The sequence below is a fragment of the Pseudorca crassidens genome, chromosome 4, assembly GCF_039906515.1.
Source record: "Pseudorca crassidens isolate mPseCra1 chromosome 4, mPseCra1.hap1, whole genome shotgun sequence".
Classification (NCBI taxonomy): Eukaryota; Metazoa; Chordata; class Mammalia; order Artiodactyla; family Delphinidae; genus Pseudorca; species Pseudorca crassidens.
Window position 1 is genome coordinate 72,001,670 of NC_090299.1, and position 72,089 is coordinate 72,073,758.

Here is a 72,089-nt window from a genome sequence, read left to right on the forward strand (position 1 = left end):
CTTCCTCTCCCCAGGAGGGGGGCATGCTGTACACACACACCCCATACACCACTGGCCCCCATGGAATCCAAGTACTGAGCATCTTGCGTTCCGCAGCTTCTCCTAAACGTCTGGCATCCAATTCAGACAGACAATATCCACTCCCACTCAAGCTGAAAAGCCTCCCCCTCAAGTTCAGCTCAAAAAAGGGGGAACCAGAAGAGGGCAGAGCACCTCTCCTGGAGTGTAGCCCTATGTGTTCAGCAAGCTGGCCTGACACTTCTCTGCAGAATGGAGAGAGATCCGGGAACCACGTGTGTCTTATCTTACTAATCCTTGACTTCCAATCTGATGAACCGTGTTCTGTGACTCCCATGGCATGGCACTGCAAGAAGCCTCTTCTCCCTCCTGGCCACAGCAACTCAATGCAAATGGTCCCCAGCAGACTTTGGAGTCTCCAGAGCTTCTGCTGTGAATGCTCTGAGTTAAGCTTCCAGTGAGTTCTCCAGACACAAATCAAGGTAACGGACATTCTGTTATGCAACTTAGCATGCAACGCTCATAACTTTGGAACTTGTCATGTCAATAGCAGCTACTTTGAACTGAACGTGTATTGTGTGCCTGCTCCCAAGATTTTTTCACTTAATCCCCATAACAATCCAATGAGGTTGGTACTATTTTTTTATTATTATTCAAACAGAAAGTCACAAAAATTATAATCATACTCATCAGTTCACTCAGTCCCATATAATTAATTTTTTTTTAATCTTGATCTTTTGTTAGCCCTTTTATGAATTCATCAGTTTTCCACTAGAGTTCTGAAAATGCTTATTCATTCAGTTCAGCAGTCTAGTCAGTTACCAGAGGTTGGTGGTATTATTATCTTCATTGTATATTTGATAAAACTGAGACTTGGTATATTCAAGAAAAATATATAAGCTCAAGGCCCCTTAGTAAGTGGCAAAGACCAAACCCTGAACCTATTTGACTATATGCATATATATATATATAATATCATTAATATATATATCATCATTATCATGAGTTTGTTGTATATCCTTATAGTTATATTTTGTAGTTTTACATAAATATATGTAGATCCATTAGCAATACAGTTTACCATGTGTATGTTTAAAGGTTACATAAATGTCATCAAAACAGATATAGCTTTCCTAAAGCCTGTCATTCTCACTTTCTTCGTCCTCACCAATTGTCTCCTCATGTCTTTTTACAGAGCAGCGTGGTGATGGGGATGAGTGGACAGAGGCTGTTCTTAGATGGCTGTGACCATAAAGCAGAGAAATCGTGGTTGTACTGCAGGATGCCTTCACTCTGGAACACTCTGCTGTCCGGGTCAGTAGGCCCTTTAACTATATGTATGTGTGTATTAGTGACTGTGTATTAGTGGTGTTTGTGCCAAGGTGGTTTGAAAAGCTCCAATTCAATAAGATACTACTGGTCAAAGTTGGACAAGCCTTATGGTCTATTCCAGGGTCGTCTGGTGCTAAAATCCTGGTAGATTCAAATTTGTTTCCATAGATGATTGTGGGTCCATTTGTAGCCTTTATCCATAAGGTCGGTGCTGTATCTAGTAGCCAGATGCGAGTCTGGGTTCCAGTAAACAAACAAACACAACTTCCAGAACTATAAAATCTACTTTTTATTGATTCATAGGTTTGAGCTGCATTTCTTAGGTTGATTTTTTTTCCTTATTGCCTAGTCATCCTTCAATAATAATATTTTCCCCCAATAAATAACATGCTGCTGAAGTGTGTCCTTTACCTTCCAAAGTCTACAGAAAGCTGTGGGAAGGTTCTGGCTTTCTAGCCCTGGCTAGAGAGTGAGGCATCCCATTTTCCAGGGCGTATGTCAGCTTACTCACAAGCCAGCGTGTGGTTAGCCATGAACTGCCCTTAGATGATTTTGTTCATTTGACTTCAAAGCTCAGTTTTTAAAAATGTAATATCAACTTTTCCCCTATCATCCAGGGTTAATAACTTAACATTTAACTAAACACACAATATGTATCCATTAGCAATATAGAGCTTACCTTGTTTATGGTTTAAAAATGACATAAAATGTTAAAGATTGCATAAAGGATTATATACAGTGTAATCTATACTGGGCTAGGTTTTAAAATCAGCACATAAGGGAAATCACATAGAGACATGTTCTCCCTGGATCCTCCTTAAGTAGCCCATAAAGTACAGCATGGAAATGTGACACTCAAGATTTTTAACAACAGGTTCAGCACAGTCACTGTAAATACCTCGGTGGTGCAATCACACCCATACATGCAGGTGCATCTCTGCATGGCACAGGGCACCCCTGCACATCAGTGGTTCTCAGCTGGGAGGGAGCATGCCGCCCCCAGGGGACTTAGGCCATGTCTGGAGACATGTCATGACTGGGGCTGGGGATGCTACTGGCATCTAGTGGTTAGAAGCCATAGATACTGCTAAACATCCTACTATGCACAGGAGACCTCCCCCACTGCCCCCCACCTGCCCCACTCAACAAAGAATTACCAGCTACAAAATGTCAATAGTGCTGTGGTTGAGCCCCACTGGTGTATATGACTTTGTGTGCAGTGCTGTGTTTGCATAAAGGTACCATATTGACAGTCATGTATAATTGAAAACTATCACTTTAAGCACACAGGGAGCGACACAAGCAATAAGCCTAACCTCAGGGTTTCCAGCTCCACTCTCTGAGGCGTTTGCTCATGGAGTGAGTGACTGGTGGGTGGAGCTATTTGCTCTCCTAGATTTTTCAGTGTGTGGTCATGCATGTGCTTCCTCTTACAGGTTCTTTCTTCAGCTCTGGAGTGAAAATTTCTTTAATGGTAAGGCCTTAACTATGGACATCTTTAAAGAATCCACAACTGTAAAATGGTTTATACCTGGAATATTTCCCTCAAAATTTTAATGATCAAAATAATATATCATAATTATGGAAAACTTGGATTATGTAGAAAAGTAGAGAAAAGAAAACAAAAAACTGCCCATAATGCCACCCATCACCCAGAGAATTGACGGTGAAAATCTTAATGCTGTTCCCTTTTGTATTCTTTTGGTTTTTTTCCAGCTTTATTGAGATATAACTGACGAATAACATTGTGTAAGCCTAAGTATACAAAGTGATAATTTGATATGACATATGTACCGTGAAACGATTACAACAAAGTTAGTTAACATATCTATGGTGGCACATTGTTACTTTTTTTGTGTGGTGAGAACTTTTAAGATCTACTCTCTTAGCATCTTTCAAGTATAGAATACAGTATTATCAACTAGTCACCATGTCTTGTACATTTTGTATTTAATGCATGTATATTTTCCTCTGCTTGAGATTCGACTATAGTTTTACTCTGTCCCTTAACTTTATGAACAGTTCATGGCTACATGATTAAATCATGTGGGTTGCAACGTATTTTACGTATCAATTTTCTTTTTGTGAAAAATTTAAATTCTTTACACCTTTTTCTGATGTAAGTTGTACTGCAGGGAATACTTTTGTATATGACCCTTTTCCTATATTTTTTGATTTTCAATAAATTTCCAGAAATTTATTTATTGGAACAAAGATTATGTGCCTATTTAAACCTATCATTGTGAAAGTGCTTTTGTGAAAAGTTGTATCCACTTTATATTCCCAAAAGCAGTGCAAAAGTGCAGTCACCTCCGCCTCCTCTCCTGTGTTGAACCATTCATTCATTGTTGTCTTAAAGCTTTGCCATTGGAGAGGTGAAAACTGGTATGTTGTTGTCTTAATCTGCATTTTTCTGATCTCCAGTGAGGTCAACGTTTTAAAATTAGTGTGTTAGCCATTTTTTCATGTTCTCTTGATGATTTCCCCTTGTCTTTTTAGGATTGGGTTCCATAGGCTCTTTATCTGATGTCAGTACTTCATGATTCTGAAAAACTATAAACATTTCTATAAATTTACAAGAAATTGACTCACCAATCCTTTAGAAATAAGCTTACTCACCTTTAAGTTTGACCTTGGGGAAGGAGGGCAGCTTCCTCTTTCTCTGCATGCGGTTTGGGAGTTCTCGAACTTGTCCTTGGAGATGAAACACCTGAAGATTGTGTGATCCTTATGGAACAACCTAAAACATTGACATATTCCTCTTAAAATAACAAAATAACTTTATGCTTAATCATTTGCCGTCTTTCCTTAGAATCTAGTATTAAGCCTTAAGAAGAAATTTGGGTAAAATCTTTAACATTGAGACAGTGCATCCTATTAACTCACTTTATCCATTAACTGGGGCAAAACCTCTACTGTGCACTTGTTTTTAATGGGAAAACACTGATCTAAAACACAAGCATCTCACAAAAGCGTAATTTCAGATATAATGACCCAGGCATCAAATCCTACACGTTGCACTAGAGTGGAAAGTCCCTGAAGGCAGGGATTTATGTCTGTTTTAATTACTACTGAATTTCAATGCTCAGAATAAGCCAGGTACATAATAGTTGCTCAGTAACTATTTACTGAACTCATAAATTCTGCCTCCGTCAGGAGACAGTGTGGTGTCTTGGAAAGAGCAGCGTCTTTTGGATTACACAGACCTTAATAGAACTATGTCAGATGCCTACCCGCAGCCTTCACCAACTCATAGTCATCAGAAATAACTGCTAAGTACCTAGGGTACCACATCTGCTTCCCTTCACTCTCTGAGGTAAGAAAGACAAGGGGTCTCCCAGGGATTTCTGGGAAAATCCTCTGAAGCAGCAGCTCTATCAGGGAAGAAGAAAATGATTGCATATAAAACTTGTGTATATTATTTTCTTTCCAACTTGAGTACAGTCCTTTGTAAATTTTCAGGCTATTTGTAATGGGGCAGATGTTTTGTTTTGCATTTTTATCATCGCAGACCAATACTTTTATAACATACAATACAAATGAATTACTAGCAAAATTAAATTTTAAAAAATCAAAATATATGGCCAGTTTTTAAATTATTAGATTCAACAGACATAAAGTTACAGTTCAATAAACGTAGTCAGAACAAACATAATATAGGGGAAAAGAAAAAATCACCAAAACTATGAATGCTGTTCATTGAAAGAGTAGGCATAGGTGATTAAAACAGAGTTGTAATTGCACTTGTAAATTTCTATTTTAAGCAAGAATAATAAAGAATTCATGAGTGAAATAACCCATATTAGTTATCTGTATGCACACTTAGAACAAACCCCATGTATATCAATTTTTAAAGTATTAATGTGACCAAATAAGCTTGTTTCTTGCTGAATAATTTATGTCATCTAGGTAGGATTGATGGCAAATGACCCTCACAGAGGATACTATATATCTAAATAGTTTATACATTTTGTTTTAACACTCATAGTAGAGAAACTAATCTCACAGAGGCATGTTGATAGAAATGGAAGAAGAGATATTAAAGCAGTTTCCACAAGCTTAAGGTATTTATTTTTAGGGACTTCCCTGGAGGTCCAGTGGTTAAAACTTCGCCTTTCAATGCAGGGGGTACGGGTTCTAATCCCTGGTAGGGGAGCTAAGATCCCACATGCCTTGCGGCCAAAAAACCAAAACATAAAACAGAAGCAATATTGTAACAAATTCAATAAAGATTTTACAAATGGTCCACATCAAAAAAATCTTTAAAAAAACATTTATTTTTAAATTTTGTCCAAAATTAAGCAAGTAGGAGGACTTCCCTGGTGGTCCAGTGGTTAAGAATCCGCCTTCCAATGCAGGGGACGCCGGTTCAAGCCCTGGTGGAAGAACTAAGATCTCACATGCCGCGGGGCAACAAAACTCACGCGCTGCAACTACTGAGCCCATGTGCTTTGGAGCCTGTGCGCCACAACTAGAGAAGCCGGTGTGCTGCAACGAAGATACAAAAGAAAAAAAAAGCAAGTAGGGCTATAATTTCAAAACTTTCATCAGTAACTGGTCCACACACACACACACACACACACACACACACACACCCCTTGGCTCTGCTTAAGAGCCTCTCCCACCCCTGAATCTGACAGAACAAGAGCTCAGAGCCATAAGTGAATTTCAATTATGGAAAATGTACAAAGTTATATTTCTTTTACACTGAAGTTTGCGAAATGAGATTCACATCCATTAAATATTTCATATATCAAAAAGTGATTCAACGGTATCTTGAGAAACTTAAAAAAAATCTACCAAAGACAACTGCTTTGTTTGATGTAATCAGTGAACAAAAACCTTCTGAAATGTAACCTTTTCGAAGACAATCAGCTTTGGTAAAATGTCTTCTTTAAGTGAAACTCCTTCTTTGTATTTAATGTATGGAAGAAGCATATGTTTTAGAGAAAGGTCTATTTTATAAGGCGTTAGGTTGGGCCCCCAGCCAAATGGAGTGGGGTGAGATGTAGAAAGTGTAGCAGCCAAGGTGACTCTGACCAGTTACTCTTTTTTTTTCTGCGGTACGCGGGCCTCTCACTGTTGTGGCCTCTCCAGTTGCAGAGCACAGGCTCCGGACGCGCAGGCTCAGCGGCCATGGCTCACGGGCCCAGCCGCTCCGCGGCATGTGGGATCTTCCCGGACCGGGGCACGAACCCGTGTCCCCTGCATCAGCAGGCGGACTCTCAACCACTGCGCCACCAGGGAAGCCCGTAACCAGTTACTCTTGAGCACCTTCTTCTAGGTCCATTTAAAGCCCAAACGAAGCCCAAATGAAAAGCATTGGGAAAAAGCGGGAAAAAACATCCCTTTTTCCATCATCTCATTTGGTTACAACTGAACTCACTTAGCCAACAACAAAAAAGTAAATTGAATGAAGTTGTTCTTTCTAATAGCTGACATTGCTATTTTGATCTTTTCCCATACAACAACAGGGCAATCGTGCAATAATGGTTTTTATCCTGTTCACTGACATTTTCTTGAAGGAGTGCCAAGTTTAATAAAGTGAAGAAACATTTCTACCAATCTCCATAAAGCTTTGTCTGTAAGTAATAAAATATAGGAGAAAACACCTCTATATTTAGTCCAATGTTGCTGTGTTTCCCCAAGGTGGTTGATTAACAAACACATGAAGTCAGCAATAAAATTCAATGATGTGTCCACCAACAAGACAAAAATTATGGCTGAATCTACTGTAAGAAATAATTAATGTAAGGCAAATAATGACACTGTGGGATTAGGAGGAGGGAAGAAAACCCACTTGGTATGGTTTTTAAAATACTCTTGGTGTACTTAAAGGAGTTTGCATGTTTAAGTGAATTACACTAGAGAACATTTACGCTAAGTATCTGTTTTATTATCCACTAGGAACCTGTGCAGATACCTTGGCTAACCTCTTCCTTGTCTGCCAAGGTAAACATGCCAAAAAATGGACTGGGTTTGGCCAGGAATAAGCCTGCTCTGCTCCATCAAGCATTTTTTCTTTGTCGTGACGCAGCACTCAACAGGTATTCCAAAGGCACACGTGCAAAATGGAATTCTCTCTGCCTGGTCGTGGTGCCTCTTCCTGCCTCAGGACACTTTCAGAGGGCTGCATCTTTCCCCAGTGGGACCTGGATGATTTATAACTCTGGAGAGAAGCTTACACTCCATCTAATCGGGTGGCCAACATTTGGACTCAATTTTGAAATTTTTTTTTTTCTGTTGTCCTTATAAACCAAACAGGATAAAAACAAGTATAGTTAATTTGGATGTGTCTGGGCTGTAATTTTTATCCATTTGTACCTTGCAGCTTAAATTTTGAAACAATTGAACCAGAAGACTTTTGCTGTTGAAAAATTGCTCTCTTAAAGGATGTGTGTGTGCGTGCATGTGTGTGTGTGTGTGTGCGTGTGTGTGTGATTCCAATAAAGAGACATAAGGAATCATTAAATTGTAAGTTTCTTGAGGGTATGATCTTGTTTTATTAAACTTTGTATCTTTTATGTCCCTAATTTAGTAACTGGTACAGAGTAGGCACTCATAAAATGTTTAATTCAGTCACTTTAATTCATTCCTTTTAATCAACGAATATTTACTATTTTCCTAACACTACCAATCAATTGATAAATGAATAAAGAAATAAATGAACAAATGAATGAATAAACCACCAGCTCCATGATATTACCATATCTCTCTAACATCACGTGCTCTTGATTTTCATGTCCTCAGAAAATATAACAATTTTTTAAAGCCTGTTACAATCCATAGACCTTATACTTGGGAAATAAAAACAGCAGTAAATGTCACTAGTATCAAGGAAAAACATTTTTAATGTATAGTACATGTAGCTTCATGGTAATTAATGATTCAGTTGAGTACCTTCTGGCTTTTCACACACTGTGGGTATTCTAATATCAGTGCACATTAAGCCTTTACTGTGGATGAAGGAATATTCTAAATTTATGTATATTTTCTAATGTAATTCTCATGACAATCCTACAAGGTGGGTACTGTTACCTCCCCTTCAGAGTTGGGGAACTGAGATGCTAGTACGTGAGGGAACCCTGGCAGTCTGACTCAAGCACCTTAATCAGGCCATACTTCCTACCCTCTCTGTAGTGCCATTGACTGGTCCAACCACAGTAAAGAGTCTGGCCTGTTGCAAAGGGCTCTATCTGCTTAGAGCAAACTTTCTTCTTTACCCACAATCATCATAATCATAAACTTCAATAAGGAAACAGAAGGTTTGAGTTGTACTGACCAGCAAGCAAAAAGAGCTCCATGAACCGACATTAGCGTAAGGATTTCATTTGTGCAACATGGTGTGTGCCCGTGTGTGTGTGTGTGTGTGTGTGTGTGTGTGTGCAAGCTCGCTCATGCACATAAAGGGATGCACAGAAAAATAGTTACCAAATATGAACGTTCATTATCTCAAGGTGATGGCATTTCAGGTGAATTGGACCCTTTCTCTTACATTTTCCTGTGTTGTTTGAATTTTTACTATGAGTAATATGTCATTTATAAAATCAGAAAAGAACATACTAAATTATTGTTGTTGTGGAATAAAGAGTGGGGCTCTGGAGTCAGCTTGGGTTTGAGTCACTGTGTTTCTGAGCTTGGGCAAGTTTCTTATCCTCCCTACCTTGGGCTTCCTTATCTGCAAATAGGGCTAATGGAAAGCACCTGCTGTGGGAGTGGAGGGAAGGATATGACAGAGCGGTGTATAGTGCGGAGTCCTAGTCACTCTCACAGGCCTGAGGAAGAATGTCAAAGGAAGATGCACCCTGCATTCAGGGAAACTCCTGCAGTTGGCTTCTGAAGAAACAAATGAAATTTGCATCCCTAAGACCTGCCACTGGGTCTCATTTCCGAGGAAGATCAGGCCACCACCACAGGTCAGGCAGTTAGATTTGTTTCAACTCCAGTTTGGATTGTCAAAACCCCTTTTCTGTTTTACATCAGGAGTTCAAAACAGCTCCAGGCAGCAGTGGTCCAAATGACTCCACTCTTGGCCATCCTTGCATGGGAATCGTGTGGGAACAACATTCCAGAATGTTTAATCCATTGGTCTCCTTTTGTCTGGCCAAAGAGGAGGCGTGTCACATAAAACAAGTATAGCAGTTCTTGTCTTTAATGCTGACAATGCAAGTTTGCTCTTTGAAAAGAGCAATGATTGGCAGTAAAATCCATCCGAGGACCTGATGATGGAGACAACTGGCAAGACTGGTTTCACTGCTGCTTGTGGGTGGAGGATACTCTTGGAGAAGATCGTGGCAGCTGAGAAAAGAAAAATACAGGAGCCAAGGGCCTGAGCAATAATACCACACTCTGTCACCTTCCCTGTCCGTGGAAGAACTTTGCGATATTTGGAGGAATTCCCAGATGTCTATGGCCAGGTTCAGTGAAAACCTGCAACCCTTGGTTTCCAAAACAGCCAGGGCAGGTCATGTGATAGAGGCTCCTCTAACCAGGCTCACTCGGGTGACACTTCTACTTTGGGAGATCAAGTCTATTGGTAAGGGTGGCACCGGGGGTGTCTGGCTTCCACAGAGGTTTACAATGTCAAGTTCCTGGTGGGGCAGTAGCCCCAGTGGTTTCTCTAGTGTCTGGTGGAGCAGCAGTTGCAGTTTCCTCATCAGGCCATCCTGGGCTTGGTTTTGTCCATGGCTCCTGGAAGCCTTGCCTCAAGTCATCCAGTATCTTTTTACAAACTCCTTCTGCTTAGTTAGCAGCAAGCTTCCTTACAAATAACTAAGAAGCCTGAAAGATACAAGTGCCGAATACCAGGGAATTGTCTTCAGCCTTCCAGGAGCCCGAGAAGCACTGCTGGGCAGAGTTACTGCTAACGAGTCATATGCACTTTGAGACTCTGAGCACAAGTGCACTCTTCACCCGCCTGTTTATCACTGTCCAGAGCAACGATCTTCTGAAAGGGATGGTTTACCACTTCACACACTCGGGGATTCTGATGCCCTCATTCTTTTTTTTTTTTAAGCTTACATATATATTTTTTGTAATTTTTATTTTGTATTGGAGTAGAGTTGATTAACAGTGTTGTGTTAGTTTCAGGCAGAATGGCCGTCATCAAAAAGCCTACAAATGCTGGAAAGGGTGTGGAGAAAAGGGAACCTGACGCCCTCGTTGTTCTTCACATACGAGTTTCTGTTCCCATATCAGTGGTTCTCAAATTTTGTTACACATTACAATCACCTGGGGAGATTTAAAAAATCTCTTCTGCCCAGGTCAGCTTCCATACAAATTAAATGAGTCACTGAGGGTGGGGTGCAGGCATCATTAATTTTTATGTAGCCAGGTCTCAGAGCCAGTTATCTAATCTAATCAGTGGTTCTTAAAGTGTCCTCCCCAGACCAGCAGCACCTGAGAGCTTGTTAGAAATTCGGATTCTCAAGCTCCATTCCAGACCTACTGAATCAGAAACTCTAGGGACTGATTGCCACCCCACAGCAGCAATCTGTGTTTTAATAAGCCCTCTTTGTGCCTCTGTTGTACACTCAAGGTGGAGACTAAATCGCTCTCGTCTGTCATGTAGGCATTTTTAGAGCTTACTCTTTCAGGTCACTGCTTAAGAAAACTTTCATTATTTCAATGAATACATCGGGATTCAAATTTCTTCACAGACAGAATTTTCCATGTCCCAGAGTCAGTACAGATTCCAAACCAAACTCCATCCCTGATAAGTTTTGATGAATTCATTTTTTAAAAAAGCCTAAAATATCTATTTCATTGTGGCTATTCCATGAGACTTTGTTTACTTAATTTGGAAATGTTGACCTAAAAATAAAATAAGAGGAGCTGCTTAACATAAAGAACACAACCAGAGACTTGAGCTCTAGCAAACACACACACCTGTGCGCCCATGCACACAAATGCACACATGAACAGATTCTCATGTGCACGCACACAGTTCCATGAGGTGAATGTCACCTGTCCCTAGCGGCACTCCTGGATCTAAGGGACAGGATGAAGTTGGTAGCTGACCAGGAGAGACCTGTGTGAGACACTGCATTGCCTGGCACAAAATCGTAGAGTCCTAGGTGAGGACTGTGACCTTTTATCCTGTGACCTTTTCTGTAATAGACGATTGGACTTGCTTTCAAAGCCAGCTTCTGTCACTTACCAGCCGTGACATGAGAATACTGATGTTCCTCCTCTAGTAACAAGTACCATCAATCAACGGTGTTATAGCTGTTCATTTTATTATTGCTCTTAGCATCATAACGGCAGTGGGCACCGGGGGTGCTTCCAGATACAATCGCCCACTTGAGACTTGCAAGCACAGAGAAGGATTTCCCCATCCAACTTATTTTTTGATTCAATCCTGAAAAAGTAGGCTTCAAGAAAGCTTGAAAGAGAGGAGAGTTTGGATAACTTTTCAGTACAAGCCACCCTTCCCAACCTCTAAAATAAAATAGAGCGTCTGGGTTACAGGAAATCATATAAGAAAGTGAATAATCAGCTTAAGAATGTTCTAAGGTGTCTATTCTCTATGTAATATGCTCACATTAGCTATTTTGAAAACAGCATAGTGATCAGTAGCCAACACCCTTCCATGAAGGACCTATTAAGGGACTAGTGGGAAAAGAAGAGATGTTTATATCACATCTTGCGCAGTGAAGTCCTTAGAGTAGATTGCAGCAGCTTCAAAATGAAGAAAGGGAACGCCAGGGGTCTCAGAAGTGATAGTTGATCATCACAACCAACATTAATTAAACACTTCAATAATGCAAATTAAGCATTAATTGTCAGGTTCTGGGATAAGAGTTCCCACCCATTTTAGCCAGGTACCATCATGAGCCCCCATGTTACGGATGGAAACTGAGGCACAGAAAGTTTACCTAAACGCAGTTTCCCGATTGGCGAATGTCTGAATTTGAAACTATTTGCCACACTTGACCAGCCAAAGAGTGAGAGGTGACTTCCATCCCCGCCCCACCCCTTAATTAAAATCTCCAGGGTCCTGTTCATCTCTTCTCTACAGATACCGTCGCTTTTATGGCCTACCAACGATGCAGCAAGTATTGTCTTAGTTCGGAGTGGAAATAATGGTGGGTAAGACAGGCACAGACCATCTTCAGGTGGGCGTACAGGAAATAATGGCAGTCGGATATGATCAGTGTCACCCTGGGGGCTTATTAGTGGGAGTTACAGCTGAGCTGAGAGCTAAAGGAGTTATCACTGGCCGAGGAGGGTGATCCCAGGCAGAGGGAATAGCCTGGATGAAGCCTGGAGGCTGGAAACCACTGCCCTTTAGCAACTCACAAGAGTTCAACATGGCTGGAATGCAGGTCAAAGGCCCTTATTAGTTTTTTTAAGAGCTTTTGGATAGGGAGGGTGGGAGGGAGGGAGACGCAAGAGAGAAGAGGTATGGGAACATATGTATATGTGTAACTGATTCACTTTGTTATAAAGCAGAAACTAACACACCATTGTAAAGCAATCATACTCCAATAAAGATGTTAAAAAAAAAAAAAAGAGATTTTGGCTTGAGCCTGACAACTAAGGAGTCATTGAAGGCCCTTAAATAGGGAAGGGTCTTGATCAAATTTGAGTTGTAGAAAAATTGTTCTGACTGCAGCATAGGAAATGTATTGGGTTTGCATAGTTCCGGACCAGGGGCATGGGGAACATTAACAAGTATCAGTCGAGTGTTTCCTCGCCATGTGCCCATCACCACTCTGGCCTTGGGTGCTGTGGTTAACAAGACAGCAAGAGCCGGGCTCTCCTAGGACTCACATGTTAATGGGGGGAGGAAATCAAGCAAGTCACCACATACACAGAGGTGATGGTGAGAGGTGTGGGGTGTTTCCCCCATGCTTCTCAAACTATCTGTACTGAAGATGAGAAGTTTTTTCCAGTTCAGCCTAGACCAATATGTGATTCTAATGGGCACGATGAGTGCACCTTACACCACATGTGACCCACCACTTGAGCTTGTTCACACCCGAGTGTCCTCTACTCCATTCCAGGAGACCAGTTCATTGATTTTGCATGGCAGTGTTGCAGCGATGTCAAACTGCAACCAAAGTTTTTACACCTTTACTCTCGTTTACTCACAACTAGGGAGGGGTATGAGATAGAAGCAGATCTGGAGGAAGGTTCTATGTTGGAGATATTGATTACGGGGTACTTAGTGTAGTACGAGAGATGACGGGACAAATGAGTAGGTGGGCTTGAACTTGAATCCCCGTACTCAGACGGGAAGAGCAATATGCATTGTCCTTTCCATTCGTTCCTTCAAGTCAACTTAAATCTGAATCTGATTCACTGTCCCAGAATTTTGGATCAACTAATTTAGATGATAAAGCCAATTTCAACTGACTTCACAGTGAAGAAGAAACACTATTGCTAACCGAATTATGCTCGTGCACCTACTGAGTGAGAACGTAATAGGGAAGAGAAATGAGAGAAACAGACCCAGAGGCAGCAGGATCTCCAGTATACACAGCATAGTGAACTGGCCCCTGCTGGTAGGAAGCTGCTTTTTCCCAAAAGGCCTTGACTCTCCGGATGAGGTCAGTGGTCCGCATCTTGAACAGAAATCCTTGTTCGTCAGTGTCAGGAAGCAGAGGCAGGCCCTGGCTTTCTCCTTTCAGGTAGCCAGCCCCGCAGGCGCTATCTCCGTGGCCTTCCTTCTGCTCTTGCAGCCAAGTTCTGGGATCAGGGCTTGGCTGCAGGCTCTTGTGATGACCTTCAACCCTGGGCCAGCCCAGAGAAGATGTGAACAGAGGCACGTAAGAGGCCTTCTTACCCCCGTCTTTTCTAAAAGTGATGACATCCAAGGGAAGAGGGTCCCACAGCTTTTCACTTGGTGGTGGTGTGCTGGGAAGACTGACCAGGGACTGTGCACCCCCTTCCTCGCACTTCCCGTGCCTCCTCCACTGCCCCTCACTGGAGGCCCTGTGAGTGCCAGTCTCCTCAGCGCTACCCCTGGGAGGCAGGGAGGCCACTGACCTCACCTCACCGTGCCAAAAGCCTTGTCATCATCCCAAAGGTGGTGCTAGATGCAATTAGGGACCAAGATGGATTATGAATGAAAGAAAACTACCTTGTTTTCCATCCCTAGACTGAACTGCCAGCAGTGTGCTTTCAATCGACACTTTCACAAATCTAATTACTTTGTGGAAGCACCGTTACAGTATTTTGTATTTGTGTGTGTTTAAAATACGAATCAGCTAAATATAAACACGTTTTAAGTATCACAACTTCCATTTCTTCATTGTAAAAGGTAAGTAAACTGAGAATCTCAACTAGTGGAAATTGTCTGACCCGATCTCCCTCTAAGATGCTCGCTTCTCCCTCACCCATCCACCCCCAGGAACCTGCCCTTTTATTTCCTTAGTTAAGAAAGAAAATGAAAGAAAAAGAAAGAAAGAGAGAAAGAGAGAGAGAAAGGGAAAGAAAGAAAAAGAAAAAAAATACAAGCAATAGTTTTCCCAGCAGGGGGCAGCAAGAGACAAAAAATATGATGGTCCATTGGGCTTCCCCAGCCCCCAACTTTGTCTGAAATCCTAGATTTAAATTGGGAAGAGGGTGGCGGTGGGGGAACAGGGATGCCATCCAAACCACAGAACCCAAATTCATAAAGTTAAGTGGATGCAGAACTTGCTGGAACAAGATTTACTGAGGACAATAGCAAGATTGCTTTTTTTTTAAATTTTTTTTAAAGCTTTATGGAAGAAGGCGGGCCAGTGGAATTTTTAAAAGAATCTGGTTCTCTGTGGTGACGTCCACAAACTTGGTAATATGATTGTTCTTTAGGAAATATCCCATATAAGAGGAAAACATGTTGTTTTCTTTGAATAAAATCCCCCAACCTACCTTCACACAACTATGAGCTGGAAACATGGGTCTCACAAGCCAGAAGTACCTGGGTAGCTGGGATATACAGCACCCAGCACGGGGCATCTTAAATAGGACTCACCTGATCCGGTGAGAAGTAATATGGGATGCTGGAAAGAGGGTGAGATCAGGTAGGCTTTGTGGTCCAGGACTGAACCTCTCACTGGCCCAAGAATCCTTGTGGTATGTAAAAATGTCAGCCCTGATATAAAAAAGCCTAAACCAAAAGAAGAGCGTGAGGAGAAACAGGAAACGAAATGACTGCAATGGGAGGGCTCTGCTTGGGAAATACTTATCCGGGCTCCCAGGCTGTAAATGTTGTAATTATAAGTCCTGGCAACAACAGCTGGGAGCCCTTGGGCTTGTGTCCCTTTCAGGGAATCTTACCAGTTTCTCAGGGCTGCCATAACAAAGTACCACAAACTGAGTGGCTTATAACAACAGAAATTTATTCTCTCGCGGTTCTGGAGGCCATAAGTCCTAAATAAAGTGTCGGCAGGGCCACGTACCCTCTGAAGTCTCGAGGGAAGACCTGTTCCTCTCCTCTTCCTAGCCTCTGGTGGCCCCTGGCATTCCCTAGAGACCCTTGGTTTGTGGCTGCAGTCCCTGCCTCCATCCTCACGTGGCCTTCTTTCCTGTGTGTATGTGCCTGTGTGTCTGAATCTCCTGCCTTTTCCTCTTATAAAGACACCAGCCATTGGCTTTAGGGCCCACTCTAGTTCAGTATGACCTCATTTTAATGTAAATCCTTACCTCTGCAAAGACCCTATTTTCCAAATAAGGTCACATTTTGAGGCTCTGGATAAATATAACTTTAGGGAACACTATTCAGCCCAGCACAGACCCCAAATAGCACTTATGTTATGGTGATAAAACTAGACAATGCTGCTCTCAAATCCTGGCTCTGCCTCTTCCTGTCCCTTCATCCCATGAACCTTGGCTTTCTTATCCGTCAGATGGTAGCAGTAATCCCCAATGGGACTGTGGGATGGGTCAGAGGTTCCGTGCTTGGTACAGGTGGTATAAGACAGTAGGGGAGGCTGGTGGAGCTGCGGTAGGGGCTCCTCTCTCCCATTCACAGGAAGCCCCAGGGCACTTGCCCAGGCTCGTCCTCAACTGCTTTGCCCCAAACACTCCTCTCAGGAGCTTCGCTCACCAACTTACCAGCTAGAAATCTGGTACATTGACCTTTGTTGATGAGCTGTTGTTCGTCTCCTACTGGATGAGATACATTTAAAGGGATACTTCCTACTTAGATTCTGCTTTGGCTTCTTGGGTGATGACAGGTGCCTCAGAGACTGTTACAGACCAATGAAGGAAAGGGGGTTGGGGGACATTTGAGCAGGGCCATGATTCCTCGGCCTCTGATGGCATCCAGTAGTGACACCTGACCTTGCTGCTGGTGGGGCCGGCCTGGCTATAGCAGGGTTTTGTTTTGGAAATTTGGCACAATCAACAGTCACCAGTCCTGTGGGAAGAAAACAGGCACATCCTGAGAATTGTGCTGCAGGCTTTTATAGGAATATTTTTAGTTTCCAGGGGCTCTTACCTTGGGGCTCGTTCGGGCACCGTGTTTGGTAGGGCCAGGAGCATGGTTCCTCAACCAGTGTCCACACTGGATGACCTGAGATGGATAACTGCAAAGGTCCTTTGATATTTGATAGTGTTATTCACTCATTTACTCGTCTGAAGTCCTTCGGGTGTCTCTGTTGGGCCAATTTATTGATTCCAAAAGGGAATTTTTTTTAATGTGCAAATATGGTCACCTAGGATTTATTTATAATCAGGAAAAATAAGAAATAGCTACATAAGCATTTTGGCCAGGGAAGGTTAAAAAAATGTGCAGAATTTTTAATAATCTTTTCTTAAAAGCAACCTGTCAATGTGCATCGAGATATATATTTTTTTAAGTATTTATATTCTTTTTTAAAATTTTTATGAGTATAGTTTATTTACAATGTTGTGTTAGTTTCAGGTGTACAGCAAAATATATCAGTGATACATGTATCCACTCTTTTTTTAGATTCTTTTCCCATATAGGCTATACAGAGTACTGGATATAGTTCCCTGTGCTATACCGCTGGCTCGTATTAGTTATCTATTTTACATATAGTAGCGTGAATATGTCAGTCCCAGTCTTCCAATTTATCCCTTTCCCTTTCCCTCCCCCCACCCCAGTGGTCATAAGTTTGTTTTCTACGTCTGTGACTCTACTTCTGTTTTATAGATAAGTTCATTCGTACTCTCTTTTTAGATTCCACATATAAGCGATATCGTATGATATTTGTCTTTCTGTGTCTGACTTACTTCACTCAGTATGATAATCTCTAGGTCTATCCACGTTGCTGCAGATGACAGTGTTTTGTTCTTTTTTATGGCTGAGTAATATTCCATTGTATGTACGTACCACATCTTCTTTATCCATTCGTCTGTGGATGGGCGTTTAGGTTGCTTCCATGTCCTGGCTATTGTAAACAGTACTGAAATGAACATTGGGGTGCATGTATCTTTTTGAATTATGGTTTTCTCTGGGTATATGCTGAGGAGTGGGATTGCTGGATCATACTGTAGCTCTATTTTTAATTTTTTAAGGAACCTCCACACTGTTCTCCATAGTGGCTGAACCCATTTACATTCCCACCAACAGTGTAGGAGGGTTCCCAAAAGGGGATTTTTTTCTTGGGCTCATATCAGTCTTTTTTGGTTTATTTAAGGAAAGGGTTTTTTTATATATGTATATGCCCAAGATTTTTATGAGCCTGAACCTTCTTGAGTGAATCAGTGACAGCTGACTGGAAATGTTTACCTTCCACAGCCAGATTGGCAGATTCCAACCAGACACAAATAAACATCTTAAGGAAGTGTCTCCATGTCTCACTAACTCAACAAAGCTGGGGAAACATCTAACTCTCTAACAGAGCCTTCCAAGAATGGACCTTCATTGAAATGTGCTTTGACCCAGAAGTGTTCAATCAGATGGACTGAGTTTGTCAAGGGTGTCATGGAGTCTGTTCTTTTGTAAGGATTGGCATTAGACTATATAACCTCACATATCCATTATCCATTCATTTAACAAATATACAAGCATCAGGCGGTAGACAGCTCCTAAAATGTCTCCCAACCATCTCTGCCTCCTGGTACTATGCGTTTATAGATTTCCTTACAGTTGAGTATGGCCTGGGTTTAGGGACTTGCTTCTGACTAAAAGAATGCAGCAAAAGTGATGGAATAGCACCTCAAGAATGGGTTACAGAAGACTGTGACTTTTGTTCTCATTCTCTGTCTGTGTGTCTGTCTCTCTTTCCCTGGCCTCTTCTCTCTTTTTCTGGCCTCTCCTCGCTTGCTTACCTCTGTCTGGTGAAGTAAGTGGCGGTACTGTGAGCCGCCCTGTGGAGAGGCTCACGAGGCAAGAAACTGAATCCCTTGAGCTGCGTGAGTGAGCCCAGAAACGTGTTCTGCTGCAGTCTAGCCTCCAGTTAACTGCAGCCCAGAATGACATCTTCACTCCAGCTTTGAGACACCTTGATTCAGAGGACCCAGCTAAGCTATGCCCAGATTTCTGACCCACAGAAACTGTGAGACAATAAATATTGATGTTTTAAGCCCCCAAGTTTTGGGGTAAATTGGTACACAGAGACAGGTGACCAATACACACTTTTCTGGCACTGAATATAAATTGAAAAAATTGTATTGGTCTTTTAAGACATGCAAATAATTTTCATAGAAAGTGGTAACTGCCCTCACTGCATCTGTGTTCAAAATGCAGTGGTAACATAATAATAATGTGGTCTGGGCTTTTAGCCTAAATATATAAGATTCATGAAACTGACCAAAAAAAGTGATTTGGAAGAACTTTTAATTATGTGAGATATTTCTGACTGCTTGGAAATGGCTCACTAAGAACTTGAAAATATGCATAGATTTCAGAACAAAAGGTGTCTGGAAGTTGGATTAGAAATTATTTCAGATGAGATCAGCCTCTATAAAATTCAACTTTATTAATGGAACCACTGTAAATAAAATTTGAAGAGGAGGTAATGAGGTCATCCCACCCATTTCTGTTACTTCCTTTTCCATCAGTAGTATGTTTTCTGCTCTAGAGTAATTGCAAAACATACACTATAAATAAAGTACACAAATAATATTTGTGCCAATAAGAATAGAAAGACTTTGAAGGAAACCTCTTGTTAAAATTTTGGGCCAGGATTCTCCGACTCCTATGAAGTCAAGATCCTGAACTTTAGGATCTGTTGAAATTTCCTGATTTTCTACTCTGTTTATACCTATGTTCCCAAATTTAATTCCAGAAAATTAGCTTGCTACCCAAATGCACTGGAGAGAGGCAGTTGAATCGAAGCATCTCGGGTTCAGTAGAAGGGTCCAAACTGGATGAAATGGAGTGGTGGAGAGAGAGTAAAGAAGAAATCCAAGGACTGTGGGCTGATAAACTCCAATGTTAGGAGGGCTAGAAGCAAAGGAGAAACTCAGAAAGAAAACTGAGAAGGTCCAGCTCGGCCCCATCCAACACAGGATTCACTGGGAGGGAAAAAATGTTCATATTGATTCATGAAGATTGTGTCCTTGGTTCTTTCTACCCTCCATCTATGCTCTCACCCTTAGTTATTTCGTTTATTCCCTTGACTACTATATATTCATTCCCATGAAAATGATTCCAAAATTTATGTCTTTATTTCTACATTCTGGACGTCTCTACCTGGATATCTATACTCAAGTGGCATCTCAATGCAGCATGTTCCAAACCAAACTCTCTCTTTTTAAAATTTTTATTGGGGGATAATGTTTTTTAAATTTTTATTGGAGTATAGTTGCTTTACAATATTGTGTTAGTTTCTACTGTACAGCAAAGTGAATCAGCTATACATGTACATATATCCCCTCTTTTTTGGATTTCCTTCTCATTTAGGTCACCACAGAGCATGGAGTAGAGTTCTCTGTGCTATACAGTAGGTTCTCATTAGTTATCTATTTTATACACAGTATCAATAGTGTGTATATGTCAATCCCAATCTCCCAATTCATCTCACCACCATCCCCCCGCTTTCCCCCCTTGGTGTCTATACATTTGTCTTCTACATCTGTGTCTCTATTTCTGTCTCGCATACTGGTTCATATGTACCATTTTTCGAGATTCCACATATATGCGTTAATATACGATATTTGTTTTTCTTTTTCTGACTTACCTCACTCTGTATGACAGTCTCTAGGTCCATCCACGTCTCTACAAACCAATTTTGTTCCTTTTTATGGCTGAGTAATATTCCATTGTATATAGGTACCACATCTTCTTTATCCCTTCATCTGTCAATGAGCATTTAGGTTGCTTCCATGACCTGGCTATTGTAAATACTGCTGCAATGAACACTGGGGTTCATGCGTCTTTTTGAATTATGGTTTTCTCTGGGTATATGCCCAGTAGTGGGAACGCTGAGTCATATGGTAATTCTATTTTTAGTTTTTTAAAGAACCTCCGTACTGTTCTCCACAGTGGCTATATCAATTTACATTCCCACCAACAGTGCAAGAGGGTTCCCTTTTCTCCACACCCTCTCCAGCATTTGTTGTTTGTAGATTTTCTGATGATGGCCATTCTGACCAGTGTGAGGTGATACCTCATTGAAGTTTTGATTTGCATTTCTCTAATAATTAGTGATGTTGAGCAGCTTTTCATTGTCCTCTTGGCCATCTGTGTGTCTTCTTTGGAGAAGTGTCTATTTAGGTCTTCTGCCCATTTTTTGATTGGGTTTCTTTGTTTTTTTAATATTGAGCTACATGAGCTGTTTCTATATTTTGGAGATTAGTCCTTTGCCCATTGATTCATTTGCAAATATTTTCTCCCATTCTGAGGGTTGTCTTTTTGTCTTGTTTATAGTTTCCTTTGCTGTGCAAAAGCTTTTAAGTTTCATTAGGTCCTATTTGTTTATTTTTGTTTTTATTCTCATTACTCTATGAGGTGGGGCAAAAAAGACCTTGCTGTGATTTATGTCAAAGTGTTCTTCCTACATTTTCCTCTAAGAGTTTTATAGTGTCTGCTCTTACATTTAGGTCTTTAATCCATTTGGAGTTTATGTTTGTGTATGGTGTTAGGGAGTGTTTTAATTTCATTCTTTTACATGTAGCTGTCCAGTTTTCCCAGCACCACTTATTGAAGAGACTGTCTTTTCTTCATTGTATATCCTTGCCTCCTGTGTCATAGATTAGTTGACCATAGGTGCATGGGTTTATCTCTGGGCCTTCTATCCTGTTCCATTGATCTATATTTCTGTTTTTGTGCCAGTACCATATTGTCTTGATTACTGTAACTTCGTAGTATAATCTGAAGTCAGGGAGTCTGATTCCTCCAGCTCCGTTTTTTTCCCTCAAGACTGCTTTGGCTATTTGGGGTCTTTTGTGTCTCCATACAAATTTTAAGATTTTTTGTTCTAGTTCTGTAAAAAATGCCATTGGTAATTTGATAGGGATTGCATTGAATCTGTAAATTGCTTTGGGTAGTAGAGTCATTTTCACAATATTGATTCTGCCAACCCAAGAAGCTGGCATATCTCTCCATCTGTTTGTGTCATCTTTGATTTCTTTCATCAGTGTCTTATAGTTTTCTGAGTAGAGGTCTTTTACCTCCTTAGGTAGGTTTATTCCTAGGTATTTTATTCTTTTTGTTGCAATGGTAAATGGGAGTGTTTCCTTAATTTCTCTTTCTGATCTTTTGTTGTTAGTGTATAGGAATGCCAGAGATTTCTGTGCATTAATTTTGTATCCTGCCACTTTACCAAATTCATTGATTAGCTCTAGTAGTTTTCTGGTGACATCTTTAGGATTATCTATGTATAGTATCATGTCATCTGCAAACAGTGACAGTTTTACTTGGGGGATAATTGATTTACAATGCTGTGTTAGTTTTAGGTGTACAGCAAAGTGACTCTGTTATACAAATACATATATCCATTCTTTTTTAGATTCTTTTCCCATATAGGCCATTACAGAATATTGAGTATAGTTCCGGGTGCTATACAGTATGTCCCTGTTAGTTATCTATTTTGTATATAGCAGCATGTATGCATCAATCCTAATCTTCCAATTTTTCCTTCCCCCCTTACCCCCCCAGTAACCATAAGTTTATTTTCTACATCTGTAACTCTATTTCAGTTTTGTAGATAAGTTCATTTGTAGCCTTTTTTCTTAGATTCCACATATAAGTGATGTCATATGATTTTTGTCTTTCTCTGTCTGACTTACTTCACTCAGTATGAGACTCTCTATGTCCATCCATCAAATCAAACTCTTAAATCTCCCCACAGATGCCATCTTCTCCTGAAACACCTTCCAGGATCAACTTACCTAAAAATCCTCCTACCCTTCCCCTCAGTCACTATTTCCTTAAATTGTTTTATTTTTAGTAATAGCACTTACCAACATTGAACATTACATTATGAATTTATTTCTTTGTTAATTCTCTCTCTCCCACACTAGACTATAAGCCGTATGAGGGCAGGGACTTAGCCTCTGATTCCCTGATGTATCCTTTGCTCCAAAAGTGGTCCCTGGCCATAGTAACTGCTCAATAAATATCTCCTGATTCAGGTTTTTTGAAACCTCTCATTACTGGATTTTAAAAACTAAATTTATTATTTTTAGATAATTTTAGATTTATGTGCAGTTCTAAGAAACAATACAGTAGGGATCCAATGTAGCTTTTACCCAGTTTCTCTCAGTGATAATGTCTTACAAAACTGTAGTGCAATATCACAACCACAATACTGACATTGATGCAGTCAAGATACAGAACATTTCCATCACCACAGGGATCCCTCACATTGCCCTTTTATAACCACATCCATTTCTTCTTGCCTCCACTCCCTCCTTAACCCCTGACAACCACTAATCTGTTCTCTAATTCTATAATTTTGTCACTTCAAGAATGTCGTATAAATGGAATCATATAACATGTAACCTTTGGAGATTTGATTTTTTTCACTTAGCATAATTCTCTGGAGATTGGTCCAGGTTTTTACATGTATCAACAACTTCTTGTTGCTAAGCAGTGGTCCACAGGATGCATGCATCACAGTTTGTTTAACTATTCAACCATTACAGGACATCTAGGTTGTTTCCAGTTTGGAGCTATTAAAAATGAAGATGCTATAAATATTCATGAACAGGTTTCCATGTAAACAGAAGTCTTCATTTCTCTAGGATAAATGCCCAAGAGTACAATTGCTGCGTTCAATGATAGTTGCATTTTAAAGAAACCATCAAACTGTTTTCTAGAGTGGCTGTACCATTCCTACTAGCAATGTATGAATGATCCAGTTTCTCCACATCCTTACCAGCATTTTGTGTTTTCACTATTTTTTAGTTTATTTTTTCTAACATGTGTGTAGTGATATCTCATTGTGGTTTAATTTGCATTTCCCTAAAGGCTAATGATGGTGAGCATCTTTACATGTTATTACTTCCCATTTGTATATCCACTTGGTGAAATGTCTGTTTAGGTCTTTTGTCTATTTTTTAACTGGATTACTTAGTTTTTTTACTGCAGACTTTTCAGACTTCTTAATATATTTGAATACTAGGTTTTTGTTGGGTATGTGCTTTGCAAATATTTTCTCTCAGTCTGTAGCTTGTCTTTTCCTCCTCTTAAGAAGGTCTTTCATAGAGCAAAAGTCTTTAATTTCTATCAAGTCCAGTTTATCAATTTTTGTGCTTTTGGTATTACATCTAAGAACTTCTCTCCTAGCTCTAGATCCTGAAGTTTTTCTTCTTTGCTTATTTTTTCTAAAAGTTTTACAGTTTTACATTTAAGCTCATGACCTATTTTGAGTTAAATTTTGTGTAAGCTGTGAGACATAGGTCAAGGTTCACTTTCTTGCCTATGGATATCAAAATTTGTTGAGAAGGTTATCTTTCCTCCCTTGAATTACTTTCACACCTTTGTGAAAAGTCAGGCGTATTTTGGGAACTCTATTTCCGGGTTCTCTATTCTGTTACATTGGTCTGTGTGTTTATCCCTCCAACACAATCCAATATAACAAAATCCTGATAACTGTAGATATTTAATGTCTTGAAATCAAGTAAACTGATTCCTCTCACTTCATTCTTATTTCTCAAAAATGGTTTCAGCTATTGTAGCTCTTTTGCCTTTCTATATGAATTTTAGAATAATGTTGCTATATCTGCAAAAAATCTAGCTGGCATTTTGATAGGAATTGCATTAAATCTGTATATCAAATTGGGAATAATTGACATTTTGCTATCTTGAAATCCATGAACATGGTACATCTCTCCATTTATTTAGATCTTCTTTGATTTCTTTCATCAGCATTCTGTAGTTTTCAACACACAAGTCCTGTACATGCTTTGTTAGATTTATACCTAAGTTTTTCTGCCCCCCGCTTCTGCAATTGTAAATGGTATTGTATTTTTAATTTCATTGTCCACATGTTCTATGTTTTATGAATTCTTTACTTGCTAATATTTTATTAAGGATTTTCTGTGTCTGTATATTTTTGAAAATATTGGTCTGTAGTTTTCTTTCTATATAATATATTCCCTTGGTTTTGGTATCAGGGTAATGTTAGTCATAAAGTGAATTGTGAAGTATTCTTTCCTCTTCTATTTAGTGGAATTGATTGTGAAGAATTGGTGTTAATTTTCCTTTAGACATTTGGTAGAATTCTTCACTGAAACCATGTGTGCATGGAGATTTCTTTGGGGGAATTTTAAAATTACAAATTTAAATTTTTTAATAGTTATGGAACTATTCCAATTATCTCTTTCATATTGAGTGAACTATGGTAGTTTATGGGGTTTTTTTTTGAGAAATTGGCCCATTTCATCTATGTTTACCAACTTAATGTCAACATGATGTCAAATTTGTTGTCAACAAATGTCAAATTTATGTGTGTAGAGATATTCAGAGAATTCTCTTTTTATCTTTTTGGTGTCTGCAGGATCTGTAGTGATATTCTCTATTTCATTCCTGTTGTTGGTGATTTGTGTCTTTCTCTCTCTTTTTCTTTTTGTCAGTCTTGCTAAAGATTTGTCAAGTTCATTAATCTTTTCTAAGACAACTTTTTCTTTCATTGATTTTCTCTGTTTTCTATTTCAATTTCAATAAGTTCAGCTCTTTATTTCTCCCTTTGTTTTACTTGCTTTGGGTTTATTTTGCTCTCTTGAAATGGTAGCTTATATTATTCATTTGAGACTTTTCTTCTTCTCTAGTGTATGCATTTAGTGCTATAAATTTTCCTCTCAGCCGTGCTTAAGTGTCTCCCACAAATCTTTTCCAGATTTATTGAGATATAACTGACAAATAAGAATTTGTACAACTTGATGTTTAGATATATATATGTAATAATCACCACAATCAAACTAATCAACATATCTATCACCTCACATAGTTACCATTTTCTTTTCCTTGTGGTGAGAACACTTAAGATCTACCTTCTTAGCAAATCATGCATACAATACAGTATTATTAACCATAATCATATTGCTGTACATTAGATCTCCAGAACTTAACTTGCATACCTGAAATTCCCATGAATTTTGATATGTTGTATTTTCATTTTTGTTCAATATATTTTTTAAGATCTCCCTTAAGATTTTCTCTTTGATCCCTGGATTATTTAAAAGCATGTTGCTTCCAAGTTTGGAGATTTCTGTTATCTTTTTAAATTGATTTCTAGTTTGACTCCTTTAATGTCTGAAAACACACTCTGAACACTGTATGATTTCAATTCTTTTCAATTTGTTGAAGTTTACTTTACGGCCCAGGATGTGTTCTGTTTTGTTATATATTCTATGGGTACTTGAAAAGAATGGGTATTCTGCTATTATTGGGTAGAGTGTTTTATAAATGTCCATTATATCTTGCTGGTTGATGGTGTTGTTGAGTTCTTCTGTATCTTTGCTAATTTTATTCTATTTCTTCTATCAATTGTAAGAGAGGACATTACATTGAAGTCATCAACTATGATTGTGGATTTGTCTGTTCCTCCTTTTAGTTCTATCAGTTTTGCTTCACATCTTTGGTACCTCTGTTGCATAAACATTTAGAATTACTTTTTTTTTTTGGTGTATTGGCCCTTTTATCATTATATATGTTCCTCTCTGTCTCTGGTAATTTTCTTTGCTCTGAAGTCTACTTTAGCTGGTATTAAAATAACCTCTTCTGCATTCCTTTGATTAATATTTGCATGATGTAACTTTTTCCATTCTTTTGCTTTCAACTGGCTCCTATATCGTTATTGACGCATATAGTTGAGTCCTGTTTTTAAATCCACTCTGCCAATCTCTGTCTTTTAATTGGTGCATTTGGACGATTTCCATTTAATGTAATGATTGATGTCAGTGCATAAATATGCCATTTTAATGTTTGTTTTATTTGTTATCACTGTTTTTCATTTCTCTGTTTTCTTTTTCCTTCCTTTCTGTGGATTACTTGAACAATTTTTAGAATTCCATTTCTGACTTATCTGCAGTATTTTTGAATGTATATTAATATAGATATTTTTAGTAGTTGTAAATATTACTTTATATAACTTAACACAATCTACTGGTGTTGCCATTTTAGCAGTTCAAATCAAGCGTAGAAAACTTACCTTTCTTAATGTCCCTTTACTCTTCCCCATTTATAATGTAATCATTGTAAATATTTTCTCTACATACACTTAGAACCAAAGCAGACAATGTTATCCTTTCTACTTCCACCATCAGATATACTTTAGAAAACTCAAGAGAAATAAATTCTATTGTATTTATCTGTACTTTTGCTGTGTTCTCTCTTCCTTCTTGATGATCCAAGGTTTCTTCCTTTATTGTTTTCTTTCTGCTTAGAGAACTTTAGTTAGCCATTCTTTTAGCGTAGGTATGCTAGTGACATATTCTCTTAGTTTCTTTATCTGAGAATGTTTTGATTCCTCTTTCATTCCTGAAAGATATATTTTCACTGGAAATAGGATTCTGGGTTGATAGTTCTTTTTTTTCAACATTTGGAAAATGTGCCACTGGCCTCCATGGTTTCTGATGAGAAATCCAATGCCATTCCATTTGTTTTCCCCCTTTAGATAAGGTTTTGCTTCCCTCTCATTACTTTCGAGATATTTTTCTGTCTTTATTTTTCAGAAGTTTGATTGTGATGTGTCTTGGTGTTAATTCCTTTCAGCCAATTATGTTTGGGATTCACTCAGCTTCTTGCATCTGTGAACTTATATCATTTGCCAAATTTGGGGACTTTTCAGCCATTATTACTTCAAGTACTTTTTCAGCTTAACCCTCTTTTCCCTCTCTTTTTGAGACTCTGTTAACATGAATGTTAGATTTTTTTTATAGTCTATCTTGCATATAAGTAACATCATTCTGATAAATTGCAGGGATGGAGTTTACCATTTTTCTTACAGTCACAGCCAGGCACTGCCTCCAGCATGTATTAAAAAAAAAAAATTCCATGCCTATTGTAAATCCATTTCTCTCACAGTGTGTGACCTTCTGTTAGGGCTCCCATATTTCTTTCTTTATTAAAGGCAGATTGGGACTTCACAGCATTTAATAGGCTCTTTATCTCTTAAAGAAAATTTTATGAAGGAGTTATAGAAAAGGCAAAATGAAGCTTGAAATAATGGAAATAATATTTAGAGAAAAAGATCAAAGTAGTAAAAAAGATTAAATATAATGCTTTGTTAAAGGGCTGGCTTTGAACATAATACTTTCTCAGAAAGGCTTTAAGAGAAATAAAATGGTGCTCAAAATTCCTAATGCAGCCTCAGAACAGAATGATTTACCCTTGATTAACAGTTGGAAAGCCCTGTTATGAGCCAGTCTGAGCCTCCCTTATTGAAGACAGGTGCTTGCAGCTAAACAGTTTATCAGTGTTCATAAAAACAATCAAGGTCATCCCTTATGTAAGGTCTGGTCCCCTCGAGTGGGTTCATGCCTTTGCTGTCTAGCCAAACTCAATCCTGCTGGATTGACAGGTGTTAAAACATCATCATTTGCTCCTGGAACAAATCTGAGAGTGTCCCCCTACCCCAAAAGTGACTTCGAAGCCCCCAGAACTTCCCCTGTTACCACTTTTCACACTTTACTGATACTCCTTCTTGAATGTCTGTCTCCTCAGATACACTCTGTGCTCTGTGACATCTGACAAAATCCCGTCTTTTTACTCAGCACATGAACCATATATTGGCACATGGGGGCACTGAGTAAATGTTTGTCTAATAAATGTCTAAGTGAACAAGATCTCTCTATAGGTGTAGAAAAAGATCTACCCACTCCTAACACTATACTTCATTCTGTAATTTATTCCAAGAAAGTTTTATGGTTGTCTACTATGTGCCAGGTGAGGTGTTAGACACTGAAAGTACAAGAAAATAAAATGTGATTTATATTCTGACCAGGAGTCCCATGGAAATATCCTGCCTGATAGACACTGAAAGTACAAGAAAATAAAATGTGATTTATATTCTGGCCAGGAGTCCCATGGAAATATCCTGCCTGACCGATGCTCTCACATGTTGGGTTGGGCTCCTACATGTGTCCCTAGATTAGGGTTTGGCAAATTATTGTTGGTGAACCAAATCGGGCCACTACCATTTTTGTAAGTAAAATTTTATTGAAATGTAACCATGGTGATTTATTTGTGTATTGCCTAAAAACGCTTTCACACTAGAATGACCTGTAAAAGCCTAAAATATTTACTGTCTAAACATTTACAGAAAAATGTTGCCAACCTCTGCCTTAAACCATAAATTGGGGAATGTTGGATATGCCCTCCCCTTACCTGGAAATTCCTGCGATGCCAAAAAGCAGGCAAAGACATGGCTCCATCCGTTAGCCAGCACATCCTTTGGTCAAGACTGTTAGGGAAAAATATTTAATTAATAAACAAAATATATATTGTTCCCTAAAAATCTGCAGATCACATATTACTGTTAACAACCTGATTTTACTGGACTGTCTTCTATCTGCATTAAGACTCCCAGGATGGACTCACAGGACTCACTAGCAAAGGCGGTCTGTAATCAGAGTTCAGGGCAATTGTTTGGTTCCCATTATTTAGAGGTGGGGGACACGTGATATTTAAGCATGCGCAATATGCAGCTAACACCCCATTGGCCTTGAAGTCAGACCGTGCCTGACATGTTTGAGGAACTGCCAGGGGTTCAATGTGGCTGGAAGGAAGTGAGTGAGGGGATGCAGTGGGGGATAAGACCAGAGAGCTGGGAGGGGATGAAGAGCTGGCCACTGAAAGGACTTGTACTCTAAGATGGGAGCCATCAGTAGGTTTTGAGCAGAGTGATCTGATCTGATTTGTGTTTTAAGAAGACCACTCTGGTGAACACGTGGAGACTAGACTGGGGTGGGCAGGGGGGCGAGGGTGAAGCAGGGCCATTGGTGAGGAGACTGTTGGAATGATCCAGATGAGACGTGATAGTGGCTGGCTGAGCCCAGGAAGCAGTGGTGGAGGTGTAAGAGGTGGTTGAATTCTGCACTTTGAAGATGGAGCCAATAGGATTTTCTGAGGGATGAAATGTAGGAAGAAGAGTCAAGGAAGGGTCCGAGGTTTTTGAACTGACCGACCGGAAGGATAGATTTCCGCTGACTGAGATGGGAAAGACAGGGAGAATTGCGTTTTGGGGGGTGAAATCAAGAGTTCATTTTAAACATGTGTGACACGTCTTATTTTTCCCAAATTTCATCCCCTTCCCTTGAATTACCCTTCTTCAAAAACCAGGACCTCTACATTCTTTTCTTCAATTGTTGATTTACAATGTTTCAGGTGTAGAGCAAAGTGATTCATTTATACATGCATACATACATATGTATTATTTTTCAGATTCTTTTCCATGATGGATTATTACAAGATATTGAATATAGTGCCCTGTGCTTTATAGTAGGTCCTTGTTGTTTATCTATTTTATATATAGTGGTGTGTATCTGTTAATCCCAAATTCCTGATTTATCCCTCCCCCCGCCTTCCCCTTTGATAACCAAATGTTTGTTTTCTATGTCTGTGAGTCTATTTCTGTTTTGTAAATAAGTTCATTTGCATCATTTTTTTAGATTTCACATGTAAGTGATCTCATATGATATTTGCCTTTCTCCTTCTGACTTGCTTCACTTAGTATGATAATCTCTAGGTCCATCCATGTTGCTGCAAATGGCATTATTTCATTCTTTTTTTATGGTTTAGTTGTATTCCATTGCGTGTGTGTGTGTATGTAGACCTCATCTTCTTTACCCATTCATCTGTTGATGGACATGCAAGCTGCTTCCACAGGCCCTCTACATTCTGGTTTCTAGACCTGTCCCACTCCCTTCCCTTCATTAACACCCCAACCAAGAGATGACAGTGTAGCACAGTGGTTGAGAGTGTGGACTACAGAGACAGAATTCTGCACTCACATCTGGGTCTGCCACTTCCTAGCTGTGTGACCTTGGAAAACTTGCTTAAGTTCTCTGAATTTCAGTTCCCCTATTCGTAAAATAGAAATATATAGTCATTGCTTTGCCCTCGTGGTTGTGAGGATATCGAGGGAGATTATATGAGAAACTGGCAAGTATACTGTCAGTGTTCTCTCCCTGGCTATATCCCAGTTTCCTATATCCAAATTTTTTTCCAGTTTTTTGTGCCATATCTCAGGACTGGGGTGTGAGGATGAGGTTCTTAGGAGAGGGAGACAATGTGGGGCAGGTGAGAGGGGAGGAGCCAGCATCTAGTACAAGGATCTTTGTCTACTAGACTGGCCTGGGGCTTGGGTGCAGGTATGATTGGCCAAAGAGAGTTGCCCAGATAGGCAAGTCACATAAGGACTTAGCACCCTGCCATCTCTTGGAAATACACCATAATGCTTCCCAGGAGTAAGAGGGGCAGATGGGGACGCCAGGACCTGACTTGAGGCACAGCTAGGAGGAGAGGGCAGTGGGTGAGTAGCTAAGCAAGTAATGTCTGGTGTCCAAGCACAAGGCAAGAAGTATTAAGATTTTACAATGGCCTGCAAAGGGCTTCCAGGAAGAAATGGTGGGATTCTAACAGAGGCTGGAACACAGTGATGGAGGGTAGGCATCATCTGGAAGGTTTTTCTATGGCTGGGGCTCCCCCGCAGAGCCCAGGCCCTTGTGGTGAGTAGGTGAAAATAACAGTTATTCCTCCAGACCCATGACCCAGGTGTCCCCACCTGAGTGCTGGGCTCTGAATCTCTGTCCCTCCTATGCCCACACACCCTAGTCCCTGGGACTGAACCACTGCCTTTTTTTCAGGAAACTCTTCCCCTACCCAGTTCCGCTGTTAGGGAAATAACAGCGTGTTATTCACCTCACCCTTTGATGAGCAGTTGAGTTCTCCAGCTTTGGAGTCAACACTGGTCACTGCCCTGCTATATAACAGAGCACTTCTCTCATGCTCCCAAGCCTCAGTTTCCTGATCTAGAAAATGGGTATACTAGTAACACCTCCGTCTCAGCATTAGTTGTGTGGATTCAATGAAACTTAGCACTGAACCTGTCACACTGCAAGCGTTCCTGGGATGGCAGCTATGATTATGATCATGAAGTTGACTTGCCCGCCCAGCCTACTTTTCACTGCTTGGTCATCAAGCTGGGTGATTACCTCCTATGGTACAGAAAAAGATGAAAGGAGTCTAAATTCCTTTTGTAGTTTAAAAACTAGATAAGAATGCAATTCTTTAAAAGATTTTCGTGTTTTTAGCAATTACATATGATGTTCTTATGGAAAGACCACTGAAAGATGGTCCTTGTTTGCATGTAAGAATTCCAGTGTGTTTATTAAGAACCACTCACTGGTTTTATAGTCACACCTAGATGTATGAGGTGCAAAATTCAGGAGGGGGAAAAAAGAAATCCCTCTATTACTATGATGAGCATTCACATATCTAGAGCAAAACAGTTTTGCTTCAGAAAATTCTAATTGAGGTAGCCTTGGTGTTAATTTTTCCTATTCGGGCAGCCCATGAGGCTACCTCACAAATGCCGTTTAATTCTTTTTAAGGAGACGCTGCACCCACCAATTGTCCAGCCCCTCACCCTAAGGAGAAGTCTGCACAGCGTTTGTAGGAAAACATTTTCCTCTAGCTCCCATCTGGTTCTCTAAATTAGCAGAAGTGCTTCTGCAGAGCAAGATTGTATTATGCAGCAGAAGCTACAAAGATGTCAGAAATTCTATTCCTAAGAATTTATTCTAAGGAAATGTTAATAAGAAGGCAAAAACTATATGCAAGAAGATGCTTCCCGCAACATTAACTAAAGAGGAGTAAAAATATGAGAAATGAACTAATTGCACAATAATGTGGGAAAGTTTAATAAGTCATGAAATATTGTGAAGCCATTGAAATTTTTAAACATGAAGGCTTTGCAAACATAGAAAATGTTTTTGATGGAATGTTAAATGAAATGGCAGAATACAAAATAGACATTGCTTTGTGGTTGCAAGCGTATAAAATGCTTATATGTGGATGAGCATGGGTAGATAATGGGCAAAAATGAATCATTACTTGAGGGTGCTGGAAATAGAATCTGTCCCTTCAGAATATTTGTCCATGCTGTTGCCATGACAACTTTTCAACAAAAATGTTTAAAATAATTAAGTAAACCAGAGGGACCAAAGATGTGGACTCCCTAAGGCTTTGTGAAATGATGCACTGCTTACGAGAGAAAATGCCTCCTCCGTTGCTTAGGCATACTTACAGATCACCTGCTGACATGCATCTTTTCACTGAGGCAGGAAGCTACTGTTGCTGGTAAATCTTCAGTATGTGCCTCATAGACATCAAAGGCCCCAAATCTATGTAGCCAGAGCTAGAAACACTTGCTGCCTCCACCAGGAATTTTAGTGATTGATTTCCTGTCCAGAGAAACTGGGTCTGGGTGAAAGAAAAAGTTTGACTTACATCCCTTTACCTATAGGAATGGTAGGGTCCATGCTTTGAATACTTAGTTCTTTAAGCCAGACTAGGCTTGTAAACAAATTCATTTTTCCTGCTCTGTAGTCGTTCACTCATTCATTCATTCACTCACTCACTCACCAAGCCTTTTTGAAACATCTTTCATGTGCCCAGCATTTGCTCTGCATGAAGAATTAAAATGCATAAGAAATAATCTTATCAAGAACTCAAAATCTAATTGGGAAAGACAGACATATCCTCAATTTTACATGATGAGTTAAGGTCTTGCTTTCATCATCTGTGAAGTGGAGAGAGGATTTAGTGAGGTGACATGTGTAAGAAACACCCAGGAAATAGATAATACTTGGGAAATACTGGTTTGTTTCCTATTGACATTGATCATTGGGCTGCTGTGGTCATTCTAACACGGAGGAAAAGCAGAATTCCTAAGATTTTGCTGATTATAGGAAGGGAAGGCTCCTCAGATGCAGGGACGCTTATCCTGGACCCAGGAGGATGGGTGGGATTTCTCCAGCGAGAAGAGAAGGGACAGGACCATTCCAGACAGAAGGAACTGGGTACACAGGTACAGAGGGGGTAGAACCATGCTACATGCATGCAACCTCCATGAGTATTGCTCTATCATGTTTGACTAGCTTGGGGTTCAAAATCAGGTGACAATACTTTCAACATTCTCTGGAAATAAACGAAGACCAACCAAATGAGATCAAGCAAAGAATATTTATTCGGAGCTTGCTATAGAAAAGGAGTCAATCACCATCATTTATGTTTTGGCAGAGACTCAAAGGCAGAGGGGTAGGAAAACTTTATAGTGGGGAAAGGGGAAGGCTTTGGGCGTGCCCTGATCAAAGGCTGCTGGCATGGGGAAGCTGGAGGTGGGCTAAGGAAGCAGGCATCCTCTGTGATTGGCTAGGAGTACATATCCGGCTTTCTCTGATGGGTCTTAAGTTGCAAGCAGAGACAAAAATTAGGGAAGCAAGGCCTGGCCGTTTAGGGAAGACTGTTGCAGGAGTTACTGTTTGGCTTCCTGGTTTGTTCCTAGAGATAGCCATCGGACTTCCTACAAGTCTGACTTACAGCAGGCTGGCTTCCTGGGCTGGTATGTCTCAATAATGGGTTGATTTCCTGAGCAGGTTGCTGCAGATTGTGGGTCAGAGTTCTATTCTTATAAATGATCTGGCCGTTGTCCATTTGTATATTGTCTCTCAATTGAAATTAAATGTCCTGGGTCCCCCATCTCACTTAGAGTGAAAATGTTCTTCTTTCCTCCTAGGGTTCCCCTAAGGGCTCACTTGTGTCCAAAGGACCAGTTCTGAAACCATGAAAGATGTCTCCACCCTGACTTCAGCCCCCAAGCATGCCCTGTTATCCCAGAACATGCTTCATTCTTCTGCATGCAGTTGTCACCAACCTCCCAGGAGTCTGAGGAGACATGGATCTTTCTCTCCCGCCAGTCCTCGTCCTGGGCTTGGAACTAGCCCACATTCAGTTCAAAGGCACATTCTAGCTTTTCCTGCCTCACTGCCGGAGCCAGAACTCAGCTCACTCTCAGGAAGCAGACACTGGATTATAATTGGCAGCAACTTTAACTATGATTTTGCAAAAGACAGATTTTTCCCACAGATGGGTATTTTTTATATTTCCCTCTACCAAAAAAAAGTTAAATCACAACTTTTTCCCCACCAAACGCACTTCTGTGAAAAGCTCAAATAATAGAGCCCAGACCTGCTGTTTTTGAAGAATAGAGCCCAGACCTGTTGTTCTTCTAGTGAGATGACTCTGTACTGGGATAACACTTAGAGAATGAAGAGGAATGGGGAGTTAATATGCTGTTTAGACCATCTGAAAAATCAGATGTCTCCATCACTCTCTTGGCAAATGTTGAATTGCAATCAATTCTTGGATGAATTCTCTGACAGGTGTTCAAAGTGATGACATTCTGGGCTGTTGATTAAAAAGTGAGCCGTATGTTTTAGATGCCAGTTGTGCAGACAGCAAAGTCAATAGTTAGTTGAGAAAATGTAAGAGCCTGGCTGATATTTCCCCCAGATGGATGGCAGGGTTGTCGGCAAGTGAATGAAGTATTATTTTTTTAAGGGTTAGGTCATAAAGAATGAAGCGATCATTCTTGCCAGAAAAGATAGAAAAGGCATGTAAAAATCATTTTTAATCTGCTTGGATCTCCACCAGTTTATTTTCGAAAGGTGAATTACCCTTCCATTTAAGAAAATAAATGTCCACCGAATGCCTGCTAGGCTAGCTTTTGACTTCCTGCAGGAAACAGAGATTTTAAAGGCAACCAGAATACAAAGGAGAGGGTGACTATTACATATTGGTTGTTCCTCATAACATGATTCTGAGCCAGAGCAGGATTGCTGGCTAATAGAATAAGGCACTTCGGTACAAAGAAGAGCTGTCCTCAGATCACACACAGACCTACTATGTGCAAAATACCATACTTAGCTCTACGGTAGATGATAAAAGTGACATCTATCTAAAGCAGTGGTCCTCAACCAGACCATTCTGCCTCCCAGGGGACATTTGGCAATTGTCACACTGTGGGCGGTGCTACCTGCATCTAGTGGGTTGAGGCCAGGGATGTTGCTAAACATCCTACAGTGCACAGGACAGGCCCACAACAAAGAATGATCTGGCCCCAAATGTGGTGGAGATACCCGGGTCTGGAGGAAGCTGTGTGCTCCATTCCCTGAAGAAGCTAAAATTGCTGGTAAGGGAGATGGCTCTGTGATATATTGCTTAGAACAGGGAGGCAGCCTGACACTCAAAATCTAGCGGGAGTGGTTTATGGGCTAGTGATGGCTCCCACCCTCCTCCTCTTCCCTGTCACCTCACCTTTCCAGCCTCCCCTTCCTGGGATGCCCCATGGAACAGCTATCACTTTCCCAGCAGCCCATGACTCTTGACCTCTGCCCCCACTCACTCTCCTCCTTGCTCTCTGGCAACTTCTTAACTATCCTTCAAGAACCCATTCAGGGACTTCCCTGGTGGCACAATGGTTAATAATCCACCTGCCAATGCAGGAGACATGGGTTCGAGCCCTGGTCCGGGAAGATCCCACGTGCCGCAACTGAGCCCGTGCGGCACAGCTACTGAACCTGCGCTCTAGAGCCTGCGAGCCACAGCTACTGAGCCCACAAGCCACAACTACTGAGCCCGAGAGCCGCAACTACTGAGCCCATGAGCCACAGCTACTGAAGCCTGCATGCCTAGAGCCCGTGCTCCACAAGAGAAGACACCACAATGAGAAGCCCGGGCACCACAACGAAGATTGACCCCCTCTCGCCACAACTAGAGAAAGCCTGCATGCAGCAACGAAGACCCAACACAGCCAAAAATAAATAATATATATAAATAAAATAAATACATTTTTAAAAAGACCCTATTCAGACGCTACACACCTCCTTTGTGACACCTTCTCTTACCCCCACCTCGCAGTCCACTCTGTCCTTCTAGGCAGAGAAAATTCCCTGCCCCCCTCTGTCTCCCACTATAGCATTCATTACATCGTATTGTGATTGTTTTTTGCATTTTAGAGAAAAGTGAGCTCCTGAAACTTAGACATGGAGCCTTTCCCATCTCTGTATTCCTAAGACCAAACATCACGTCTGGCATTAGTAAGTGAGCAATAATTTTATGCCAAATTACTCCTTTAAAAAGATCCCCAAGTACTATGTCTTTCCCACAGTGATCCCAAATTTCAAAAATAGAGAGAAACAGCTTTTGTTGTGATTCAGGGAGAACCTGTGCTGTCTGGGTTTTATGGAAATCTCCTAGCACAATGCCTGACACAGATTTTATTAAATGAGCATTGTTTTCCTTTCCAAGCAGCCAGGGTGGCTAAATGAGTTGCATGGTAGAGATCTAGGGAACACGCCGGTGTGACGGTGTCACATCACACTGCTGTTATAAAGACTGTTGATTGTTGTCGAGAAAAGTGTAATTCTGCCCAGTTCTTACCATTGCCTCTCTCCTCCATCCTGGTCCCTTTCTTCACTGACAAAGAAGACCAGATGTACAACCAGATCCATCCACACAGAGGTGTAGCTGAGAAGGGGCTGCCTAGTTAAGAACTACGTGGTCCATCCTCCTTGACTCTAAGTGGATATAAGACTAGATCTCGCCAATAGAATGCGTGCAGATGCCACATGTGTGCTGCTGGCCCAGTGCTTTTAAGAAGCAGGTATGCCTCTTCCACACTCCTATTCGTCTTCTGCCAGCCAGGTGCAGATACCAGGGCAGCCCCAAGGGGTGGCAAAACCATAGGATATGTTGAACCTGGGTCCTTGAATCACTGCATTAAGGAGAGCCATTGCCAGAAACCTTGGACTATTATACTAATGTGAAATAAACTTCTATTCTATGGTATATACTTTAGGATCAATTTGGTACAGCAGTTCAGCCTACCTTAATCAACACACCATGTTTTTATAATTAAAACAAAGATAGCAGTGTCCAAGGTGACAGACTGAACATGATGTTTATCCCTTCTCCCTCCCATAATCACACTAAAATGACATGAGGAATGACAGCCAGGACAGGAGGGGCCCATCAGAGTCTGTGAGATCTCAGGACTTTCCGGGATATAGGAAGCAAGTGGAAGAACACTGACTGAGCGGCGTGGACAAGGCAGCCCCAAGTCCAGCAGGGTGCGCAAGAAGGGAGTCTTCCGTGTCTTCGGGATTCTGCCTACTAAAGTCCCGAGGACCCGCCAGCCGTGGAAAGATACAGTGGAGGGCAGAAGTGAGAAGGGAGGTACAAAATAAAGGTATTATTTAAGAATCAGTCTATGGAGCAACACGCCCACCAGCGACCTCCCCTCCCCAGGACTGTGCTCAGAACAAGCAGCAGCCAGGCATCTAGCTCCCCCTCTGCCACAAAGAGAGACTTCTTTTCTAAAGAGACCACATAAGCTGCTTAGGAATCACCAGGGCAGCCAGTGTGAGTGTTGGTGTCCCAGATAAATTCTCTGCATTCCAATGTTTGGAGAGGCCCCGGAATAAGAGACAGCCCCCTTTTCACCCTGAAGTGAAATCTACTAGCTAACAAGCTCTGCTCCCATAGACAGAGCTCCGAGCCCTCCTGTTTATTGATTGATATCCAAGTATGAATTAGGAACTGAGGATCTCCAGAAATTTGAAAACAAACGGAAATGTCAGAGAAAGACTACGATAAGCAAACTCTTGAGGAAACAGAGTAATTCTGTGAACTCAAGAGATCCTCCTTGCCAAAATCTCCAATGATATTGTCAAAAAATATTAAGACAGTGTAGCATGTGTTTACTAGGGAGAAGAGACAAGCTTCCCATGCAGAGAAATTCCAGATAATTTATGTAAATAATTTCATGTTCTCCTCTCGGGAGAGGAAACATAACTCCCCAGGCCTTAAGTGTGGGCTGCACATAATGACTTCTTCCAAAGAGTAGAATATGGAAAGTGGGAGAAGAAGAGGGTAACTCCACGTGGAGAAATATGGCAAGCACTGCCTCAGGCAGGTGGCCAAGACCAACCTCGACCATCGTACATCATGCTGATAGAATGCACCCTTGATAGGATGTGGTGAAAATGGCATTCTACCACTGAGGTCTTCCTCCCAATAATCCCTAACCCCAGTTTTATGATAAGGAAAACATCAAACAAATTTCAGTAGTGGGACATCCTGCAAAATATCTGACCAACACTCCTCAACACTGTCAAGGCCATCAAAGACAAGGAAATTCTGAGAAACTGCCACAGCCAGGAGGGACCTAAAAAGACATGATAACAAGTGTAGCATGGGATCCTGGATGGGATCTAGGAAAAGAAAAAGAGCATTAGGTAAAACCTAAGGAAATCTAAACAAACTGTGAACTTCAGTTAATAATAATGTATCAATATTGGTTCATTAATTGTAAACCACGTATCATACTGGTGTCAGATGCTCATAATAGGGGAAACTGGGGGCAGGGTATATATGAGAACTCTCTGTACTATCTTTCCAATTTTTCTGTAAATCTAAGGCTGTTGTAAGAGATCAGTTCTATTTTTAAAATGTGGTGCCTGAATTCAAAGTGTCAATAGTCAAGTTTAAAGAGAAAACTGAAGAATTTTCTCAAACTGTAAAACAAACAAACAACGAGAAAATGGGACTTTGCAGTAGAAAGGTAAGAGATATAAATGATTAATTTGAGACATTCAACTTACCACTAATGTGGATTCTAGAAAGAGAAAATGAGGAAAAAGGGAGGAGTGGAAATTATCAAAAGAGTACAAGAACATTTATGAAATAAGACATGTCTTTAAAATAAAAGCATCTACCAAATGTCAACTAGGATAAATGGGAAAAAAGGACTATTAACTGTTGGGCTTCCCTGGTGGCGCAGTGGTTGCGAGTCCACCTGCCGATGCAGGGGACATGGGTTCGTGCCGCGGTCTGGGAAGATCCCACATGCCACGGAGTGGCTGGGCCCGTGAGCCATGGCCGCTGAGCCTGCGCATCCGGAGCCTGTGCTCCGCAACGGGAGAGGCCCGCGTACCGCAAAAAAAAAGAAAAAAAAAAGACTATTAACTGTAATGTTCAGTTGTTGCATTGTTTGAAAATATGCAATTCTGCTACAGAAGAAAACAAATGGGTTGGATAAAACTCATAACATGTCTAAAGCATAGATAAGTGGTGAGTAGAGAATGTGTGTGTTAGACATAGAAGGGATGGAAGAACTAAAAGATAACTAATATTCATGAGACATTAATATACATAAGGCACCCGGATACTAAATATTCATGATATATTAAATATACAATGGACACTAAGTGCTCATAATTCACTGAATATACACAACTAGTATTCAGAGGCCTAATTCAACCACCCATTAGTGACGACCATTCTGGCTCCATGTGTCTTCTCCTCAAGAAACAACAATAAAACCCATGGCTACTAAGCTGGCTAATTGGCTAATTATAGCTATAGCCAGGCGTACTTGTCCTGCATTTCTCCAGCAGAACAGGTCTCTGCCATTGGCCCAGGGTAGCTTCCAATCTTCAGGCACCGTTGCATAAACACATCCAACTCTGCTCCTAATAACCAACCATCAATGGGGAAGGCTGATGCAGCAGAGAAAGAGGGAGAGAGATGACACATGCACATGTGTGCCCCAGGAAAATCAGGGTCATTCACAGTTACAAGTTCAGCCCGCACATTCTGCAAAACATTTGTTCCCGTGGAAGGAAAATGTTAAAAAAATTAATAAATAAAATAGGAAAAGTTAATCTTGTTCAGTCTGTTCATCACACATCAGAAGTTCTTTCCTCTCCTGAGTGTCCCCCTTTCCTATCTCTACCAGCTCCACTGCCACACACACACACATATTCTCTCTCTCTCATATACTCACACACGTAATCACATACATACACACACACTCATACATACAAATTCTTCCTCAATCTGTTCACCCCTCTGAGACTTTTCACATAATCTCCCCTCTCCTGAATGGCTTCTTCATCCAACGCCACTATCACACAGACTCATACACACAATTGGTGCACATGTTTTACCCACCTGGCAAACTCCTAGTCATCTTTCAATCATTCTTAGGGTACCTGGTCCATGGTAAGATCTTGGAAAAATATTTATTGAGTGACTGTGTGAGGGTATGCCTTAGGTGTGTCTGTTTCCCCACTATCACTGATCTCCTTGAAGCAGAGACCATGTTTTTTTGCCATGAGTCCACAGCAGAGTGATTTAAGGCCTAATGGCAATAAATGAAAATAGATTTATGAAATTGAAAAGTAGTGAATATTAGACAATTATGTAACTCAAAGAGTTTTTTAATTCAACAAAAATTCCATAAATGTCAATGTTTTAATCCTCTATTAATTCGTACAATTTGGCTAAGTCATTGTGTTTAAGTCAAACTCAATACTTTTGACTCAGAATAGTTTTTTTTCAAAATTACCTTTACCATTTTTACACTTTGAAGGAAATTAATTTTCTCCACAATTTAAGCAGGGTATATTTGTTGGTTTGATGGTACAAACCCAAACAAAAAGTAGAGTTTCTGGAAACCTGAGTTCTAGAGTTAGATTACCTGGGTTCAAATTCTTATCTTTGACAAATAGTAAGTAAGTATTTGGGGGCAGATTACTTGATCTCTTGAGTCTCTGGCTCCTCATCTTTTAAACAGGAGTAACAATAATAAGACCTAATATGATTATTAAGCAGATTAAATGAATTAGTGCTTATGTTAGTCTGCTTGGGCTGCCATACAAAATGCCACAGAATGGGTAGCTTAAACAACAGAAATTTATTTTCTCACAGTTCTGGAGACTGGAAGCCCAAGATCAAGGTGGCAGCAGGGTCAGTGTCTGGTGAGAACTCTCCCCTTGGGTTGCTGATGGCTGCCTTCTTGCTGTGTACTCACATGACCTTTCCTCTCTGCATGTGCTTGGAGGGAGAGAGAGTGAGCTTGCTCAAGCTCTCTGGTGTCTCTTTCTATAAGGGCACTAATTCCATTGGATCGGGGCCCCACACTGTGGTCTCATTTAACCTTAATTACTTCCTTAGAGACCCACCTCCAAGTATAGGCACATGGAGCAGGGGATGGGGCCTGCGTTAGGACTTCAACGTATGAATTTCTGGAGAGACACAAACATTCAGTTCATAACAGTGTATGTATGTCAGCAGAATACCTGTTGTCCAGGGCAACAATGTTAACTGTTTTTGTCAGCCACTTTCTGTTTACGAGAAGAATCAAGCTGGACCTCTCAGATTCCATCCCACAAATATTTATTTTACGTCTCACCCTATTGCTGGCTTAAATTTGACGCATAGTCTGGACAAAAAGATTGACTGTTAAAACAAGGGGGTGAGTGTAAACCAGGCAAAATGTTAACAGTGAGGGAAAGGAGCCAGGAGCCATGTTGAAGTAGCAGATCAGAGCAAAGCAGAGAATTCAAAAACAGATGCGAGAGGAAGGAAAAGAAAGAGAAAGCAGAGAAGGGGGTAGACAGTGAAAGAGACAGGAGAACAGTCTATCTGGTGACCCAGCAGGACCTTACAAACACCTCTTAGTGTTTTTCTATCATTCCTGGGCTTGGCTCAGCACTGTAGCCTCAGAATCTTGATTTTGTCTTCTCATCAAGAATGGGTCACCTTTCGGAAAGCAATTCCTAATAATCAAGTCTATGAAAATAAAAAGAATTAATCATATAATCAGTATATTTATTTTTAATAATAGGTGTATCTCCCCGGAGTCGTAAATGCCAGATGCTGCTCCCCAGGTACCTAGTATTGATGTACTTGAGAAATAAAATCAGTAATCAGAGGATTGCTCTTGGTAAGCCAAACATCGGATCAAAGAATGGTCTAGAAGCAGTTTCACATGGAAGGAACCCATTGTAGAATGGTCTTCACTTGCTTCTGGCATATCCAGAATGTTCATACAGGGTTTTCCCCTTACTTTTTTCACTCACTGTCTCTCAGACAAAAGAACTAAAGCTTAGAAAACTAATCTCATAGGAAGTTTACTTCAGTGTCCTAGAGGCAGGACCAGATAGGCATTTAGAAAAGTCAGACTCCCATCTAGAGATTTTTAAGGGAATGGAGGGTTCAACATGTATCTGCCTACATACTACATATGAAGCACTCTGCTGGGTGCTTGCAATATCTTATGATATTTAATCCTCACAATAACCTTGTATTATCCTCTAATTTTCAGAGATGGAAATTAAGCTCAGAGATATTGCGAATAATCTAGGCAAGATCACACATCTGGTTAGACTTTGAAAGCACGTGTAACTATGATACATAATTGTTGGAGATTTCTAAACTCAGAAAGATGCAAATATTAAGAGACCACTGCCATTGTGAGAACTCAGTGGTTAGAGAATGCATAGATGAACTAGAATTATCCATAGTCTAACAAATACTAGTAATCAGCAAATATTTAGTGTTAGCGTAGTTGCGAAATGTTTTATATTTGAACTCTCAGATGGAATAAAAACCTCAGTGATTTGTCAGAAGGCAGAGGACAGTTATGATTTAAAGCTTATTAACAGTGGAGGCTGTGTACCTATGCTGAGACGAGGAGAGCCCAGCTGAATCAAAATAGATGTCTTCTCATTAAAAGCAAATGCAAGGCTTTGACAAACATGACGAGGACAGATCACGTTCGATAAAAGGAAAGAGAATCTGAGATTGTGTGATGGCAAACATCTGGATTTGGGGGAATGGATGGCTGGTTGAACCGAATTATATGTGTTTGGACAGCTGGGTTATATCATATTTAGGGCAGGATCTTCTCACCACCCTTGCCCCAGCTTCCTAGCAAACAAAAATAAGTTTCTTATCCAAAGCAGTCCCAGGTCACGTTTCCAATCTCCACTGGTGAAGATAGTTGGGACCAGAGGCTGTCACTTCATCAAGCGATTGACCTGCAGCCCGAGGCTACCGGGGTCATGCAAGGAGTTGAAAGCTTTCCAATCATAATCATAGCATTCATGAGACTTTGGAAATAAATATCTCCTGGTTTCTGAAAAGGCAAAGTCTGCTGTTCTGTTTCTCTTTGCTCTCTGCTTAGAAAAGGAAACAAGGTCATCAGAGCCAAAGGTATTTTTTTTATTTTCAACAATTCAAGGTCCTTGTTTAAAGTGACATTTTGGAATGCCCTTGCTTTCTCTTAGGCTTCACTGTTTGTTTAGTTTCCTGCAAGGTGAGATAATAAGAAAGAGATCAATGGGGTGATCTCCGTTCGCATACAAGAATTTTCATTGTAGCAGTCTTCAATATAATGAAAAAACACCAACAGCAAAAATAGCTAACAATAGGAGTAAGTTAAATACATCATGGAATATCCATAACTACATACTTTGGAGCTATTAGAAATCTGGAACGTTTAGAGAAACAATGGCATAGAAAAATGTTCTCGATAAAACATATTAACTGTTAAAAATCAGGTCATCCCCAGTTCTGTTTAAGAAACACAATTAGATATAATAATGAAAGGATCTATTCTCAAACTGTTAACAGTGGTTGTATCTATTGATGGGAATATGGGTGGTATCTATACATCATCCAAACTGAAACATTTTTGAAAGTAAAAAGGGGTACCAAAACTTATTAAAATTATGTAACCTTTGAAATAGTCATTTGTTAACAGACCAATGGTTTTATCATATTGGTAAGTCTATAAAATAGGTCTAAAATTATCTTCAAAATATAAAAAATAGTTCTTAAAAACTAAAAATAATACCTATTTTTGTATATTAAAGCAACATAAGGAACTTCTTTATATTGATTATTCGATCATTAAAAATTACCATAAACAATGATTATTTTGGTACTTACATGCTTTGGTACATATTAATGTACTTTAATCTGTCTCTTTGTACATCTAATATCATATCACTGGTATTTTTAAAGAATGTACTTATTCCAATATGGCTTTAAATTTTCCAAAAATATTGTCTGAAATCTTTTTCAAAAATGCATCTTAAGTTTTCAGTACATTGCAAAATAGCCCCAGTTCACCATCTATCCATGTATCCACACTCTTTGACAGGTAACTTTGCCATGCCCTCCCACTCTGACTCTAGGCACAGCCATATGACTTCCTTAGACCATTGGGATGATAACAAATGATACAAGCAGAGTCTCGAACAGCCCTTGCCATGAGAACATACACAGGCTACCTGCTAGGGAATAAGGGACAGGGCAGCAGAGCAGAGGTTGTACCAGCTGAGGCCAGCCTAGATCAATGAACAGCCAGCCAACAAGGATGCAAGGCCAGCCAGGATCAGCAGAGTCCCTGGCGGACCACCCCAGACATGTGAATAACAAGCACTTATTGTCATATGCCACTGACATTTTGTGTGATTGTGAGTTACCGAGTATTGCTGTTGCAATAGATAAATGACATAATAATTAATGAATTAAAAAATATTGACACTGTTGGGGACTTCCCTGGTGACGCAGTGGTTAAGAATCCGTCTGCCAGTGCAGGGGACATGCATTAGAGCCCTGGTCCGGGAAGATCCCACATGCCTCGGAGCAACTGAGCCCGTGTGCCACAACTACTGAAGCCTGTGTGCCTAGAGCCTGTGCTCTGCAACAAGAGCAGCCACGGCAGTGAGAAGCCCGTGCACTGCAATGAAGAGTAGCCCCCGCTCGCCACAACTAGAGTGTTCTGCCTATGTTTTAAAAAATATATATTGACTCCTTCAATTAACTCTTCTCTGAGATAACATTTTAAATTAAGAATATTTTCTCTCTGTAGATGCTGACGTACTTGGTAGTTTTGGAGTCAATTGTGGTAAATGGAGGATATCTCTATCCTATTTTTTATATATTGAAATGTATAAGTATTCCAACTGAACTATTTTCTTTTTCCCTTTTTTCAGGTTACCATCCTCTAGAAAGGAAAATGGAAAGGGAGAAAGTTGGAAGAGAGATGGGAGAGGCATGAAAAACAGGCAGAAGAATTTAGAAGTAACGAGGTAGTTAAGTCACAAGTGTTGTCTGTTCCACAGTTAGAAACTGGCAGAAGAAAAGTGGGTTTTGTGTGTATGTGAAGGGTTAACTGGAATTAAGATGGACTGGAAGCATGGACCCCAGGTAGGATGCTGTTACAGCAATAGAGACCCAAGGTGGTAAGGTCCTGGGCTATAAGTGGGGATGAGGGTAACGGTGAGGAAGGTGGTGAGATATTGACATGCATTAATGATGGTGATGGGGTAATGGATCAGGTGATGATGAAGGGGATGTTGATGATCACGTTGGTGATGGGGGTGCTGATGGGGCAGTTGGGTATCAGTGGAAGAAAAAGAGGAAGCAACAGCCACTGTGTTTCTTTAGAGAGAACCAATATGTTCTGAGTAACACCCACTCCACTCTCCCGGACACGTTTAACTTCCATCAGTGGTCCTGAACAAATGGGCAAACGTGAGCCATAAACGTGCCACCCTCACAGTTCTGACATATTCATGAGTTATAGTCACGTTTTCTTCTTTAAATCACTTACTTTTTAAACTCAAGGAATATCGTTTTTAAAGAAGACAAAGTGAGAGAGTGGCATGGACATATATACACTACCAAACGTAAAATAGATAGCTAGTGGGAAGCAGCCGCATAGCACAGGGAGATCAGCTCCGAGCTTTGTGACCGCCTGGAGGGGTGGGAGGGAGACGCAAGAGGGAAAAGATATGGGAACATATGTATATGTATAACTGATTCACTTTGTTATAAAGCAGAAACAGCACACCATTGTAAAGCAATTATACTCCAATAAAGATGTTTAAAAAAGTTTTATTTATTATTATTCATGGGAAATTTATTTTTTAAAAGATACCCAATTACTTTATTATTATTAAGTGAAAAACAGTCTATCTTTGGCATAAATTGGAAATGCTAGTAAAATTAAACACTGTGAAAACAAAACTTTATAGTTAAATCTTAGTGTGCCCAAGACTCTGAACTTGCTCTCTGCTCTTTCTTTGTTAAAAATGAAGGCTGAAAGCAATAGAGACGTGTTAAAGACACAATAGTGCTAAACTGTAGACTTTCCCCTTCATGAAATCAAAAGCACTAAAGAGAATTGAAAGGGAATGATTTTCTCAGTATGTGATAAAATGTCATGTCATGGAGGATCAGTATGTCACCTACAATCACCTAAAATCACATTCCACAGTTTGGGAACGCTGTTCTAAGAAAAGATCGTTTCTGCACATCTGGAACACTGCGGACTCCTGTATCTTAGGAATGATGGATGCGTGAGGGAAGGGAGGAAAGAGGGAGGGTGAGCAACAAACGGGCAGGGTCTAATCACGCGGCAAAGCCACTGAGAGATGGAGACAGGTGGTTGGTAAAAATACCTTTGTTTTTATTCTTACAAAAAGTGCCATTAGCAAGAAAGAAACCATAAATGATCATATAAGTACCTCATGGTGAAGAGGTCAAAGGAACTGAAAGAGAAAAATAACTTTGATACCACAAGCTTTGTAAAACGTCCACTTAAATAAACAAATTGTTGCAGGGAGGCTCCCAGAATGCCATCTGGGAAGTGATGGCAGAACTGAGGCCCCAGCATCTGCGGAAACATAAAAGTGTATATTTCTTTCCTATCTGAAAAAAAAACCCAGAATCTTGACCTATGCCTTCCAATTTGTGTAGCTGATTTCTCACACTTTGAACAGTCTAATCATGTCTTCAACAGCAAGAAAATTTTTTTTCCTTTGGGAAGTTGATGTAAGGGATGAGACCGGCCTCTTCGTGTCTTCCCCAGCACTTCGCAGATGTTTACATGAATATTCTCATTTTTGGCAGCCCTAACAGCTAGGTAATGTTAGCCATACTCTCACGCGGATCTGAGCCTCATGAAGGCTAGTGAGCGGCAAAACTGAGATTCATCCCAAGTCCACGCCTTTGCCACCATCCTGACTGCTCCCAGGTAAAGTGAATGAACTTTGATGGTTGTGTGTGTGTCTTTTCTTCTTCGTGCTCATAGGGACTCCTTTGCTCAGCATGGCCATTATGCAACGAAGAGCAGCGCTCGGCAATTTGATGGTTATTCTTCACCCAGATATTAAGCTGCCTTAGATTCTGGTCAGCACACAGACATCTCAAATAAGTGGGTGGAAAGCAAATGCCCAATACTCTTTCCAAATAATACCCAGAAAACCCACGGAGTCATTTGATTCTTAAGACTAGGGTTTTCGCATTCAATATATACTTTTCTTTAAAAGTTGTTATTCAAGAATTGAGAAATGTCTTTGGGTTTGATAAATAGATATTAGCACCCTCGAGCAACATTTATCAAGAGCCCACCCAAGCATGTGAAAACTGCAGTATTGTTCAGCGTGCATGCAAATTAATTAGTGCCTTACGTGTTAATAGCACGTATCTTAGGAACACCTCAAAAGAAGTTGCCAAATAAGTGCCTGAAGCTGACTCAGGGGAGTCCTGTGGTTATAATCAACACAGAGGTGCTGAGCTACTTCCTGTGTTCTGAGATATTTTTTGCTCTCCCCCGGGCACCATTTAAAATACCCAAGGAGCAAATAAAATGGTATTGAGTGAAGGACCTTCTGTTTACCCACACGCCTCTACTAGGAGACTATTCTTCCTGCCTCTGAAAGTACCATACAGCTTGATGGTGAGTCAGTGGCACTACAGACAGTCAGTGAGTCAGTGGTTAGGGGCGGTCCATATGCCCGGATCTGTTTTCACAGAGGATCCGGGTGATAATTATTCAGGAGGGCTATGTGGATGGGAATCAGGACACAGATTTCTATTTCCACTTTGGCTAACTTGCTGGGTCTTATGAGATGGGTTACATTTTACCTCTGTAAAAAGAAGAAATGGGTTAGAGTCTCTCCAGTTCCAAAACCGAACAAACGTACAGTAAAAACAAAAGCTCTGGAGCCCGAATGTTGATGTAAGTCTATAAAGTGCAGCGTTTCTTAGTGGGAACTACCATAGCGAAGCTGAAATGTTAAAGGGACTTTGTGATTTATCAAATCTACCAGAAGCCGGAGGGATGTCATGCTCAAGGCATTCTCTGCACAGGGTCATTGCCTGAACCACTGTAGGGCTCAAGGTAGTTGGAAGAAACAAGTCGCAGAATCCTCATGGGAACCTGATCCCTCCAGCTCCATCATAGACTCACCGTGGCTGTCCTTCATGAGCTGATTTGTGCAGTCAGTTTACAGATGAACCTTGGGAACACAAATTCTTTTGTAATTAATGCTCCCTGCTATCCAAGCAGAATTTGGAGATAAGAAAACACGTGTTCTGGGATAAGCATATCCGAACCAACCAGCAGCATCCACCTCCACTGTTAACTTGGACGCCAAGATTTAGTTCTACCTAGGTTTCAAGTAGATGAAGAAGGAAGGGTGTTTGTTAGAATTAGATTTGCCTAAAAGAGACAAAAAAATAAAACCCAGAGAAACATCGGCTCAAACAAGTTGAGAATTGATTTCTCTTTCAGGTAAGTGCAGATTGTACATGTGCAGAAGAGATAATACAGCAGCCCTGAAACTGCTCTCCTTAGAAAGACCTGCTTGCAAGGTCAGCCTTTAGCTAGCATCTGGGAACTTGGCTCCCAGGGTGTCCAAGTCGACAGTAAGCTGATCTTAAGGAACATTAGCTATCTCTGGCACAGAAGACAAGAAATAGCGGGTGATTCTTTTTTAAAATTGTGATCAAGGGTCTTATCCCACTAAGCCTATGCTTCAACTCTCTGTCCACTTCCTCATGAGAGTTTGGGATTTGGGTACGTCCTGGGCAGAGGGTGCCTAACAGAACCAGCTCCCAATGGGCACGGAGTCTCTGCTGGGCTTTCCTGTGCAGAGACATCTCATGCACATTGCTGCATTTTCACTGCTAAGGGAAGAGTGGTTCTGTGTTACCCCTCACGGGAGGCAGAACGCACAAGGAAGTCTGCACGTGGATTCTTCCAGACTCCACCTATCCGTCTTTCCCTTACGATTGGCTGTATACCCTCATGACATGACGGTAATGAATCTTAGCTGTGAGCACACCCATATGCTGAGTCCTGCGAGTCCTAACAAATCTCCAAGCGTCAGGGTGGTCTTGGGGAGCGGAAATCGTTCGGGACTGCTGGGGCAGCTCCACAGTGATAGAGACCTGGGCTTCCACTCCCTCTCGTTTGCTGTCTTCAATGAGCATCTGGTCCTTGTGGTCCAGGATGACCCTTCCTTACGTCTACATTCCAACCAGCAGGAAGGAGAAAAAGAACAAGAGAAGAACAACCCTCCCCACCACGATTTAATTACATTTCCTAACTGTTATACAAATCAATTACATCCCATAAGCCAGAATTTAGTCAGATAGCCACACCCGGCTGCAAAGGCAGCTGGAAAATGTCATCTTTATTCTGGGCAGTCACGTGTCCAGCCAGCATCCCAGAGTTCTCTACTGAGGAATGAGGAGATGGATACTGGGGGAAAACTAACAGTCTCTGACACAGAAGGCAAGAAAATAGTGGGGGATTGTTGTTTTTTTTTTTTAAATTGAGATCAAGTTACGAATTTTTATACCATTTATACCATTAAGCAAAATTAGACAACTCAGTATTACATCAATTTTAGGCTGGATCTTCTAACAATGAAAATGAGGCAGCCTTCTTGCCTATTAAAAGATTTATTCTGGGATCAGTGACCAGCTGCTAAATCATTTATAAGCTATTAAATGATTTACATATGGATGGAGTTGAGAGTTCCTGGACGTTGAGTCCCTACCATTTTCCTCACTCTCTTTCTCACCTCATTTTCTGAATATTTCTAAAAAGAAAGTATTTTGACTGGAAATCTTCAGGTCAAATGGAAAAATCAAGGCTACTATGCTTGGTTCTCTATACAGCTCATAAAATTGTACCAGGCTAACATATTATAACTCTTGTCCTTAGGGAATTTCAAATTTAATACATGACAGTATTGAATATTATGACATATTTTTATGTAAATCTATTACTATCTACCAGACACCGATGCATGCGTTATTAACCTGGGTATTCACAGATGGGCTTCGTGGGGTTCTATGTCCAGCCTTGAAATGTGCAAAATTATGTACAAATATGCATTTTTTCTGTAGATTTCATCAGCTAATCAAAGGAGTCTAACTCCCAATGATTACAAATCTTTCCATTCATAGTTTAATTCCTCACTGCCTAGAGATGATAGATGTTCTGTGATCCAGCATGGTAACTTCCCAGTGTCCTGGACACTAGTGGTGAGGGAGGAAGAATTCACCAGCCAGCCGGTCAAGACCAGAGGTGTGGTCCAGGGAAGAAACAGAGCCAAGCATCACGCCCTAGAGGGTCAGAACTCAAAAGCTAGGTCTTAATTATAGAGGAGCTCTACCAAGCAACACCATTTTTTTAGGACAAGTCACTGTTAAGCAACATGTCTGACTTTCATGTAGTATGGCCCACGGTCTCCTGGGCCAGCAGCTAATGCCCATCCAACGACATCCATTTTTCGTATAAATCCCAAGCTTCTTGCACACAAGCCCCTTGCAGCAGTCTCCTATCCTGAGCGTGACTTCTGCTTGTCCTGGTGAGGGCTGCAATAGATGATGAGGGCAATTAGAGCAAACTTCAGAAGCCCAGGTTTAAACAGGTAGTGGATCACGTCTGCTGGGCTAGCCATCAGCAGCCATGAGAAAACAAATAATATAGTCAGTATGTTAGAATATGGTTGATGAAATTGCTTGCTTTGCTTTTGGGGGGGGGGCAGGGGTGTATGTTTTCTTCATATGATAGAAAATTGCAGGGCAATGCATTGGTGACCTGAGCCATTCTGCTCAGTGATGGGAAAGCAGACTTATTCTCGTGAGATTAGCAGTTTGGATGCAAGGATGAATAGCCTCCTGCCGTCTCGTGTTAGGTATGTGCAGGACGGGGCTTGTCATCTGAAGGCTGCAGCAGGCTTCTAAAGCTACAGGGACATCCAGGATCACACTGTTTAGGGACTGAGCCTGATGATGCCAGAGGCAAACAGACCTTTGTCAAAGGGCCTTGAAGTCAGCAACCCATCACAACTTGTAATTTTTACGTATCAGGAGTGGGCCAGCTCTGACATCCTAGGAAACTGTGACTAGCGTTCTTGCATCACGGAAATTATATCAGTTAGGGAATAATTTAGGCTACAAAAAGCTACAGTGGCTCAAGTCAACTAGAAATTTCTCTCACTCCCCGCCCAGAGGGAGGTGCTCTGTCCAAGCTCACATTGTCCAGGGACTCACACTCCTTCTAGCTTGTTGCTCTACCATATCAGGGAAGGCCTCCAGCACTGCCACCGTGTTCCAGGCTACAGAAGGGAAAAAGAAAAAAAATAGCGGACAGCAGGTGGTCTCCCTTCAAGGATGTGCTGCCCAGGTAACCCACAGTTACTCCTCGGTTCTACTGGGGAGAAGTAAATCCCAAGGTCACAGCTTGCTACAGGGCGAGCTTAGAGACGTGAGCTGCAGCTGGGAGGCTGCGTGCTCTGCCGAAACGGGCAGGGGGAGGGGGCGGGTAGTCAGTTCTATCACTAGAAGGAAAAAGGGGAGAATGGGTTCTGGGAACAATGCTCAGTCTCTGACACAGTGTGGATTCTCTTTCGTAGCGTTAGTCGGAAGTAGTAAAGTGCAGTAGAAAGAGAAGGGCTTCTGAGTGAAACAGACACCTCTCAATCCTGTGTCTCTCACTTCAGGTCTGTGTGATGGTAAACATATTATTCTATTTCAATGAACTTCCGTTTCCTTAACTATAAAATAGGAATAAGAACCCCACCTAACTCACAGACCTATGAAAATTGAGTAATTATATGTCCACGGCGCCTGATACATAGAAAAAAATTGTGTGTGTATCTGTACACACACTTGTCTATATCTGTATCTCTATCTACATATATATCCATATCCATTTACATATATTTTTGCCAGGTTATGCAAGGAAGAAGATACAGAAAAGGCAAATGATCAAGGTTGCACTGACCTTGAAAACGGAAATGAAAGAACTTTCCCTTTTAAAAGTTCCATTGAGTCTGTGTCCTTAACTAGAGGCCATACTCATTTCTGAGAAGGAAAAGAGACAGACTACATTCCTTGCGAGAATAAGGCAGCAGATTTACCGTCTAAGACACTGTCAGATAATGAATTGAAAGCACCTAAGTTGATGTTACACATGACACTTTGGGTAGAGCTTCACGACAAATGTCAAGAGTGAACATTTCTTGCTTCCCTGCGGTATGCTCACCTTCTCAGGTTTTCAGAATCCTGCTCCTTGGAGGCCCAGCTTATAGGCTGACTCTCCCCCCTCAAAGCTTCTCCTCTTCTCTCAAAGGCAGAATGAATGCTTCTTCCGCTCTAGTTCCAAAACTGCACCTTCTGCCCCATCAAGTTCTTCTGCCTTTGCGACTGCTGGAGGTTTACACATCTGCATTCTCTAGAAGACTACAAGCCACTTAAGGGCAAAAATCACATTTCATGTCTTCTTTGTCATCGTCTCCCCCCTCCCTCTCTAGTTCCTATTACAAAACTTCGCACATATCACATGCACAATAATCAACGGTAGCTACGTGAATAAATGAAGGGGTTCCTCTTTGACCGCTCCAGGTCTATGTTCCAGCAACTATATATTCTGAATTAAAAAATTAGGACTTGTTATCTGAGACAGGAATGCATCGGGATAAGGAAAAGATTGCTTTAAATCTTAACTGTCCTGGGGAAGATCTGAGATATTTGGCTGTGGTCAAAAAACATGCATCTTTCAGTGAGTTAATACAGCTTTAAGTTTTGTTTACCTTAAGTAAGTCATTTAACCTTTGTAGCTTCTCATTCCTCTTGGCCCAATGAGAGGAATAATGCTTGACCGGCCTGCCACACAGGGTTTCATTGTGATGAAATCACGATGTGGGTGAAATCTCTAACTCACTGTAAGAGCTGAGGTCATAGTTACAGAAGTAGCTTCCCATTTTATGGAACATAAAAATTAAGCTCCCAACTTTGACTTTTCTGGTCCCACACCTCCATAATCCTTCATGGCACAAGCTGGTGTTTCTTCTTGTTTCGGAGCAGTGACCTCTCACCTTTCATAGCTAGGAAGTTTCAAGACTTAGAAGACACTTAATAAATAAGTCTGAGTTAATCCAGAGAGTCAAAAAATGCAATGATCTGATTCAGCCTCTTATATTACCCCATAGAGATCAGACCAGCTAGTTCCTTTTTCTATCAGTGATGGACTTTCCTCTCTCACCTTCTGCCCCAGAATGTATAGTAATCTACCATCTTGAAAGAAAATTCTGCAAAAATAAACTTTCACGGAAAAGATGTATGAAGGCCACCCTCGCTGTGAAGATGTTAGGTTTCCACAAAAGCAGAGCAGACTGTAAATTTGAACCTTAACAGGGGCAGCATCCACCTAAGATATGGTCTAGTTTCCTAAGGCTACAATCTATTAACATTACAAAGAGAGTGTGATTAAGGACGTGGTTATATGATTTTAGAATTATGCTGAAGAGGAGGAAGGAGAGAGTAGAATCCTTCGGGAAACAGGAAATGGCCTGGAAGATCAAAGGTTCTTGTCCCCGAAGTAAGATTTCATTATTCATACAGTCCTTTTTAAAAAATGAGAAGGGTCCAGGGGAAGCACAGTTAGATAAATGATAACCAAGTCCAGGAGGCCTCCTCTTGTGTCTGAGCCACAGAGAATACAAAAGAGTCATTCAGCAGAAGGGTGCAGGATTTCTGCTGGTGGACGAAGCAGGGATGGGGTGCTGCAAAGTTGTGAAAGCCTTGGAATGTGATGTATTTTTTTTTTAAACTTTTTTTTAGAGCAAGGGTTCTCAGCCTCAGCACTAATTGATATTTCGGACCAGATAATTCCAAAATGTCATGGGAGGCCCTCCTTTGCATTGAAGGATGCTTAGCAGCCTCCCTGGCCTCTACCCAGTAGATGCCAGTAACATCCCCCAGTTATAACAACCAAAAATGCCTGCAGACATTGCCAGGGTCCTCTCATTGCCAAAATAGCTCTCCTCTTCCCAGCTTGAGAATATTGTTCTAGAGCCTATGAGTATTGGGGGTCCGTTCTCAGAGAAAAGTTCAATGTGGTTCAAAAATGTAAGACTTCTCTTTTGTTTTACTAAGACATAAACAGAGTAGGCAAAGCTGGTGCAGAGGGCATAGACTTGGGAGGAGGGCAGGACTGTTCTAGAAGGAACCGTAGGGATAGCAGGTCAGGGATGGAATTCTTGGGAAGGGTGGTCTGGGGGGGTGGGCAGGGGAAGAGATCTACTGATAATACTGCAGGGAAATATCCCGGCAGGGAAGATTGCTTAGGTAAAGTCAGCTCAGATAGGAAGAATCTGGTCAGTACCACAGGCCTAGGCAAGCAAGATTCAAGAGTGCAGAGGATGAGAGAACCAAAACCAGCAGCAGTAATGAGCAGTAGCCAGTGAAACAGATTCCAAGCCCAGGAACTGGCAGCCAAACTGTGTATCCCACCTCTAAGTTTGATGCCCTTCTCACTGGCGGCACTTCATAATTGCATCTTCACTATGCGTTAATGATCTATGTGGTGGTGTCCTCTTGGGATGCTTTGGGCAACATGTATACAGAACCCAATTTAAATTGGCCTAAACAACAAGGACATTTATTATCTCAATAGGACATGTATTATCTACAATAAGACCAAAGGTCAAATGTCTTCAGGTTTGGATAATTCAATGGCTAAGCAATGTCATTGGCCATGCAGGTTCTTCTCTCCTTTCCACTCTGCCATTCTCAGTGGGTTGGCTTGTCCTTAGCTAATTCCTTTCATGGCTCCAGAATGGCTGTCCAGCTCCCAACATCACAACATAGAAGAAACAGCAGAAAGAATCAGTTCCTATATATCTCTGACAAAAGGAGAGAAATCATTTTAATTGGCCTCCCTGGGCCCAGAGGTAGAGCTCAGCTATCTTGAGCCTGTGGGTGGTCTGCAAATCCCCAAGCAAAACTGTGATCTGTCAACAAGGAAGAAATAGAGAACTATTGAATAGGCGTCCAAGGGAATCTACTATCCGTGGATGATTTCGTTTGTTTTAAACTTCACTAAAATTCTGTGAGGGTGGTACTATTATTAACTTCATTTTACAGATAACGAATTAAAGTTAAATGTCTTGCCCAAGGCCTTTCAGCAAGCAAGTGGTGGGGTGATGTTTCAAATAGGGTCTGACTTCAGACACCATGCTCCTTAAGAGTCATTCTATGCTGTACGGATTGCCTCACACTCACACCCCACATCATTTGTACTGAAAACTGGGCTACTGCTAGCACCCTGTCCCATTAGTTTCCAGGAATAGATCACAATTTCAAGGTCCAATCTGAAGAACTCCTAAGTTTTTGTGAGTGTATGTGTATGTGGGTGGGTGTGTGTGCAAACACAAAAGCCAATAGGAGAGTTTTTACTTTCTTTTGTTTTTCAGTCTTCCCTCTCTCCCTGCATCTCTCCTGACTTAGTCTTTCACTCTCTTTCTTTAAATAGCTGTCAATAAACAGATACTTTATGAGAATATTACTTCTCTTTGTTTAAAGCCCCACCCAGAAATCTGCGGTAATAGCTCCTGGGCTACCCAAGACACTGACACCATTTCTCCAAGTTTCAGAGAGTTTGGTCATGATGTGTTAAAAGGAGTTTAATTAAGCAAAAGAAAATTCAATAAACATATATTTTGCAACATACCATCATAGTGTACTGATATTTATTTTCAATTTATCCATGTTGAAAGAAAGAAAAAAAGAAAGAGAAAGAAAAAAAGAAAGAGAAAGAAAGAAAGAAAGAAGAAAGAAAGAAAAGAAAGAAAGAAAGAAAGAAAGAAAGAAAGAAAGAAAGGAAGGAAGGAAGGAAGGAAGGAAGGAAGGAAGGAAGAAAGAAAGAAAGAAAGAAAGAAAGGAAGGAAGGAAGAAAGAAAGAAAGAAAGAAAGAAAGAAAGAAAGAAAGAAAGAAAGAAAGAAAGAAAGAAAGAAAGAAAGAAAGAAAGAAAGAAAGAAAGAAAGAAAAGGGGAGGGGAGGGGAAGGAAGGAAGGGAACAATTCACCAAAAGCCAATTCACTGAGTTATATGTTTCTCTTAAGTACTTACAGAGCATACAATCCCATTTCTGAATACAAGTGAATCTTTGGGAAAATTACTTAAGTCTCTAAGCTTCATCTTTCTCCTGCAAACATAGGACAATGGTGCTAACCCTCTGGGCAACGGTCACGGTCAGTGATAACGGAGACGCTGTGTTTTGAGCACATAGCAGAGGCTGGTCCAGGTAGGAACTCAGGTCACGTTAGTTCTCTCCACGCTCCTGCTTGCTAATAAGTTACCCATCAGGAAGTTCCTTCTCTTGAGGTTCACCCTACCTCCTACCCCTAATTTACAGCAGTTCGGGGATACCCACTTTCAGCTGCCTACCCATAAGCTCCTTCTGTATGAAACCCTTCCCCCACCCACTCCCAGGTCTCCTCTTGAATAACTCGTATTCATCCTCCGTGTTTCGGCTTAAACATCACTTCCCTGAGAAAGCCTCCTCTGATTGCCTCCTCGACCAAGTCAAGTCCTGTTGAATACTCTCTTGACGCCATGTATCTCTCCTCCACAGCACTCAATACATTTGTGATCAAAGTATTGCCATGATGAGCTATGTCATGTCTGTCTTTACCTCCAGACTGAAAATCATCCAAGGGAAGTTACTCTGTCTTGTTTGCAGTTGTATCAGCAGCATATAGAACACACTCATAGAAATATCAATTAAGTGAATAAATGAACTCCAAGTAGTACCCTGCCCTCTGCCCCCCATCCCCATCACCTCTTTAAGAAGTAAGCTTCAGGGCTTTCCTGGTGGCGCAGTGGTTGAGAGTCCGCCTGCCGATGCAGGGGACACGGGTTCGTGCCCCGGTCTGGGAAGATCCCACATGCCGCAGAGCGGCTGGGCCCGTGAGCCAGGCACATGGCTGGAGCTGGGACAGAAAGGCCAAGAAAGGCCAGGCTGTGTGTGATGGGACGGGGTGGAGGGTGTGAGAGGGAGGGAGAGGGGAGCAGGTTGCAGGCTGTGGCTGGGAATTGATCTTCCTGTGCTGCCATGTTCAAGCTCAGATCTCAGAGGAGTCCAAGAATTCTGAATTCAAACCCAGGCTTCCAGGTCTTCATAAAGGTATATTTGTCAAAGTATATATATTTTTTGTTTAACAGTTTGTTAGGTTATTTATACCTTCTAGATGTTTAGACACAATATATACAAACCTCCATTTGTACCTTGCCATGGGCCCTGCAAATATTGGGTGCAGGCCTGTCTAGCAGGTTATGGAAACTTTCTGGAGCCCCTTCCTTTCTCCCCATTGATTCAAATATTCCTCTTTAGGTCCCATGCCTACCTAGACGGTGGTTGGCCACGGCCCCAAGACCTCCATTTAGTGAGAGTTACCTTGGAAATGGAGTGTCCTTTCTCGGGTCCCTTAGAGCCGGCTTGCTGAGGCCAACCTCTGTCCTCCCTGAACCAGATCATCAGAGGCTGAGATTGTCGCCATGGTGCTCGGACTAGATAGAAAGGTGGAGGAGGGGGGAGGCTACTTCAGGGAACACCTGGTGGCAGGAATCACTGCTCTGAACCCTCAGCTTCCAAAAGAGCTCCGGGTGGAGATTAGGGGCTTAACAGAGCCTCCGTGTCATGCCTGGATGTGGGCCAAAAAAGGCAAGCCCTTATTTTTATAAATCAAGCACCAATCAGAGAGGAAAAATTCTGTGAGACCATCTTCAACAGTAAACGGAGGTGGTCACAGTTCACTACGGAATGGAAGCTTAGGGATGAAAATTAGATTTCTGTGAAATGCATTGAATGTTAAATCCACTGAGAAAATTCTTTGCATGCAGTCAGGTCAGACACTAGACTAGCAACACTGACACCCAGGATGATTTGTCTCTTAGTATTCTCAAAGCTTATTAAATATTTTCTCCTAAACACAGACTGGTCCTGATGTGTTTAGAATGCAGAGAGACCAAATCATCTAATTCCCTGTCGTGTGGCCACTTCTCTGTTACATCTTGGTAGTGCAAGCACTAACAGCTCTACATTCTCTAGTACCTGGATTTTAGAAATTGCTAGAACTAGCCTGTAGCAGCTTGTTACTTACTTGGGAGTTAATTGGCTGGTTAGTAGATTATCCAGAATGCTGAGACAATAGCCAGGTCAGCTAATGACTTTCTGCCTTTGTAGGTAGAAAGCTCTCTTCTATTTCTTTGCCTTTGTCAGGATTTGGCCATATTTAAAGGGGTGTGGGGGTGTGGGGGAAGGGACCTCTACAGCCGTATCTGAGCTGGGCTTCACAGAAAATGCCTCTTTTGGGGGGATGACTGACTTTCAAAGCCCTCTTCCTGCTGATGAAAGTTCAGGGGTTTAGAGGTTTGTTTTTACCATCATCATGAGCTGTGTTATTGATTTGTCTTTATTTTTCTGAGGCTTAGCTATTAAACACTGAAATTCATCCAAGTGTCCAAATTGTAACTTTATCTTTTTTTTCAAGTATCCAAGGACTTTATTTTCCTCTCCAGACAAGTGATTTTTCATTCTTTTGCTATTAAAAGATTTTCACAGTACCAGTTAAGGTTAGCGTTCTGAAGTACTTGAGGGGAAGTATACTGATGTCTGCAACTCCTTTGAAATGCATCAAAAAGCAAGATGGATTGATGGATGGATAGGGGATTGGCTAGATGGATAGAAATGTGATAAATCCCGTATAGTAAAATGTTAAATGTAGAATCTAAGTGGTAAATATGTGGGGGATTGCTGTAAAATTCTTTCATGTTTTCTATATTTTTTAAACTTTCATAAGAAAATGTTAAGTAAAGTAAAAAAGACTTTCACAAACTCCCTGATTATGAGTAGTCCAACCATTCCCTCAGTCAAAACATCTGAATTGTTATCAACCTCAGGCTCCATTGTGCAAATAACAAGGAAAAAAAAAAAGTGCATATTTGTGTCTGGCTTAAGAGAATAAAGAAATAGTTTTTTTAAATAAAGAGACTTTAAAACAGTTTTATAAAGTCAAAGTATATGGTGATTACACACACTTGAATAATATCCTTAAACTTGTAGTATCATATAATATCTTGAAAACAAGATTTACTGTAGCAGCAAGGTGTCATGTTCTATACATAGTTGCCTTGTATTACATAACCTGTATAAACTTCCAAGATGGTCGTTTCAATAATACACATCCAGAGAAATGATAGCCTACATTACTTCATTAATTTCCTCTTCCACTATCTAGACTGCTTTTAATCTTTTAAAGCTATGTATCAATTAAGATTTGTAATCTTTTATAATTTCCTTTATTCAAATTTGAACATTACATGTCCATGAATTGAAAGATAAAAATTTTATAGGCAATCAATCTAACCATCATGTATTTTTTATCTCATTAGATTAGTTTATCACCTCTCTTAACCTTAACTGTTCATAAAAATCTCAGTTCAACTAAGACATATAAAAGGAAATGATTTTCAATTCTCCACACACTTTCCAAGTAAAATATAGACATAGAAAAACTAAAGATACCATGCTCCCCAAAGTGAATCTCTATTTTGTTAAATGTATAATTACTCAATAATTTTCCCTCTTAAGATGGTCTTACACTAATTCAGCTGCCTATTTAAAAGTTCAATTAAAGAAAAAAATAGAATCTTAAAAAATATAAAAGAATACATTTTCTTTGGCTCAAGATTATCAAAATACAATTGCTGTATTTCTAAAATAGCAAAGGCCATTTCCTCCTTCATTTTTTAAAAGTTTCTTTTACTTATTGAAAGATGTTAGATTCAGATTTGACAATTTTGTCTAGCAGAGAGAAAATTACACCTATTTAAATATCTAATTCAGTTAATTTAGCCAAGAAGCATTAGTCAAGTAAAACAATATGCTCCTGTTCACAGTAGCTACATCTTTCATTAAGTGAGCAGCTTTATAATACTGAGGAGTTTGAGAACTACTTCATATGAGGATGGAAGCAACTTAACACATATATACCTACACAATCACATGTGTATTCTGGGGCTGCCTCGTGCATCCTAGAAAGGGAGGTGTATGGTGCATGCAAGGTATGACACTAATAACATTTATATATTGTGCAGATACAACCATTCATTACATTAAAAAAAAATAAAAATGAAATAGCAAGAAAAGAGATTTGTTGTATAATACTTGTTCCATTTTTATAGCATGATAGCAGGTCAATCCACAGTTTCTTTTGCAGTAATTCTTACCAATGACTTAGAATTTAGATGAGGGCCATGAAAATGGCCTGCATTTGCATTTATCCTTCAACTGATTCTAACATATACTCTGCATGAAGTTCAGTTTCTCTGTACTTAACATTCACTATTCAATGCACATCTCTTGCTTTTTACATTGCCTCATGCTTTCCAAGGAAATTTTCCCTGAAAAGAATAGGTGAAGGCAAAAGCACAAGGTGAGCTAACATGGGGACCACCTGGAACACAGCTGCTCTTCTGTACATGATTAGAATCACGTCTCCAAATGGAAGGAGCACTTAGAGAGAGAGGAATCTGTGGATGCTACGCTGCCCAGGATGAGACGAAGCTGGTTTCTGTTTTTCCAAGTAAAAGGCCAAGGATTGTTAACCTCGTGGGTTCAGGTGCTGTGCACAAGGCCACTCAGGATCAGGCGAGACTAAGGTCACCCCCAGTGACTTCTGTGAAGCCTCAAGACAGGACACCACATTTATCCTTAAATGAGCAGAATCTTCTAGCAACATTTAGTATCACTTTTCAGAGAAAGTGGATAAGGCTGCAGAAAGACTGGGCTGCAGCGGGAAGCTGTTGCTTATTTCTACACTGGCCAAAATGATGTTCCCACCGGTGACAGCAATTCCATTTGTGAGAAATTATAAGCTGCTGTGGCAGAACAATTCGTGCAGCCATTCCTTTCCAGGACAGTGCATCCACTGTCGCAAAATGCATCCTCTTACAACAAAAGAGGTTTTCGGAGTTGAAAACATTCTAAAGTCATCTTATTTTGTATGTCTTCATCTGATAGTGGAAGCCAGTTGACATGGTGGCCAGCAACTACACTGAGCTGCACGTGAGGTGGATGACTGAACACTTGACAACATCTCCCCAAACCATCCATTAGCCTAGAAGGAGCCCCACCTTCCTTTCTTCTGAGGCATCAATCAGAGCAAAGATGGTCTCAGGTTGCAGCAACTATGCGTGGTCTGGAAGGTTCTCTCTATTTGCCATTTTCTTCATAATCCATCTATCTCGTGACCTCTTATTTCCCCAAGTAAGTGGCTCTCAGCCAAAAACATGATCCGTATTAGCGCAGGATCAAGAACCGAAAGCTGACATTTTCATCTCAGGCCAACTATATTGAAAGATTACTAAGTAATAGATAAAAAATTCACAACATAGAAGAACCGCAAAGAGAGCAGCCGTGAGCATCAGCTGCAAAACTCTCTCCTTCTTTAATGGAAAAAAAATTCTGCCTTCTAAATCCTAAACTGATTAGAGCCTTTTCTTCTGCATAAGCTGGGTTCCAGTGTTGACCTGTTGAATCCAGGTCAGCATGATATGATATCACGTATCTGTGGAATCTAAAACAAAAAAAGAAGAAGATACAAAAGAACCCTTCTCTTTCTAATTGTTCATGGTACATAGAGAGAAATACAATTGGTTTTGTACATTGATGTGTATCTTGCAACCATGCTAAGCTCACTTGATAGTTCTAGGGGGGCTTCTCTGGTGGCGCAGTGGTTGAGAATCTGCCTGCTAATGCAGCGGACACGGGTTCGAGCCCTGGTCTGGGAAGATCCCACATGCCGCGGAGCAACTAGGCCCGTGAGCCACAACTACTGAGCCTGCGCATCTGGAGCCTGTGCTCCGCAACAAGAGAGGCTGCAATAGTGAGAGGCCCGTGCGCCGCGATGAAGAGTGGCCCCCGCTTGCCACAACTAGAGAAAGCCATCACACAGAAACGAAGACCCAACAGAGCCAAAAATAAATTTTAAAATATAAATAAATAAATAAGAAGACCCCAAGATCACTATTAAAAAAAAAAATAGGGCTTCCCTGGTGGCGCAGTGGTTGAGAGTCCGCCTGCCGAAGCAGGGAACACGGGTTCGTGCCCCGGTCTGGGAAGATCCCACATGCCGCAGAGCGGCTAGGCCCGTGAGCCATGGCTGCTGAGCCTGCGTGTCCGGAGTCTGTGCTCTGCAACAGAAGAGACCACAACAGCGAGAGGCCCGCATACCGCAAAAAAAAAGAAAAAAAGAAAAAAAGAAAAAGTTCTAGGAACTTTTTTAGAATCCTTGGCATTTTCTATGTAGAGAATCATGTCATCTGTGAATAAAGGCAATTTTATTTCTTTCTTTCCAGTCTATATGGCTTTACGTCTTTTTCTTGACTTATTGCACTGACCAGAATGATGCTGAATAGGAATTGTGAATAGCCAGCCTTACCTTGTTCCCAGTCTTAGAGGAGAAGCATCCAGTCTTTCATCCTTAAATATGATGCTAGCTGTAGTTTTGTTTTGTTTTGTTTTTTAAATAAATTTATTTATTTTCTATTTATTTATTTTTGGCTGCGTTGGGTCTTCATTGCTGGGTGCAGGCTTTCTCTAGTTGTGGCTGTAAGGCCAACTGGCCCGAGGCAGGGGAACACAATCAGATTCACAGGTTGCATCAGACCGAAATTCTCCGGACCACCCAGTTCCAGAAACTGCCCTGGAGACATTCCGGACTACCCAGTTCCAGGAACTGACCTGCGGACTTTGAACCCAGCCCAGCCTTCTCGCCTTCCGAGGGGTGGGACTAACAGTCCCCCAGGATACCCGAAAAGACCACCAAATAAGGAATACCCTGCGCCCTCCCAGATTCACCACACCCCTTTCCCTTCTTCCCCTATAAAATCTTGCCCAACCCTCGCCCGGGTGCGACTTCTCTGGCCCCTTTCTCTCGGACCAGTGAACCTCGCCCGGGAGCGCTCCCTAATAAAGTTCACTTGAAGCTTTCCTCTGTTTCGCGGTGCCGTTTGTTAAGATCCGACCTTCCAGTGGCGAGCGGGGGCTACTCTTTGTTGCGGTGCGCGGGCTTATTGCGGTGGCTTCTCTTGTTGCGGAGCACGGGCTCTAGGCGCACAGGCTTCAGTAGTTGTGGCACGCGGGCTCAGTAATTGTGGCTTGCAGGCTCTAGAGTGCAGGCTCAGTAGTTGTGACACATGGGTTTAGTTGCTAAACTAAATCTGTCTGAACTGCAGTTTCCTCATCTGTAAAATAAGAATCATTACACAAACTTCATAAGATTGTTGTGAGGATTAAATCAGACATTACGTGTGTAGCGCCTGCCAGTGCTAGGCACATAAGACATGGTAACTATTTTTATTGTCAGGAACAGTTTGCATTTTTCATGTTTCTTTAACCAATTCTAGTCAAAAGACATTCTCCTTTGCTTTGTGGTCTTGTTTCAGTGCTCATTATACCAATAATAATCAGACCTCATTCAAGATCATTGCAGGCTATGGATTAAATCAGTCAGAAGCGTCTTGAAAATGAAGATTCATAAGGAATCTGTTTGCTTGTGTATTTTTTGAGGATATGGTTATGGCAGATGGCAGTGACCCAACAACCAGCAAAAAACAACGTCTTCCAGAGAAACATTTACCAGAGGTTTGACCACCCAGAACGGAAGAATCAAAATAGCTGTGGAAGCACAAAGGAGGGCAGAGAGCACAGTGACATCTTCTACCTTTAGCAGAAATCTTTTAGCGCAGTAGTTTGTTTTAATATTGTAGCTTGGACTCATTTATTTCTTTGTTCCCTGAAATATCCTGATACCAATTATTTTCTATTCATCAATCCTCATTGTAAGTTTAAAAGATTGTCACTGCCTGGAATTTCTTTGTTGAAACTGAAGAAGCATTTTTAATAATTCAGCCTTCTTTGGGGCCCCTCATTATCTTTTTCCATTTGCTAATTAGTGGTCACACTGTTCTTTTTTTTTTTTTTTTTTCATCTCTTTTTGATTTTCTATTGCCTTTCTCATATCTGGCAAGTTATAACTTGCTTCAGCATTGGCTTCTTGAATTTTTTCTTCTTGCTACCTCTCTTGTTTATGAGCTTATAATGCTTGCTTGGGACTTTTTAATTGCACTCTATTTGAACACAAATGGCTTCTGAACTTTTTATTCTTCATATTTCTACAAGTTATAGAGTCAAATTTAACTAGAGAAGAATATCGCAAGTTCTCTAGAGCAGAACACAGAATAATACAGCATTTCATTAGTTTTCAGCACCCACGCTGGAAATTTCACGTGCTGTTAATTCTTTTCCATTCCATTGCTATTGCTACTGCATTCAAAATTTCTGCCATTATTTCAAAAGTGCCAAAATAAAGCAATGATTCCTTCCACAGGGAAACGTAGGGCTGGAAATTGAGCTGACTGCTAATAAAGGGAAAGTATCGGTTATACTGAATGTTGAAATTCCACATTAACCAATAACCAAGTGTCTATTGTCTACATGAGTGCCTACTGTATACTTAGCAATGTACGAAAATGAAAATGAAATATGTCGAAAGCTCCTCCCTTCTCTATACCATCTCCTGCTTCCTTTCATTCTAGCTAATCAATTTTTATCCCAAATACTCTTTCTTGAAAAACATGAACATTAAAAACTTCCCAAATTTGACTTCCCAGCCCCCGAGAATGTGTAGGTACAAAAAATCCTGAGAGTCCAAAGTGTGGGCCACCAGAACCCTGCTATGCAAATGTAGAAATGTCATTCAGGTTTGTGAGCGGAACTGGATTGTGAGGGAAGATATCGTGGAGCTCTTCTGTTTTGGCCGAACAGTCAGGAAATCTTCCATGAAACTGGTGTACGTGATTCATTTCATTTTTTTTTAAATGGTATTATTGTGATGGTAAGGGGAGGAGTGAACATCTGAAAAGAGACCTGCATTAGCCAAACATTCTGAGCTGTGATCTGCGTTTATTGCTGCCTTTTGTTATTTCCAAGTTTGTTAAGCTTTTGTAGTCAGCTAAGAAAAAATATATCTTAAATTGATAACGTTGTGTTAAAAATAAATTCCTAACAAAGATAATAAAAATAGATGTCTCTGTAACTGGCTGTCAAAAGCTAAACTAAGAATTTGTTTTCTTCCCAACCTGCTGGAGTAATTGGTCTTGAAACAGCCCTCCTGTTGAAAACAGCTATAAAACTGAAAAAGGTATACAAAACACCAAATTTCTTTGACTACAGGAATGCAGAACTATGATCCCAGAGTAAAGGAAAGCAAAGGAGGTGAGCCCCACAACCGGCCTAGCACTTACTGGACTGGGGTGCAGGAAGCAGAACGGTCATGGACACTGGCCATCTCAGAAAGCGGAGGGACACGGATTAGAATGCAGATACTGAGTAGGCCGGCAATGATGGGGCCCACCTGGTCTGCAGAGCACTGCCCCATCCATTGTCATGACCTTCTTGAAGCAACCTGCAAGGAAAAGTGAAAATATTTGGCCTAAAGCCCTAAACAGCAACGCTGGCTCCAAAGTCCCCTGCCTGCCAGGTTAGCCAAGGCTTGTTGGGCCTTCACTAAAGTTTAACTTCTAGCTTTACCCAATACTCTTCCTTCTCCAAATAGAAGTGTCGATCACAGGAAAACATCTTCCATCCTCAAACTCCATCTCGGCTTTGCTTACAGAGATTCCAACCTGCCACACTGGTGAATTCTAACATTTAAGCAGGAAATAATAACAATCTTATACACACTCAGGAAACAGGAGAAAAGAACACTCCTGATCTATATTATATGGCCAGCAGATACCAAAATCTGAAAAGGGCATTAGAAGAAAACCAAAGATCAATATCCCTCATAAACATGTATGTAAAAATCAAATTTCATTGACTATGTTAATGACAGAGCTAAATCATATGACCATCTCAATAGATGCAGAAAGAGCTTTTTACAAATTTCAGCATGACCTCATGATTAAAAATTCTAAACAAAATAGAAATAGAAAAGAATATCTTCATCTGATAAAGGGCAGCTATGAAAAATCTACATGTAACATGATATTGAAAGAATTAATTAATGAAAGAATTAATTTTTCAGAAATTAGAAATTAGTGAAAGAATTAATTTTTCCCTCCTAAAAGATTAGGAATGAAGCAAAGCTGCCTAATCTTATACTCTATTCAGCATTAGACTGGAAGTTCTAACCAGTTCAATAAGGCAACAGAAGAAAGTAAAAGGCAAAAAGTCTGGAAAGAAAGAAGTGTAACTGTCTTTATTCACAGACAACATGATTGTGTATGTATAAAATTCTAATAAATATATAGAAAATGTTCAAACAATTCAGTGAATTTAGTAATGTTGTAAGGTACAAGGTCAATACGCTAAAATCAAATATGTTTATTTATACCAGCAACAAAAACCTGGAAAATATATTTAAAAACAGAACCATTTATAATAACAAACAATGCTAAAATACTTAAGGATAAATGTAATGAAAAACACACATTATCTCTGATGAAGCCTGAGAAATTAAAGACTGAAATAATTGGAGAGTAATCTTACATTCATAAATTGGAAGACTTGATTTTATTAAGGTATCATTTCTCCCCAAACTGATCTATAGATTGAAAGCAATGTCAATCAGAATCCCAACAGGTTTTTTTGTAGTAATTAATAAGCTGATTCTAAAATCTATATAGAAATGGTAGGCATAGAATAGTCAGAGCAATCTTGCAAAGAAAATCAAAATTTGAAGGCTTACACTACTTGATTTCATGACCTAGTATAAAGCTATAGAAACCAGGACAATATGTTGTTGGTGAAATGCTAGACATGTAGATCAATACAGACCAATCAGTATAGTCTGGAAATAGACATATATGGCCAATTGATTTTGACTAAGTCATCAAGGAAATTCAGTGAGGAAATGATAACAGGTGGTGTTGGAACAACTAGATATCATAAGGGGGAAAAAAATCTCAACTTTTAACTCATACCGTACAGAAAAATTAACTTAAAATACATTATAGAACCATGCATAGAAGTTAAAACTCTAAAACTTCTGAAAGGAAACATGTAAGAAAATTTTCACAATCTTAGAAAAGGAAAAGATTTTATAAACAGGACACCAAAACCAAACAATAATAGAAAAAATTCATAAATTAAATTTGCATCAAAATTAAATTTTCCCTTCTTTGAAAGACATTAAAAAATAAAAAAGCAAGCTACACACTGGGAGAAAATAATTGCAATACATATACTTAACAAAGAACTTATTTTAAAAACTCAGCATTTTTTTTCTTTTCCATTATGTTTTATTACAGGATGTTGAATAAAGTTCCCCATGCTATAGAGTAGGACCTTGTTGTTTATCTGTTTTATGCATGGTAGCTTTTATCTGCTAATCCCAAACTACTAATTTATCCCTCCTCTACCCCCTTTCCCCTTTGGTAACCATAAGTTTGTTTTCTAAGTCTGTGAGTCTATTTCTATTTTGTAAATAAGTACATTTGTACCATATTTTAGATTCCCCATATGAGTGATAGCATATGGTATTTGTCTTTTTCTGCCTTACTTCACTTAGTATGATAATCTCTAGGTACACCCATGTTGCTGCAAATGGCATCATTTCATTCTTTTTATGGTTGAGTTGTATTCTATTGTATATATGTACCACATATTCTTTATCCATTCCTCTGTCAATGGACATTTAGGTTGCCTCCATGTCTTCGCTATTGTGAATAGTGCTGCTATGAATATTGGGGTGCATGTATCTTTTAGAATTAGAGTTTTCTCCAAATATATGCCCAGGAGTGGGGTTGCTGGATAGTATGGTAACTCTATTTTTAGTTTTTTAAGAAACCTTCATATTGTTTTCTATAATGGCTGTACAAATTTACATTCCCATCAACACTGTGGGAGGGTTCCCTTTCCTCCACACTGTCTCCCACATTTGTTATTTGTAGACTTTTTAATGATGGCCATTCTGGCTAGTGTTAGGTGATACCTCATGGCAGTTTTGACTTTCATCTCTCTTATAATTAGCGATGAAAAACAGTGAAATTTTTTAAAAGGGAAAAATATCTGAACAGGTACTTCACAAGGAGATAAAAAAAAATAACCAGGAAGCAATGAAAAAATGCTCAATATCAATCGTTATGAAAATGCAAATCAAAACTATGAGATACCACTTTACATGAACTAGGATGCTATAATAAAAAAAACTGATAAGAACAAGTGTTGGTGAGAATATGGAGAAATTTAAAACCTCATGCACTAATGGTGGGACTGTAAAATGGCATAGCCACTATGGAAAACAATACAGTAGTTCCTCAAAATGTTAAAAACAGAGAAACTGAGCTCTGCTCACCAGAGCAACAGCAAGCTCTACCCTCCACCAGTCCTTCCCATCAGGAAACTTCCACAAGCCTCTTAGATAGCCTCATCCACCAGAGGGCAGACAGCAGAAGCAAGAAGAACTACAACCCTGTAGCCTGTGGAACAAAAACCACATTCACAGAAAGATAGACAAGATGAAAGGCAGAGGGCTATGTACCCGATGAAGGAACAAGATAAAACCCCAGAAAAGCAACTAAATGAAATGGAGATAGGCAATCTTCCAGAAAAAGAATTCAAAATAATGATAGTGAAGATGATCCAGGACCTTGGAAAAAGAATGGAGGCAAAGATTGAGAAGTTGCAAAAAATGTTCAACAAAGATCTAGAAGAATTAAAGAACAAACAAACAGAGATTAACAATACAGTAACTGAAATGAAAAATACACTAGACGGAATCAATAGCAGAATAACTGAGGCAGAAGAACGGATAAGTGACCTGGAAGACAGAATGGTGGAATTCACTGCTGTGGAACAGAATAAAAAAAAAAGAATGAAAAGAAATGCAGACAGCCTAAGAGACCTCTGGGACAACATTAAATGCAACAACATTCATATTATAGGGGTCCCAGAAGGAGAAGACAGAGAGAAAGGACCTGAGAAAATATTTGAAGAGATCATAGTCGAAAACTTCCTTAACATGGAAAAGGAAATAGCCACCCAATTCCAGGAAGCACAGAGAGTCCCATGCAGGATAAACCCAAGGAGAAACATGCCAAGACATATAGTAATCAAATTGGCAAAAATTAAAGACAATGAAAAATTATTGAAAGCAGCAAGGCGAAAATGACAAATAACATACAAGGGAACTCCCATAAGGTTTACCAGCTGATTTCTCAGCAGAAACACTACAAGCCAGAAGGGAGTGGCATGATATACTTAAAGTGATGAAAGGGAAGACCCTACAACCAAGATTATTCTACCCAACAAGGATCTCATTCAGATTCGATGGAGAAATCAAAAGCTTTACAGACAAGCAAAAGCTAAGAGAATTCAGCACCACCAAACCAGCTTTACAACAAATGCTAAAGGAACTTCTTTAAGTGGAAAACACAAGAGAAGAAAAGGACCTACAAAAACAAACTCAAAACAATTTAAAAAATGGTAACAGGAACATACATATCGATAATTACCTTAAATGTGAATGGATTAAATGCTCAAACCAAAAGACACAGGCTTGCTGAATGGATACAAAAACAAGATCCATATATATGCTGTCTACAAGAGACCCACTTCAGACCTAGGGAAACATACAGACTGAAAGTGAGGGGATGGAAAAAGATATTCCATGTAAATGGAAATCAAAAGAAAGCTAGAGTAACAACACTCTATCACATAAAATAGACTTTAAAATAAAGAATGTTACAAGAGATAAGGAAGGACACTACATAATGATCAAGGGATCAATCCACGAAGAATATATAACAATTATAAATATATGTGCATCCAACATAGGAACACCTCAATACATAAGGCAACTGCTAACAGCTATAAAAGAGGAAATTGACAGTAACACAATAATAGTGGGGGACTTTAACACCTCACTTACACCAATGGACAGATCAGCCAAACAGAAAATTAATAAGGAAACACAAGCTTTAATGACACAATAGACCAGATAGATTTAATTGATATTTATAGGACATTCCATCCAAAAACAGCAGATTACACTTTCTTCTAAAGTGAGCATGGAACATTCTCCAGGATATATCCCATCTTGGGTCACAAAACAAGCCTCAGTAAACATAAGAAAACTGAAATAATATCAAACATCTTTTCTGGCCACAACGCTATGAGATTAGAAATCAATTACAGGGGAAAAAAAAGTAAACAACACCAACACATAGAGGCTAAACAATACATTACTAAATAACCAAGAGATCACTAAAGAAATCAAAGAGGAAATCAAAAAATACCTAGACAAATGACAATGAAAACACGACAATCCAAAACCTATGGGATGCAGCAAAAGCAGTTCTAAGAGGGATGTTTATAGCTATACAAGCCTACCTCAAGAAACAAGAAAAATCTCAAATAAAAACCTAACACTACATCTAAAGGATCTGGAGAAAGAAGAACAAACAAAACCTAAAGTTAGCAGAAGGAAAGAAATCATAAAGATCAGAGCAGAAATAAATGAAATGGAAACAAAGAAAACAATAGCAAAGATCAATAAAACTAAAAGTTGGTTCTTTGAGAAGATAAACAAAATTGATAAACCATTAGCTAGACTCATCAAGAAAAAGAGGGAGAGGACTCAAATCAATAAAATTAGAAATGAAAAAGGAGCAGTTACAACAGACACAGCAGAAATACAAAACATCCTAAGAGACTACTACAAGCAACTCTATGCCAATAAAGTGGACAACCTGGAAGAAATGGACAAATTCTTAGAAAGGTATAACCTTCCAAGACTGAACCAGGAAGAAATAGAAAATATGAACAGACCAATCATAAGTAATGAAATTGAAACTGTGATTAAAAATCTTCCAACAAACAAATGTCCAGGACCAGATGGCTTCACAGGTGACTTCTATCAAACATTTAGAGAAGAGCTAACACCCATCCTCCTCAAACTCTTCCAAAAAATTGCAGAGAAAGGAAAACTCCCAAACTCATTCTATGAGGCCACCATCACCCTGATACCAAAAGCAGACAAAGATACTCCAAAAAAAGAAAATTACAGACCAATATCACTGATGAATATAGATGCAAAAATCCTCAACAAATACTAGCAAACAGAATCCAACAACACATTACAAGGGTCATACACCATGATCAGTGGGGTTTATCCCAGTGAAGCAAGGATTCTTCAATATATGCAAATCAATCAATGTGATACACCATATTGAGTAATTGAAGAAGAAAACCATATGATCATCTCAACAGAGGCAGAAAAAGCTTTTCACAAAATTCAAAACTCATTTATGATAAAAACTCTCAAGAAAGTGGGCATAGAGGGAACCTACCTCAACATAATAAATGCCATA